Source organism: Lygodium microphyllum, chromosome 2, assembly GCF_053477565.2.
Source record: "Lygodium microphyllum isolate KBCC chromosome 2, Lygodium_microphyllum_v1.1.10, whole genome shotgun sequence".
NCBI lineage: Eukaryota > Viridiplantae > Streptophyta > Polypodiopsida > Schizaeales > Lygodiaceae > Lygodium > Lygodium microphyllum.
This window is the reverse complement of record NC_141136.1, coordinates 180,841,884-180,913,972: the sequence shown is the minus strand read 5'-3', so window position 1 is coordinate 180,913,972 and position 72,089 is coordinate 180,841,884. Positions and strand designations below refer to the sequence as shown.

General features: G+C 40.1%; 1 protein-coding gene across 3 annotated transcripts; it reads right to left on the bottom strand.

Annotated features, from left to right (window-relative positions):
- Nucleotides 1–45,377: 45,377 nt before the first annotated feature.
- LOC148040670 (S-adenosyl-L-methionine-dependent methyltransferases superfamily protein) lies at nt 45,378–68,804 on the bottom strand. Of its 3 annotated transcripts, none has more exons than XM_087660907.1 (12): nt 68,635–68,804; nt 68,467–68,560; nt 60,692–60,741; nt 60,393–60,442; nt 60,103–60,208; nt 59,909–59,969; nt 59,657–59,709; nt 59,414–59,506; nt 47,152–47,215; nt 46,643–46,744; nt 46,248–46,492; nt 45,378–45,706 (listed from the first exon to the last, which is right to left on the bottom strand). In XM_087660907.1, exons 1-11 carry the CDS (start codon nt 68,659–68,661, stop codon nt 46,263–46,265), a joined length of 930 nt encoding a protein of 309 aa, XP_087517033.1. In that variant the 5' UTR covers nt 68,662–68,804; the 3' UTR covers nt 45,378–45,706; nt 46,248–46,262. The 3 variants fall into 3 exon arrangements, with proteins under 3 accessions (XP_087517033.1, XP_087517025.1, XP_087517016.1); XM_087660899.1 differs by having other exon boundaries at nt 45,381–46,156; XM_087660890.1 differs by having other exon boundaries at nt 45,382–46,492.
- Between the last annotated feature and the right edge of the window lie 3,285 nt (nt 68,805–72,089).

Below are 72,089 nucleotides of genomic sequence, written 5' to 3'. Positions count from 1 at the left end.
GGCATCTTCTTGGCACACGTTCGTCATGGCAGGGACCACGCAGCAGCACCCAGGGAGGTAACTAATGGAAGGAATCGTAGGAAATTCGTTGTCGATGAGGGATATTGCACTCAACTCACAGTCACTCAAACGAAATGAAAGAACAGTCACTCGCCCCATGATTAATATCACTCGAGAAAGAATGATTAAAACCCATAACTCATACCCGGTTGAGGAATCAACAAGGGGGAAAATGGTGCAGAAGGAGTATGCCAGGGTGCACGGTTGATGGTGCATTAGTGCGTCCAACCCGTCTGGCATAAGTGCAAGAAGAAAGGCAAGGGAGCCTTACAGTGCAGTGTACAGAACAGGGTGATGTGTCTGGTGATGACGGTAAAGACCCATCCCGTGGGTGCATAGGGAAACGGGAACATACCTGACTCCAAGTGTCGTAACGTCCCTCATTCTCACCTCTCGGTATTTGATTGAAGAAACTCCAGTCACACTCAACCCACCCTCTGTCTCACGCTCTGTTTGATAGATACAGAAGGGCAACCTTTTCCTGAAACCCATTGATGTAATCCTCACAGTCACTTGTGCAAAGGTTGTATGCCTTGTGCGCATTTGATGGTGCAACTGTGCATCCCGCCCGGTGCCGGCATACGGTGCGAGAATGAAGGCCAGGGAGCCTTATAGTGCAGTGCACAGAAACAAATTGTGCTTTGTGCATTGAGAGGCCCATCCCGTGCGTGCAACACTTCATTCATATTTCTCACCTCTCATTTGATTTGAAGGGAAAAGACTGGTCTCTCGCCCCACCCTCTGTCTCACTCTCTGTTGATAGATACAGGAGGGCAGCCTTACTCACTTCCCCATCCGGTTAGGATGAAAGCTCACATCACTCAAGGGGTTGTCGATGAAGATCGCGTCATCAGTTGTTGAAGAGGCGTACCCAGGGAGGTAGCCATCAAATCGAATATTGTGTTGGATAGGAACATGTCGTCTAGTAGAGGACAGGTAGTCACTTTGCAGAAAGACCCAGGACACAGCGTACCAAGGGAGGCAACTTCGGAATTGGATCCTAGGGATATCAATTAATGAATCCGCTTTCTGGACTGCTGGGTGTTACCACCTTTTCCACAGCCAGCTTCTCGCCCAAGGGTGTGTATCACCTTTTCTCGAAACGAGGCCTGCTATGACAAAGAATTGCTTCCTTTTCTCGCATAACAGATTTGTTTTGTTTTTTTTTTTTCTCTTTGATTTTTTTTTTTTTTTTCCCCTATTCCCGAGGGTGTTTCCACCTTTTCTCGAAGAATAGGTCGGCATGACAGGGACCTAAGTCCTTTTCTCCCATGACCGATATGTTTTGTTTTTTTTTTTTTCCGTTGTTTTTTTCTTTCTTTCTTTTTCTCTTTTCTTCAAATTGAACAAGGGAATGGTAGAAAGACCATGTGTCAGAACCCACCTCGCCACTGTCGCTGGTGGAAAATAGAGGATAAGAGATCAAGGCTAGAAGGGGGTTTTGAGGGGACAGAGGGTTGCGTCCACTTCATCAGGATTGATTGAAGAACGACTAACAGAAGTGTCAACATAAGAAGTACAGTGCTGCGCCAACGAGGGAAAGGATCAAGTGTCCATAATTGTCAAGATCCCCAAGGAGGGAAGTACTTCTTCAAGCGATAACCATTGATCAGAAAGGGATCATCAGAGGCATCCAGGGTCTGTATTTGGACAGAACCATTAGGGTTGACTGCAAGTACCTTATAGGGGCCCATCCACCGCTGTTGGAGCTTGCCAGGAAACTTGCCAAATCGTGAATCATAGGCTAGGACCAAATCACCTTCTTTGAACTCTTTATGCTTGATGAAGCTATCATGGTAAGCCTTACGTCGAGCTTGCGTGGCTTCCATGCACTGTAGAGCCATCCGACGAATTTCGTCCAAACATTCCAAGTGCAGGAGACGGCGTTGCAGTGAATCATCATCCCCCAAACGCTCTTTGATCGCCACTCTCAAAGAGGGTAGTTCCAGTTCAACAGGAAAAACTGCTTCTGTACCATACACCAACTGAAAGGGTGTTTGTCCTGTTGCTGCTTTATGGGAAGTTCTGTACGCCCAGAGGGCCTCTGTAAGTCGATCGTCCCAATCACGACGATGTGCGGCAATTGTTCTTGTCAGAATCGAGCAAAGGATGCGATTGGTGACTTCGACTTGGCCGTTGGCTCTGGGGTAATAAGGAGTGGACTTGCGATGGCGGATCTTATACAATTCTGTCAACTCTTCCATGACTTTGTTAAGGAAATGAGTGCCTCTGTCACTTACCAGCTCTAAGGGACTGCCAAACCGGGTGATGATATTCTCGTACATGAACAGGGCCACGCTGTTACCATCGTCCCGCTTGAGGGCTTTAGCTTCACACCACTTTGTGACATAATCCGTACATACGAGGATGTATCTGTTCTGTTTCCTTCTGGTGGGAGGATCGATCGGACCTACGAAGTCAATGCCCCACTTCTCAAACGGCTTCAAAGGAAGGATAGGTTGCAGCGGCATGGCACTTGTCTTCGTGGGTTTCCCCATTCTTTGACAAGCATCACATCTTTTACAGTAATCATAGGCATCCTTATGAATGGTAGGCCACCAATATCCCGCTAGCAGAGCCTTCCTGGCTGTAGCTTCTCCTGCAAAGTGACCTCCACATGGCTCGTCGTGGCAAGCCTTCAGAACAATCCCAATCTCGTCTCCTGCAACACATCTTCTGAGCACTTCATCTTTGCCTTTCTTGTACAGTGCACCGCCTAGCAGGGTGTAGGGGGATGATTCTAGCATGAGCTTCTTCCTTTCCCGACTAGAGATACCAGGAGGGTACTGTTGGGTTGCCAGCAGATTGGCCATGTCCGCATACCAAGGAGTTACAGTTTCCACCAAGAATAGGGAAGCATCAGGGAGGTCTGGATCATCCTGCTCCTCGTTTGCAGTTTGTGGGATACGCGACAGATGATCAGCCAGAACATGGGAACGACCAGGCTTAGTAACCACCTCAAAGTCGAACTCCTGGAATAAAAGGAGCCATCTCATCAATCGTCCTTTCACATCTGCTTTGTTCATCAAGAAGGAGAGGGCCTCATGATCCACATAAAATTTAAAGTGGGTAGATAGGAGGTAATGGCGAAACTTCTCCAGGGCAAACACCATTGCCAAGCACTCCAGCTCTGTCACTGTATAGTTCCGTTCCCTATCAGTGACCTTTCGGCTTGCATAATAGATCGGTTGATCCAACTTCGAGGAGCCCTTTTGGCAGAGGACAGCACCTAAGCCTTCAATTGATGCATCAGTGTGTACATGGAACTCTTTCGTCCAATCAGGAGGTTGCAAGATGGGTGCCTCTATCAGACACTGCTTCAGAGTGTGGAAGGCTCTGTCACATTCTTCCGTCCAAGTAAACTCTGCATCTTTCCTCAGAAGCTTGTGCAAGGAGGTTGCCTTTGTTGCAAAGTGAGCTATGAACCTTCTGTAGTAACCCACATGGCCTAGGAATCCCCTCAACTGTTTGAGGTTGGTGGGTGCTTGCAGAGCTGAGATCTTTTCGATCTTTGCAGGGTCTGTTGATATCCCTTGTGCAGAGACAATGTGGCCCAACAAGACTCCAGAAGAGACCCCAAAGATGCATTTATCGGGGTTGAGGGAAATCCCATACTCCCGGCATCGGTCAAAGCATTGTTCCAAATGTCCCCAGTGTTCACTGATCAAACTATAAACACAGAAGTCATCCAAATATACTTCGATAAAGTCATGCAGATGATTTTGAAATGCGGCCATCATGACTCGTTGGAAAGTAGCAGGGGCATTGCAGAGCCCAAATGGCATCACTCGGTAAGCGTAGGTCCCCCATTCTGTGGTGAAGGTTGTTTTGGACTGGTCTTCTTCTGCGATCTGCACTTGGTTGTATCCACTGAACCCATCCAGAAGAGAATAAAGCTCATGTCCTGCCACTGTGTCCAACAGTTGGTCTGTGAAAGGGATAGGAAAGTGATCCTTCTTCGTCTTGGAATTAAGCTTTCGGAAATCCACACATATTCGCAATTTGCCATTCTTCTTGGGTACAACCACGATGGGTGAAACCCATTCACTGTTTGCCACTGGATAGATGAACTCGGCCTCCAGAAGCTTCAACAGCTCCGCTTTCACCAATGTGGAATAATTCGGGTTCATTCGCCTCTGTCGTTGCCGTACTGGCTTGGCATCAGGCTCCAAGTCAATATGATGTTGACATATTGTGGGATCAATCCCCTTTAGGTCTTTGTAAGACCACGCAAACACGTCCAAATTTTCTTTCAACAAATTGTACAAGGTTAACAACTCCTCTTCTGGGAGAGTGCTACCCCCCTTTAAGTGGCGTTCAGTGCCTTCTGCATCCACAAAGGTTAACTGCCTTTCACCTTCTACCTCACGAATGAAGGTCCCGCGGACCGCTTCTGGATACAGATCCGACTCCTTCAAGGGAGTGATGTCCTCTTCTGATGTCCCACTAGAACTGATTTCTTCTTTTGGTGGAGACTTAGGTTGCTCTTTAAGATATTGGAGTGGGATAAGAGCCATTTCGGGTTTGGTTTCAAGATTAATTACGTCTTGGCTTGAAGACTCATCTTCTGATGATACATCCAGGAACGTCACATAACAGGGACCTACTGATGCCTGTTGGGTTGATGGGACTGGTGCTTGTTGGTACGGTGCATCATCATCATCTTTCTTTGGCAAGGATGGGTTAGGACGGCAGGAGCCACACTTGAAAGACGGCTTGTTCTTCTTCATCCATTTCTTATAAAGGTTTTGCATATGAGAAGATCCATTTACCAGACCAAATGGTACCATCGCCATTCTGTCCCATAGCATAAGCTCATCGGCTTCTGATGCTTCTGGAACTTCTTCCTCCAATGTATCCTCTTCAGGTGGGATAGACTCTTCCATTTCACTTACATAATCCTCTTCATCCATATCATATTCATCCTCTTCTGTCTCTGTCTCTGTCTCTGCTTCTGCTTCTGCTTCTGCTTCTGTCTCTGTCTCTGCTTCTGCTTCTGCTTCTGCTTCTGCTTCTGCTTCTGTCTCTGCTGTGGCCATGTAACAGGGAGAGCAGTACATCCATGCTTCTATCTCACTGTCAGAAGTGATTTCAGAAGGCATTCCTGGTTCAGGCAGGAAGTATTCACCCATTGATAATGGCTTTGCATCTTTTGGAAGTCGGCTTACTGTATCCACTGTTAAGGAATGTGCCACTGTTTTCTTAGGAAGGATCTGTTTGACAGCATCTTCGTCTGCTGATGTTCCATCCGTAACCTCATTAGGGGAGTCAGAAGATAATTCCAAGGAGGTGGATCCATGTCCTTTTTGAGAACCATACAGTTTCAGCACCACTTTGTTGGGTCCTCTGCCCAAGGTCAAAGTTCCTTTAAACCAATCCGTCCTTGCTCGGGCTTCAAAAAGCCATGGTCTGCCTAGTAACAGAGGATAGGATGTACCATAAGAGTTTGGCTTCACCACCAGATAGGTTAGCCAATAATCTTTTCCCGCCACTGTAGTCTTCACATATGGGAGAATGCCCAAAGGCTTGATTCTGCTCTGATCCGCCAGTCTGATGAGCCATTGGGTTGGTTGCACACCTTGTAAGCCTAGATCCTTCATTGTCACATCCGTCATAATGTTCACTGATGAACCTCCATCAATCAGTGCATTTGCAATGAAGCAGCCTTCTATCCATACGCCAGTCTCTGGAGTACCCGGATCTAGGAAAGCATTAGCCACATCCACTTCTTTTACAGGCTCTGGAGCCTTGTTGGACTTTGTCACTGTTGAGGGAGCAATCCTTAAACCACGTCTTCTTGTCAATATACTTTTGAATCTTTTCCGGCAACTAGGAGACAACATCAATAATTGTCGGAATGTGAGGTTTGGTTTAAAGGTATCTAGATCTCTAACCAGATCGTATTCCTTAATAGGATCCACTGGCTTCTCTAACCGGTTAGGAAATGGGGCAACACCCATTTTCATTTTCCCTCTTTCTTCCAACAGAGGCATTACAGAAACTTCTTCTGCCACTTGTGGCACTTCCTCCTCTTCTGCCTCCTGGACCTCTGGTCCTGCCTCTGTAACTGTCTCTGTAACTCTCTGTGGCACTGTAGGGCTCTGTACGGCACTGTTAGGCTCTGTTCTGTTCTGTTCTTCTGGTGGAAGATTAAACTTCACTGTTCTGGCAGGAGGATTATTTTCTTTCCGGGTAGGTGGTTCCTTCTGCTTTGCACGCGTGATGGCAGCAACTTCCAATTCTACCAAATTGGAGGTAGGCTCTTGGGCCTTGGACGGACTATCAGTAGCACTGTTTTTCACTGGGGCTGGGCTTGGACAGTCTTTTGCAGTGTGGCCTTCTCCTTTGCATCGACTGCATAAGGGCTTGTAATCCACTGACCTTCGAGGATTTGGACAATTTGGTGAGATGTGTCCCTTTTCTCCGCATCTGTAACACTCCACTTCTGATCTCTGACCACCGCCAGACTGTCTTCCTCTGTAACTTTGTGAGGGAAATCTTCTGGGTCCGAAATTAGGACCAAACTCTCTAGGCTTGGGTCCAATATCTTGTGTTGTCATTTTGGATTCCAGCAAGTTAAATCTTGCGTCTTCTTCCTTTCTTCTCCTATCATGCATCTCTTTTAGGGAGCAAATGTCCTCTGTATGATTCTTCCGCAAACAGTAGGAACAGAAGGCTCCAGGGATTGTTGGTTTCCGTGTACATTCAGTGGCTAAATGGCCTGCTTGATGACACTTACCACACCAAGTATTTGACCGCATCACATCTCTTCCTGCTCCTGCAACATTGGATATGCTCGCTGTGTTCACTTTCAACGTCTGTAGTTGCTCTGTAATCACATCCATCAACTCCTTTTTGATGTTTGCAACTGAGTTGGATAAATAATCCTTCAAGCTTTCTCCTCCGGACGTACTGGCAGGAGGGTTTTGAGGAGTCTCTGTAATCACTGCATAAACTGGTTGGGCTGGTACAGAGGGGTCTCTGTTCTGGTTCTGATTCAGGGCTCCTGTTTGAACTGTTGACTGTTGACTCCAGTTGGTAGGGTTCCACTGTTGCTGTTGATTTTGCATTGAGGAGATTGGTTGGGACCATTGTTGTTGTGGTTGAGCCATCATTTGAGGCATGGATTGTAGCCACTGTGGATTTGGTGCACTGTACTGTGATACCGGGGGCATCTGTTGGTAGGGATAGGAAACAGTCCCAGGGACTGCATTAGGTGGGTACATCATTCCTGGCACCAGAGGAGGTAGGACTCCTCTTCCTGTATTCATTGCTAATCTAGCTTCCACTTCATCGTACAGTCTTGCACCTTCTGTTGCAGCTTGCAGGGTGGCTGGTCTTTGTAGCTCCACAAACTTACGGACTTCTGGTTGTAATCCTCTGAGAAACACTCCCTTCTGAATGCCATCATCTAGATTATGGTTAGTCCATCTCTTCAGGATGGATTCCATTCGTGAGACATAGGCTTCTACTCTTTCTCCAGAGGACTGACTTAGGTTCATGAATTCCTCTCTCATCCGCTCTTCAAAACCTTCACGCCTGAATTTAGTGAGGAAGGCCAACTTCAGGTCGTCCCATGTGCCAAAAGTTCCTGCTGCTTGTCTCTCATACCACTGAAACGCCGCGCCCTTGAAAGTGGCGGGGAATATTGCTAACCAATGCTCAGGGGTTCTGGCATTGTTAGCCACACATGCTACCATAAACTCTGCTACATGAAGATCGGGGTCTTCATTGTATTCTCCCTTAAAAACTGGCAATGGGACTACATTCGCTGGTCTGTCATCAATATTTCCAGGACGGATCTGGCTTGGAAGTGGACCTCCAACAGGAGGAGGAAGGGCTTGATGTGCCATTGGGACTTCTGTAAAGAGTTCCGCAAGGGCGTCAAAGGCGGCTTCTGCTGCGAGCTCGCTCTCGGCTCTGATTCTTGCTTTCTCTCTTCTTACGTACCTCTGGACTCGTTCTAACGCTTGCCTTTTTATCGCATCATTCATCAGGGGGTTGGCTCCACTATGTTGTTAGTGCTCCACAGAGGGTTAACAGAAGGCTTCAGTCTCTGGAGGACTCTCTTGCCAACATTTCTTCTACTTCTTTCTTTTCAACGTCCCTAAATTCTGCTTTCATGCCACTGCACAGAGGAAGGTATTCGGTTCTGAAGGTGTCAAAATGCATACGTCTGAGCATTGTGGTGGTGCCATCATCATAGTAATGCCAGCTTCTGATGGTTTCAATAGTGTATGTTGTGAAAAACACTCTGTCTACCAACTTCCAGTGGGTTGCTAATTGAACAAACAGAAGATTATCAGTACACCAAGCATCCCATGTATCTTGCTGTTGAGCATCCACGAACAAATTCCAACTCTTTTCCTTCTTGTCTTTGTGAACCTCTACAGACCAAGACTCCTGTAGCTTCTTCACAATTTCCCACTTGATGTTGTCTGGAAACTTCTCAATGAATGCCAAATCTTCCATGGATGTTCATTCTCTCTGTTTCTGCTCTTCAGTTTGTTCCCAAACAGTTTGCCACCAAGATGCAAGTTTCTGCTGCTTCAACAGGAAGAGGAAACTGTCCACCACATAGAGCATGCATCATGATGGTGATATGTTTCCGCCATTGTGGGATGAACTTCTTGTGAAAAGTGGCTTTTATTATAAGGAATTCCAACTCTTCAGTGGAAGAAGGAATTTTACAAACATCCATTGAATTCTTCTCTTCTTGGCAATGCCAATTCCTTCATTTTCAGCCTCTTTTGGTGCTTGTTGATGGCAAGTTTCCCCGGCTGCGCACCAAAAACATGGAGCCCCGAGAAGAACACCAAGGAAAAGGGAATTCTCTTGCAAGAAAATCTATCTTGTAACATCAACAAGCTTGTTTATCATGTTTTATATGATCACAATGAAGAAAAGAACACCAGGCACAACAAATCTTCATACAGCATCATGTAGATCTCCCACGGTTTTTAATAGAATCAACCATATTCTTCAACATCTTCACAAAATCCATCAATAGAACAAAGAAACCAAAGAAGTACACCATCTTGGAATGGAAATACATCACATAGTATTCATCTTCAATATCTTCATAGTCTTCTCTCTCAATCTCTCATATACAATCACTTTGTTTCAGTAGAATTGGTTATCTCTGACTCTCTCTCACACACTCCATCAATAATACATCATATCCTCACTACAATCTCTCAAAATTACTCTCAATAATCACTCTTAGGTCGTGGATACCCCTCCCAAGAGGTATGTCTGATATGAAAGGTCACCAGAGCCACTACAGTGTCTCTTCACAGCTCACTACTGTCACTTCACTCTAGTCTTCTCTTGAGTCTTCAACAGCTACTTCTTTCACTTCCTTCAGCTCTTTTGCACTTGTATTCACCTCTTTCCAAGGCTAGAAAACTTTCCCAAAAATCACACATACATTCCACAGAACACTTACAGAACAGTCTACAGAACAGTACCAGAACAGTTACAGTACAGAACAAAACAGAAGCAGAACAGAAACAGAACAGAAACAGAAGACCTACAGAAGGTTACAGAAGGTCATCAAAACTTCATAACTCACTCTCAAACCATTCCAAACTCTCACAAACCATTCAATAAGCTTTCACAATATCTCATTCTTCATCAATCTATACTCCATCCCTCCTTACAGAAGACAATCAGAACAAAAACAGACCAAAACAGAACAAAACAGAAGGTATACAGAACCATTCAGAACCTATCAAAACATCATAAAAACATCAACAAACATCAGAGAGAAGATGCCCACAATGAGCTCAAGGTAGGAAGAGAAGACAATGGTTTCTTGCTCTACGTCCCTCACCCTCTCACACCCTCAACTCATGCACTCTTTCTCACGAAGACGCCATAACGGGGTAGAGAAGGGAACATAGCATGCAACAAGCTTCACACTCCATGTCCCTCACTCTCTCACAAGTTCTCAACTTACACACACATGAATAGTCGTTTCCATTAGTTCTCCTCCTTTTTATACAAGAAATTTAGGGTTAGGGTTTTCCCATATCCCTTCGGACTCTTGCCCCTTTTAAATCCTTTCTAACCAATCTCACGGCTTCTATTCATGCTTCTATACCTCAACTTTTAATTGAAAATTGACTAACAGAATTGACAACTTCAAAGTATAAATTGATTGTTTTTTTTAATAATGAGTTGATAGAATGATATTATCAATATTAAAAAAAGGGGGGGTATATACAAAGCCTACAGTTAGGCCAATTTCAAGACAGCAGTCCTACACCCTCCAAGAGGCTAAATTTCCTAAGAAAATGACATGGGTCTGTTGTGTCCTAAGAATAAGGCGGGCCATACCCTCCAAGAGGGTAAATTTCCTCTAGAAGGTTGTAATGAAAAATCTTCCCACAAGAGAGAGGCTAAGCAAATCCATGGACGTCTCACTACTCTGTGGGTTGTGCAAGTGTGAGAAAGAAAGGAATGCAGGGAGGTTCGGAGACAACTAGAGACTTGGATTAGGAGAGGCGGGCTTCACAAAGTGACATCAAGATGGTGTTGTTTGGTGACTAGGGCAACAAAGATGACCAGAATGGGAATGTAGCTAGAGCGGTGACTCTCCAAGATATATGGAGAATGAGAAAGTCTTTAGTACTTTAGGCCCTAATGCACAATGGGCTATAGGCTCAAGCGAGAAGTCTTGGCTTAAAGGCCACCAGACCACAGATAAGGTCTTTAGAGTATTCTATAGAAGTATAAATTGATTGTTATAACTTGCATGGGTAAGAGCCCTGGGTAAGCGCCCAACTCTCAACAAAATAATAATATAATTTGTTACAAAACCATTTCCTTTCCAAAAATTTATAGGTCTCTTTTCTCATTATAGTTAACATTGTATTTGGTAGATAGATGGTGCAAATCTAACGTGTTATATGTAATGGCAAGAAAATTATTAGATGGAATTTTAAGTAAAGCACATTTAATTTGCAATGATTGATTACTTTTGGATGCTTTACTAGTGTGAAAGTATTACATATTTGGATACTCTTTAGCATGCAAGATAACTATACATATACATGTGTAGTTTGTTTATTTAGTTGCAACCTTCATGCAAAGCCTACAAGGCTATATTATTATTATTGTATACTTTAAAATAGATTTATCAAAGAAATCATCAAGCCAAAAACATGGCATTCAAGTAAAACAAGCATGAAGCGCAAAAAGGATGTTGCTTTTTAAATGTATTTTGAGCACAGAAAGATAATGCAAATTCCATAAATATATGCATGGGAAAGGTGCTCAGTCATATATACACGAGGGAAGGTTGTATTGAATAATTATCGTGCACTTTTTCTCTATTTTCTCTCTAATTTATGAGTTCTCTCAATTTCTCGTCAATTTAAGTTGTTGTATGGTGAAGGGCTTTAACATGGTCAAGTAAGAGGTTATCTTAATGCAAAATGATCAACCTATTACCTATGAAAGTTGAAAACTTAAACCCTCAAAGGAAAACTACAATATCTATGACAAGGAGCTATTAGTTATAATCTATGCCTTAGATAACTGAACATTTTGCATTATAAAATTCAACTACTTTATCAACACTAACCAATAAGCCATCAAGCATTAAACCAGTCACTCATTTCTAACCATCATATCAAATGATTATCCTTCATTCAAAACTTTTATCCAACGATCTGATACCAACTTGGACATAGTAACGTCGTTGCAGATACATTAAGTCTAGACCTAATGAAAATATTTCATCACATCATTTGCTTGGTTTTGAAAAAGGTTAACATGTGTACTAGAATTGTGTCTTCACAATTGATATTCAAACTTTTGATACCATGATTATTATATTGCATTTTATCCTGATTTGTTTACTACTTGGCATAAATTCTAAAATATTAAGCATAATTATTTTTCATCATTATATGTATGCTAATGGATTTTTGCATTGTCAAACAAAATTCTGCATTACTATACCATTTAAGAACAATGGAATGAATGAAATACATACATCAACTTACCTGGAAGATAGAGGCATTCAATCAACCACACCTAAGTGTAAAGAATTTTTTACTTGACTTAACGTGAAACATGATATTGCTAAATTTATATTTCTATGGATTGCTAATGATTTTTGCATTGTCAAACAAAATTGTGTATTACTATACCATTTAGGAACAATGGAATGAATGAAATACATACATCAACTTTTTAGAACATAGAGGCATTCAATCAACCACACCTGTGTAAAGAATGTTTTAATTGACTTAACATGAAACATGATATTGCTAAATTTATATTTGAGTGCATTAGTTATCAATGGATTAAATGTCATGATGGTATATTCTATGGATTGCCTATACATTTGCATAAACCTAAGACCATAGTAACAAATTTCTGGATTTTATTGCTAATCTTTCGACAACATCCATCCACGACAACATGATATAGACTGTAATGGATAGATTTAGTAAACAAGTTTACTTTATTTCCTACAAAAAGTTTTGATCGCACCTCAAATTGCTCAACTATTTATCAAGTCCATATTCTCTCATCATAGGATTTCAAAAGTAATACTTGTCGATTGTAATGGTAGATTTTGTAATCATTTTTTGTATCATTATTTAAAAATATAAGTTCTAAGATAGACTTTACCTAACATTTATGCCCTAAAAGTAACAATAAGACTAAAGCAATCTAGAATCCTATCCGTGATCTTCTTAGATCCCATACAATTGACCCTAACTAAATAATTGGGATTAACATCTATCTATCCTACAATTTTCTTATAAGAATACTCTACGATAATAATTTTATGCTAGTGAAATTTTCAAAAATAATAAATCCTTATGTATTAAAATATGATCTACCTGTAATAATTATGCTACATAACTTTATCTAATAATTTGCTCACCACGATACAAAGTACATTAGTTCCATGTCATCTAACTACCATACATAATGCGAATAGTGCAATATGCATACACTTGTGCAATAAGTCTATATAATGGGACAAATAAACAAATAACGATCCACAAAAATAAATTAAGTCTTATTTTCATAATAACTATCATAACATGAATAGGACTAAAGCTTATCCCATTTAGTGCTACATACCATTGAAAATATATTTAAAAATATCATATATGTCCAATAACCATACATCTCTCCTTGGTATATGAAAGTAAAGGGCACATTGCACCTTTGATAATAAACCACAATGCTTTGTAGGACACCTATTGAGTACATTAATTGTACATGTAACAAACTCATACCAAGATCCATGTGAAAAAGCTTGACTTTGAATTATACATCATGACATCTCCATGAGAGATCTACTCTATTTCTCAACTATACCATTTATCGAGGTAGTATGACATTGTAAAGTGGTGTTTTATCTTAGATTCAACCAAAAATACATTAAACTCATTAGACATATACCCTCACCCCTCTCAATCAAAACAAAGAGTATCCACTTCAAATCCCTAAAAAAGTACAATCACACACAAATTGTGTGAAGCACAAAAGCACTTGAAACTTGGCTCTCAAAAGATACAACCACAAAGGCACAAAGTAATCGTCAATAAAACTCACAAAGTACATGCCAAAATATGATGTCTATATCCAACCACAAACATCACAATATATATAAGTTATAGTTTGTGTGTGCCTCTTGCTAAATCATCTTCTAGAAAGGAAACATACCACATTTTACCAATATTAAGCCCTTTCAAATCTTCTATATTACTACTATATTATTTTCATTGTAGGTTCAAAAAGCCCCGAACTGCCGAACCCCTTCCCAAACCTCCCCTTTTTAATTAAAACCCCCTCTCTCACACATTTAATCACTCCCTCTCTCTTCCCCCCTTCTTTTAGTTAAACCTCTCTCTCTCTCTCTCTCTCTCTCTCTCTCTCTCTCTCTCTCTCTCTCTCTCTCTCTCTCTCTCTCTCTCTCTCTCTCTCTCTAACTTTTTGATTAAAATTATTTTATTTTATTTTTTTAAATTATTGTTAAACTATTTTTTACATTTTTATTTTTATTTTTATTAAATATTTTTAAAATCTTTTTTAACTTAGCATTTTTTGACATAGTTTTTCACATACTTTGTGAGAGGAAGATAGGAGGGAAAGGGAGAGAGAATAGGAAGAGAGAGAGAGAGAGAGAGAGAGAGAGAGAGAGAGAGAGAGAGAGAGAGAGAGAGAGAGAGAGAGAGAGAGAGAAGAAGAAGAAGAAAGAGAAAAAAACTAGGAGGGAGAGAAGGAAAAAAGAGAAGATAGAGGAGGGGAAAATGGAGAAGAGAGAGAGAGAGTAAGGAAGAATAAGAAAAAGAGAGAACATAAACATAGAGAGAGAATTATAGAGAGAGGAAAGACAAAATTTAAGAGAGAGAAAAGAAAAAATTAAAGAGAGAGAGAAAAGAAAAATTTAAAGAGAATGAACATAGAGAAGAAAAAAAATAAAAAAAGAGAAGAGGAAGAGAGAAGGAAAAGAGAGGATAGAGGGGAGGAGAAGAAAGAGAGAGAGAGAGGTCTCTTTCCCTCTCTTTTAAATCAAAAGTCTCTCTCTCTCTCTCTCTCTCTCTCTCTCTCTCTCTCTCTCTCTCTCTCTCTCTCTCTCTCTCTCTCTCTCTCTCTCTCTCTCTCTCTCTCTCTCTCTCTCTCTCTCTCTCTCTCTCTCTCATGCCCCTCTTTTAGTTAAATTAAACCTTTTAATTTAAACTTTCCTTCTTTTTTCTCTTTTTCTCCTCTTTTTTACAATTTCATTTCTCTTTTAATTAAAAATGTTTAAGGGTTTTTTTAATTTAATATTTTGACATAATTTTTCACATGCTTTGAGAGAGAGATAGGAGGGAAATGAGGAGAGAGGGGGAGGAGAGAGAATTATAGAGAAAGAAAAGATAAAATTTAAGAGAAAATAAAAAAGAGGAGAGAGAAAAAAGAAGAAAAGAGAATATGAACACACACACACACAGAATTATAGAGAGGAAAGATGAAATTTAAAAGAGAATGGTGCGCAAATCGGATGTTGGATGCGTACATAGCGAGTGCCGAAAGGTCCTCAAGAATAAAGAACTCTACTTTAAGATCAAAAATCAAGAAGATAGACTTGCACAACATGAGGCAAAAAGACCAATTGGGTATAATCTCCCCCCATGCCGTGTATCAGCGCTTCTTCAGAAGGCATGTATTTATAAATTAATTCATCTCAAAGCTCAAAAATAGTCCAATTTTACAATAAGCATGATTTAGCTTTTGTGTTTGCTTTTGTCCAAATAAAGAATAAAGCAGTTGGGCGGCCCAAGAGTTGAGCTGTGCCCAAATAAAATGTCCAATAATGAAATATTTAAATCGTGCGCCCATGCACATACAACATAAGCGTGCCTAAATAAATATTAGCACCACGCCTTTAATAATAAGACGTGCACCCATCAAAAATTATCATTTTTTCTAGATAATTTGAATACCACAAAATCTTATGGAATCCATTGTGGTCTCACAGAATCCACCACGGAATATACCTCATGGCATCAGAGAATTAAAGAGAAATGAGAGAGAGAGAGAGAGAGAGAGAGAGAGAGAGAGAGAGAGAGAGAGAGAGAGAGAGAGAGAGGAGATGAGAGAAAATAAACTAAAATGAAAGACAGAGAGAAGGAAGAAGAGAGAGAGAGAGAGAGAGATGGAGGAAAGGGAGAGAGAAAAACGGAGAGGGAAAGAGAGATTAAAGAGAGAATTATAGAGAGGAAAGATAAGATTTAAAAGAGAATTTAAAAAAGAAAAAATAGAAGAGAAAGAAAATAAAGGAAAGAACCGAGCGAAAAAAAGGGGGAGAGAAAAGAAAAGAAGAGAGTGAGTGAATGAGTGAGTGAGTGAAGAAGAAGAGAAAGAATATGAACACAAAGAGAGAACTATAGAGAGAGAAAATATATATTTTAAAAGAGAAGAAAAAAATTTAAATAGTGGAGAGAGAAGAAAAAAAAGAGGGAGACAGAAAAGAGAGGAGAGAGGGGGAGAGAAGAAAAGGGGAGAGAGAGAGAAGAAAAGTGGCGGGAGGGGGAGAGAAAAAATGAGAAAGAGAGAATTTTACGTTTGATGCGAGAGAGAGAGAGAGAGAGAGAGAGAGAGAGAGAGAGAGAGAGAGAGAGAGAGAGAGAGAGAGAGAGAGAGAGAGAGATGAGATGAGAGAAAATAAACTAGAATAAAAGGCAAAGAGAAAGGGGTAAACACAAAGAGAGAATAATAGAGAAAGGAAAGATAAAATTTTAAAAAGAATGAAGAGAGAGAGAGAGAGAGAAGAGAAAAAGGAAAAAAGAGGAGAGGAAGAGAGAGAAAATAGAGGAGATAGGGATGAAGAAAAGGGGGGAGAGAGAGAAGAAAAGTGAGGAGAGAGGAAGAAGAAAAGGACAGAGAATTTTATGTTTGATGTGAAAGAAAGATAGAGCAAACAATAAGATGAGAAAATAAACTAAAATAAAAGACAGAGAAAGATTTAAAAAATTAGACATAGGGAATTAAAGGGGAAGAGAGAGAGAGAGAGAAGACAAAAATTAGAAATAGCAAAAAAAGAGGAGAGAGAAAGAAAAGAAATGGATTGTCGAGCAAAGTTGCCATGGTTGTTGCTTCATAGTAGCAAAGCGGTCTAGCGTTGCACATGCGCAAAGCACACATAGAACACTATTATTTATTATTGAAAGCTTTTGGAAAAGGAGCCATGTGTTGCATTTCTACTCCTCCCCAAATGCTCCCAAGGGTGCCACATGGCCTTCCCTCTACACCATGATCCTCTTTCTCTTTCTCTATCAACTATCTACTTCCCTCTCAATTTGCAAAATCCTCTCTTACCTCTTTTTCTTTTTCTTCTCCTCCTCTCTACATATAGGCAACATATATAGGTTGTCATTGCTAATGTTGCTGCTTCTTTTTCTTCTTCTTCTCTCATGATCTGATACTTATGGTATCATGTGAGTTGTGACGCTTGGTTCTATAGGTGGATAATCGATAGACATTTCAACATGTTGTTCATGGCGACAAGCTCAATTATAATCATCATGATCATACTAGAAGGGTGAAGAAGATGAGGAGCTAAGACACATATCGCTATTTCTTCCATTTCCTCTCCAAAGTCCCAACGTACTACTTTCCACTAGCACAAAGTTTACATCGTGTTCTCTCTCTCTCTCTCTCTCTCTCTCTCTCTCTCTCTCTCTCTCTCTCTCTCTCTCTCTCTCTCTCTCTCTCTCTCCCTCTCCCTCTCCCTCTCCCTCTCCCTCTCCCTCTCCCTCTCCCTCTCCCTCTCCCTCTCCCTCTCCCTCTCCCTCTCCCCCTCCCCCTCCCCCTCCCCCTCCCCCTCCCCCTCCCTCTCCCTCTCCCTCTCCCTCTCCCTCATATGTGGGCATGCAAGCTGACAAGACCTTTGAAGTTTTTTAAGTAGAGTGCTCATAGATACACATGTTAATTATATGATAAGTTGGATGGAACCAACTATCCATTGTATTACCTCATAGCATATTAACACATTTGAAAAAGAAAACCAACATAGGCTTCCATGGTGCATCATGTATTGGTTATAAACGAGTTGTGAGAAAAACTAAGCAAATGCTATTTTTAGTGTATGAGATGTCTAATTTAAAAAATCAATAAGTTTTAGAATTGATTATTTTTTTTACATGAAATCTTAAAAAGAGATTATAAGGAATGTATTTGTTAGTAATTGAATACTTTTCAATAAGTAGATTGGTTATAATATATATATTAGGACTGATTTCTTGATTCACTTTTTGATACTAGATTGATAAGCTAAAAACTTACTAGCCTTGTACTATGTATATACTCAAAAGTAGATATAGCATGGAAAATTAGTTGTTTTAATCATGGAGAAAGTTTTACTTTGAATATTATATAACTTTCCACTGGTTCAAAATTTGTCAAAAGTTAGAGAATTTGTAAAAAGTTATCCAAATATGTATTAATGAAGGCTCGTTAGATTTCAAGTATAGCTCATCATTTTGGAGCCTAAAGATGGATAGAATCCAATAGTTTGATTATTGATGTAAAATGTAAGTCTATAGGAATCTCAAGAGAATTAAGGATTGGAAAACACCTCCATTGTCTAAACTATGTTGAAATAATTTATATTATGCTTTGATAGCTAGGACAAACATTGGATTGATCATTGGTGTGATTGAAAGCTTGCATGTGCTTGAATTACATCACCATGAAGTCACATTGAATATATGACCTCAATGGATTTTTGGGCTTGAAACTATTAAAAAAACAGCTAAAAATTGATCAAATTAGCACTTAAAAGTAACAACAACATAGATTTGCATATATAATTATAGAATTTGATTATGTCAAATTTGATTGACTAAAATTACATTAGAGACAAGTTTAAGATGCTTTTACATGCTAACTTTTCTTTTTATAGTAGATTCAAATATCACATGATTAAAAATGCTTTATTGGAAAGGTATCTATACAAGTTTGAATTGGAAATTTCATTAGTGGGTTAATTTGGTGGTGTAGTTGGGAAATTAAGAATCTCTTAAATATTACGCATTAGTTTACGACTATAACTAGAGTGTTATAGCTAGTAAAAACTTTTATAAATCATACTTTTATGATACATTGTTAAATTTTGAGGGTAAGGTTATTAGAATACAATTCAAAGTTCTCTAAAATAGAAAATTTTTAGCTTATTATTTGAAATATGGCATGTGTAGTAGTAGATTTGTGGGCTCGTTTAGATGCAAAACTTTGGCATACATGTTTTGAAAATCTAAGTTTTTCTAGATTGTTACACATACAAAAATTTGATACAATGTCTTCACTTTCTACTTTTGAGGTATTTGTAAAACATACTAGGTGCTTTGTGCCTAGATTCTCTTGGCGCTTCGTGCTACTATTCTCCCAATGTTTCACACTGGGATTCTAAGGCATGCTTCAATTTTTTTTATTTTTTTTTTGGGTTTTCTTGCCAAGCGAAACTCCAACTTATAGCAGTGTAGTTGTCAAGAATCGTGTGGTGGGGGAACTTGCTCAAGATGCTGCGCCGAACACACACAGAATGCACAAGGAGAAGCTCACTCAAGAGACAAGAAGAGAGATGGAGGCCAAAACGTTTTCTTGCTGGTTCCTTCTTCTTCTTCCACCTACTTTACAATGTACACAAAGTATAGATAAGATACAACATAAAGGAAAGTGGCCTACTAAGTCAAACAATGCATAACCGACTACACTAGTTGACTGGCGCTATAGCTATGCCAGCTGTAAATAGGTGTAACAACCTGAATATAATAAATAATGAGTTAGTGGCCATGTGAGAGCCATAATGACCACCAACGTGCTAAGTATAGACGTGTGGACCTATCTAATCAGGCGGTCCATTATCAATGTTTGCATGTGTTGAGCTTGTCATCTCAACACTCCCCCTCAAGCTCAACTGCATCTCTGCAACTCCAAGTAAGCTTCGAAACTTTTGAAGCTTCTCTGTACCCAATGCCTTCATGAAGATGTCAGCTATCTGATCATGTGTGCTGACATACACCAAGTCAATCTCACCTGCTAGTACCTTCTCTCTCACAAAGTGGTAGTGTACCTCAATATGTTTTGTCCTGGCATGGAACACAGGGTTCCTAGCCAACTGTATACTGCTCATGTTGTCACAATAAATGAAAACTGGACCTTCCACCTACGCATCCAAATCAGCCATTAACTTTTGTAGCCATACTACCTCACATGCTGCAACAACAGCACCTCTATACTCAGCCTTTGTACTCGACAAAGCAACTGTAGATTGCTTTTTGCTGCTCCAAGCAACTGCTGCACTACCAAGAGAGAACATGTATCCGCTGGTAGATCTTCTATCAGACATACTACCAGCCCAATCTGCATCTGTGTATCCAAACACCTGTACATCTGTACCTGCCTCATAGAAAAGTCCATAATGTAATGTGGACTTCACATATCTCAATATGCGTCTGACTGCATCCAAATGTGGCTTTCTAGGTACTTGCATAAACTGACTCACAAGACTAACAGCGTAGCTCAAGTCTGGCCTTGTAATGGTCATGCAGATCAAACTCCCCACTATCCTCCTGAACATAGTAGGGTCTTCTATCTCATCCCCAACATCAACACTCAACTTTACATTCTGCTCCAATGGGACTGAAAGTGGTTTGCATGCTGTCATACCATACTTGGTCAACATATCCAAGCCATACTATCTTTGGGACAGCCATATACCATCATCACATCTGATCAACTCAATACCAAGGAAGTACCTTAGCTCACCTAAATCCTTCATCTCGAACTTCTTCAAAAAATCCTTGACTTCGGCAATCCCACTATCACTATCACCTGTAATAATCAAGTCATCCATATAGATGACTATGATGATCAAATGTGCATCTCCCTTTCTCACATAAAGTGAGTGATCAGCATCAGAAACATAAAAGCCAATATTGACAAGATACTCTCTGATCTTGTCAGACCATGCTGCAGGTGCTTGCTTGACCCCATAGAGCGCCTTCTTCAACCTGCACACATACGTGGGATGCTCTAAATCTTCATAACCTACTGGTTGATCCATATACACTTCTTCCTGCAAATCACCATGCAAGAAGGCATTCTTCACATCCATTTGCTACAACCTCCAACCTTTGGCTACTGCCAAAGCAATCACACATCTGACAGTTGCCATCCTAGCAACTGGACTGAAGGTTTCTTCATAATCTATGCCATATGTCTGAGCATAGCCTAGCTTTGTACCTACTAATAGAACCATCTGCATTGTACTTAATCTTATAAACCTGCTTACATCCAATAGCTTTCTTGCCCTTCGGCAATGATACTAGATCCCAAGTCTTATTGGCCTCTAATGCAACCATCTCCTCATCCATTGTTGCATCCCAATGAGCATGACCAATAGCCTCCTCAAAACATGTGGGCTCAACATCCTCAACTAGTTTCACCATATAAGCATAATGGTGAGTTGCATAACCTTCAAAACCAAATCTTTTAACAAGGTATCTGACCCTGCTAGATCTGCGTACCACCGAATCACTCAATGGAGCCTTTACATTACTATGAGCTCTCTGTACACCTAGTGTCCTGACAGAAGGAATACCAAGCTCATCATCCAAGCTCTCCAAGCCACTGAAGCCTCTATCAAGAACTGCATCAATGCCATCTGACACTTTATTCTTTCCTTTGTCTTTACCTGTAGTGCTACTAGATACACCTGAAGATGTAGAGGTACTCCTTAGTCTCCCAGACCAAGGACTACCAGATGATGTCTCTGGTCCACTAAGAGTCCGTGATTCTTGCTTTTCAGCCTGCACATGAATGTCATGATCATCATCATCATCCAATGCATCACCACTAGATGCATACCAACTGCTCATTTCATCAAAGATGACATCCCTGCTCACTCTGAACTTACATGTGACAGGGTTATAACAGCGATACCCTTTCTGCTCTAAAGAGTATCCAATAAAAACACATTTTTCTTCCTTTAGATCAAGCTTCTTCCGTAGCTCATCTGGCACATGAACGTATGCAACACAGCCAAATACCTTCAAGTGCGATACATCAGGCTTCTTGCCAGTAAAGCATTCTTCAGGAGTCATCCCATGAACTGCAGTTGTGGGAGTTCTGTTCATAATATAAACAGCAGTATGAATAGCCTCAGACCAAAAATACTTAGGCATATTCTTTTCAGCCATCAAGGTGCATGCCACTTCTGCAATATGCCTATTTTTCCTTTCTGCAACCCCATTTTGCTGTGGGGTATATCTGCATGTGAACTGTCTCTTTATCCCATGAAACCTCAAAAAATCACTGAACTCATTCGAGAGGTACTCTCTCCCTCCATCTGACCTCAAGCACTTTACTTTCAAGCATGTTTCTCTTTCAACTGCAGCCTTGAAAGTTCTAAAGTGCTCAAACGCTTCACTCTTTTCCTTCATAAAATATACCCACAGCTTTCTAGAATAATCATCAATGAATGTGACAAAGTATGAACAGCCTCCAAGAGATACATTTTGTGTAGGCCCCCAAATGTTTGTATGCACAACATCAAGGATATTTCTACTTACATCTCTGTCATGTGAAAAGGGTTGTCTTGCCTGCTTTCCAAATTGACATGCTTCGCATACCTTATGAAATTCTGCAACTCTAAATGTAGGCAAACCTGTAACCAACCCTTTGGACTGCATTAATTTCAGCCTTTGTACATTTGCATGTCCAATGCGTCTGTGCCAAATTTCAATATCTGCAACAATGCCTTTTCTTTTAGCATACATAGCAGCATTCATAGTAGGAATTCCAGCATCCAGAGTAAACATACGTCCAACTCTACTTCTCTTTGCTACCAACCTGCACTTGTCATTGAAGTCAACCCTTTGCATTAAATCTAACTTGTAGCCCTTGCTCTACCATTTGACCAACTGACACCAAGTTTTTTATAATAGATGGCACATGTAATACATTTAAAAGACTCTTTGTCTTACCATCATGCAAGGACAAGGGAACTTTTCCAATGTGTGAAATTAGGTGGCATGAATCATCACCCGTATGCACATAATCTGCATTTTGCAAATCCTGCATCTCTCCAAACCATTCTGCATGGCTAGTCATATGATTGGATGCACCTAAATCAACATAACAAACATTATTCAGCATATGCTGCATAACAAACAGACATTCATTTTTGTCTTCATTTTGTCGTGAAGACGATGCATAGTTTCCTTGCTGCAACTTACCACTGCGAATATCATCTTTCTTAGCATAACATTGGGCTGCAATATGGCCTATTTTGCAACAGTAGTGACACACAATACCAGAGTTGTTAAAACCTCTGTTCTGCCATCCACCTCTTCCTCTAAAGCTCCCCCTGTCTCTAAAGTTACCACAACCTCCTGAAACCTGCATATCGCCAAATTATTAATTCAATCTGTTTTGCTGGTTGTCATTACCATGTCCTGTACCACGACCTCTTGAAGAGAATCTGCCACGTCCCCTTCCTGAACTGGAGTAGAAAGCTTGGTCATGTTCACCACTTCTTTCAGATGTCTCACTCTACATATTGATCTCTTCAGTGATCATAAGGGAGACCAACTCATCGAAATCTGGAAATGGCTTTTTGACATATACGAAAGTTACAAAAGACTTCCAAGCCTTTTCATTGTTAAGTCCACCCAAGGTAGACGACACCAAATCATTATCATCGGGCATTGCATCAATCGCTGCCAATGCATCTGCAATGCTCCTTACCTTCAATGCATACTCATTGATAGACATCTTCCCTTATTTCAATGTATTCAACTCTTGCTTGAGTTGAATCTTTCATGCCTTTGAATTTACAGAAAACATACTTTCAAGTATGGTCCAAGCTGCATATGAATTCTCTGCATTTCTAATATGTCCTAGCATATTATTGTCAATTACTACACACAGCCAATACATGACATTCTTGTCTTTTGCATTCCATTCCTTCCGTGCCTTTGTCTCTTCTGCAGTTGTTGGATCACTCACCTTCGGCTCCTTTTCTTCACCTGAAACAAACTCGAAGAGGCATTTTCCAATAAGGAAGTTCGTGACACAGAACTTCCATGAAGGGTAGTTATTCTTATCAAGCTTCTCAATGATGGGGCTTCCACTGTTCTTTGCCATTATCACAAAACTAATACTAAACAGCAAGCAAATCTTCTGCAACCCTCGACCTGTAGTGCACAGCAATACACCAGACAACCTTTTTCACTGTCTGCTCAACAATACATGCAATCTGCAACCTATTTGCAGATAAATCTTATGTTTGCTTCCTACAAACACCTCAAGAATTACAGATTCGCAATCTATAACTTGTGCACCCACTTTCAGTCACAACAACCGAAATCACAGTGTACCCTGAACTACTGTCCGCAACCTTACGACTCTAAAACAAGGCCTGAAACGGCCTCAGATGCCCAAAATAACTGCGAGAAAGCCCTAAAGGTCCTATCTGCAGAATACACAGCGCTCTTCGCGCACACCAAATCTCACTGCAATCTGAGATTTTTGCTCTGCCCTGCTTCCGGTGCCTCCACAGGCACTATCCAAGAGAAAGAGTGGAAGGATGGGAGAGCTTCTTACCCGTGGCTTGCTTGCTCGAACCTTCCTTCTTCTCCTTCACTTCAGCCTTCGAAATCAGCCTCTCTCAGTGGCACGACTCTGATACCATGTCAAGAATCGCGTGGTGGGGGGACTTGCTCAAGATGCTGCGTCGAACACACACAGAATGCACAAGGAGAAGCTCACTCAAGAGACAAGAAGAGAGATGGAGGCCAAAACGTTTTCTTACTGGTTCCTTCTTCTTCTTCCACCCACTTAACACTGTACAAAAATTATAGATAAGATACAACATAAAGGAAAGTGGCCTACTAAGTCAAACAATGCATAATCGACTACACTAGCCGACTGGCGCTATAACTATGCCAGCTGTAAATAGGTGTAACAACCTGAATATAATAAGTAATGAGTCAGTGACCATGTAAGAGTCATAATGACCATCGATGTGCTAAGTGTAGACGTGTGGACCCATCTAACCAGGCGGTCCATCATCAATGTCCGCATGTGTTGAGCTTGTCATCTCAACAGTAGTCTCTACCAACAGTAAATGCATGCAAGAAACATGCACTTCACAATATTTTTTGAGAATGGGGTTTTAAGATTTTTTAGGACTAGCCTACAATTTAAGTCAATGTTGTTGATTGGTATTGATGGCTTGGAGTCAAAAGGTTGAAGGAATGATGAGCTCATTGTTTGAAAAGAGAAGCATTAAGCATATGGTAATTTTTACAATTCCTATATGCGCCGATAACTCCATAATTAGATAGTATTCCCTCACCCACTTTGTCAGGTTTAAATATTCATGAGTCACTAATCTACAATAACACATCACTTTCTAAACTAATCCACAATATAAAGACGTATAGCATGATCCTTCTGCCACTATGTTTGAAGTAAATCAATAGATTTTTGCTTGTTATTTTGGCAAGTTTACAAAGATGATTGCATTTGGGTAGAGGCTTTTCTTTTACATGGACCCCAATATTTGAATAAATAAGGCATGACCCCAAAGTATATCCTCATGATCATGCCAAACTGAGAGAGAGGGACCAACTCAAACTATATACACTCAACATGCTAAAAATATAGAGATAGGGACCATAAGAGACATGCTAGAGATTGCCTAATTCTTATAAAGGGTACATAGTATTAATAAATTTTCAAGAGAAATATACACTTCTCAAAGTATTGACCATATATGTTAACTCATATATCAACCCCATACATAGCTAGCAATGCCTTAAGAAAACATACATATTTGGCAAGGGAGATGAAGATAATAGGGATACAATAATTAGATGATAAAAAGCATTTCCCCACCTTTTAGGGATACCTTATGAACAACCACACCATGCGTATAAAACCCTTATATAAAATTTCATGTTTTGGAACATACATAATTACCAAAAGGTTGGAAATTTCTGTAAAGACTTGACATTGAGATTTTTAATTTTGAAATTTCAAATATACATTCATTTCTCTCATAGTCACCATAACAAACAACTCATATTGAGAGGCATGTCAAGAGACATTTGCTCAAATTAAAGCCTCTTGGTATCCACTATTAATGTCAAAATTTTGTACCACTACAATTTTATGGGTTAAGATGTTAAAGCATTTAGATTTAAATATTGTTCACTTGAGCACAAAGATTCTGTCTCTCTCTCTCTCTCTCTCTCTCTCTCTCTCTCTCTCTCTCTCTCTCTCTCTCTCTCTCTCTCTCTCTCTCTCTCTCTCTCTCTCTCTCTCTCTCTCTCTCTCTCTCTCTCTCTCTCTCTCTCTCTCTCTCTCTCTCTCTCTCTCTCTCTCTCTCTCTCTCTCTCTCTCTCTCTCTCTCTCTCTCTCTCTCTCTCTCTCTCTCTCTCTCTCTCTCTCTCTCTCTCTATAGCAAGTTTCATCTCAAAGCTATATATTCCACAATTAACTATCCTATCATATACCTTTCACCTTCCCTCTCTCTCTCTCTCCCTCTTCCTCTCTTCCTCTTTCCCTCCATGATTGGTTGGCAAGATGTATCTCCATAAAGGTTTGTTGGTGTTGGTATGGATTGGTTGTATATAGTCCTGTGAAGGTGTCTTGGTGCTCAACCTTGGTACTATGTAGTTAATTAGCAGCCAACAAAAGGGAATACATCATCATTGTCAACCATAGTGATTGAGTACACAAGATGCAAGTCATCTATATAAAGGAAGATTTACACAAAACAAACATGTGCTATATGGCAAAGCATAAGGTAGACTATAAAGGGCACAAAAGCATAAAATGGCCTATGCAATACTAGCAATAGTACAAAGGGAGCCCAAAATGAATCCAAACAAAAAATTTGACAATACCTATCCCTATGGGCTATCGCACATCATTTTCTTGTTAAAATTCGTTCCGATTGGAGAAGACGAAGTAAAGGGTACTAATATACTTATTCAAGAAGTTAAACCCCACCCTCATATTAAATATTGGATTTAGGGTTGCAATAATGTACACACATAACTTGGAGAATAAGCAATTTGAGCTACCCCATCCTATCTCAATGAAGCTTAGATCCTCATATAGATTTTAGGCTCTCTTTAACTTGCTCTCTCCAAACATGTACTACTTTGCAACCTTGGCACTTCATTCCAAGAATGTCAATCGTTCCCTAAAAGTATATCACACATTGAACCCATAGGTCGTTTTGTCAAGAATCCCCCTCTTACATGTTGCATCACCCTTCTCAATTAAGCAAAAATAGGGATCCCATCTTGTGGTGTCGATTCATTTACCTTCCAAGGATAATGGGAGTGGTAAGAAAACACCTAAAAGGAACCTACTTAACACCACTTGCCTCAAAAGTATAAACTTTATACCTTTTACTAGGAATCTAAACACGATGATTCAATTAAGCAAAAACAGGGATCCCCTCTTGTGTTGATGATTCATTTACCTTCTAAGGATAATGGGAGTAGTAAGAAAACACCTAAAAGAAACCTACTTGGTATCGCTTGCCTCCAAAGTATAAACATTATACTTTTTGCTAGGAATCTAGACACTTTGATGACAATTGCTGTTCAAAGGCTAAGATACTTTACCCATATCAAAACCTTAGTCTTATCCCAAACTATCAACTCAATTTAGCACTTTCTGTAGCCCCCAAGAAGTGTTTTTTTTTGGGCACTCAATATTTGGACTTTCCCCTAGACCAACACCTTCTGAATTTTCATTTGGGTTATGTTGGGCTAGTTTTTCTCTAGGCCGGTCTAGCTAGATTTTTAAGCCAATATACTTTGATGCCTCTTCAAGGGTGTGATCATTTAAACTAAGCCAAGAATTCTATAGGCTAAGCCATTCTTTAGCCCTCTTCATTCTTCTTTCGGTGCATATCTTTACTTCATTCTTCTTTTGGTGGATATTTTTACTTCTTTCATTGCATTCTTAGATTCGTTTACATTTTAGCTTATCATCAAATGCATCTCAACATGAAAATTTGATGTTTCGGTTTAGTTTCTCCCAAGGTATTTATACACTGGGTTTTAGTTAGGAACAATAGAGTTGGAATCTACCAATCTTGGGTTGGAGGTATGGATTTTTTTACCTTGGTTTGGTGATCAAGTCTTCACATTTTTTGCTAACATGGAGACAAAGGTAGCACACACACACACACTCTCTCTCTCTCTCTCTCTCTCTCTCTCTCTCTCTCTCTCTCTCTCTCTCTCTCTCTCTCTCTCTCTCTCTCTCTCTCTCTCTCTCTCTCTCTCTCTCTCTCTCTCTCTCTCTCTCTCTCTCTCTCTCTCTCTCCACAAAAAATCAACATAGTTGCACAATGTTAGCTTAGTAAGTCAACAATTAGTAGTCTACCTCAACACAGACCCCTTGCCTAGAACAATCCAATTTATCAACTTCACTCCATGCACAACCTATTCACCACAACCTCCAAAGACTAAAAACTCAAACTTATGTCACAAAGAATGCCCACTAACTGGCAAGAATAATGAATAATGCCCTTTGAGAGTGCATCCTGGCCGCGGCATAAGGCTCGAGGATCTGGAGTGTTATTGTAGAAGAAGCTGAGGAAGCGCCTTCGTAAACAAATCTACGAGATTATCCTCCATCTTTTAGTAAACCACATCAATGGTATCATCTAAGATCTTCTCCCGAATGAAACGGTACTGAATCTCAATGTGCTTTGACCCAACATGAAACATTGGGTTCCATGCCAAAGCAATGCAACTCTCATTATCACAATGAAGCATTGTCGAACCTGTCTGAGGAGATAGCCAAGCTCCCAAAGTAACCTCCGAAGCTAGTGTTAGAAGACGTCGTTGTTCCACATTTGTTAGAAGACGCCGCTATATATTTCACCTCTGTGGAAGAAAGGGCAACATTGGACTGCTTCGTTCTACACCACGAGATAACGCATGCACCCAAAGTAAAACCATATTCTATCATTAACCTCTGATAGTCAATATCTCCGGCCCAATTAGAATCCATTCAACCTGTAAGAACCAAAGGAGAATCTTGAGTACTAGCTAGATAATGAATACCAAGATCAAGGATCCTCCTCACGAACTACAAAATCCTCATAGCAACCTAACAATGTATCATCTTAGGTGCACTCATGAACCTTGCCAATAGACCTACAAGAAAGCAAAAAGCAACCGCAATGTTAAGAAGCGAAATCAAGGACCCAATCAACTACTTGTAGCAGGTAGCATCCGCTATCGCAAAATCTGCATGGACGATAGCCTTCCAGTTCAAATCCATAGAAGTAGAAATGGCCTTACATCCCTCCATCTCAAAGATGGCCAAATGTTCCTACACATACCGCTATTGGGAAATGAAAATCCCCCTCGGAGTTTGGTAAATCTCATGGCCTAAAAAGAAATGAAGAAGGCCCATGTCCATCATCTCACAAACACTTCGTGTAGTGCCGCCTTAGTCTCCTTGACCTTCTAGGCATGGTCACCTGTCAAAATAAGATCATCCACATAGTATCCAACTCCTACTTCATAGCCTTCTTCCAATGTTGTGACTACAAAGCCTCCTTCATGGAGGTCAACTCCCTATCTTGTAGGATACACATCATCAAACAATAGTTAGTACAAACAAGCTTGGTACAATGTGCCTCGTTCCTCTAAGACCACTGCAATCCATCCTATGGTTGCTACTCCTTAGGGACTCCCTCAATCACTGAATAACAATGTGTCTCATGCCCAATGAGGAGGAGGCTAAATCTCTCCTCTATGTGTCCAATGAGGAGGAGGCCATATTTCCTCTACGTGCACCATGTGCTAAGTCTTTGAAACATCCACCCACAGTGGTGCAATCATGGAAGTCAGTGGGAAAGTAGTATCCTCATCCGAACAGGAAGCATCTCCACGAGGCGAGGACTCCAAAGGTATAGTTGATGGCGCCCAATTGTCTCCTTGATTGTCAAGTATGGATTTCTCCTCACACCCTCTGAGATTGGAACCTCCACAAACAAAACATCTCAACTCATGTAGACATCCAGCTTAACGGGATCATATAATCGGTAACCTTGGGACTATGAGATGTAGCCCACAAACACCTATCTTTAAGAAGCCACTTCAAATTTATCACATTGTGTCTTCAAGATGTGAACTTAGGCGTCACATCCAAAAACCCTTAAATAAGAAACATCTAGCTTAGACCCAAAATACACCTCATAGGGTGTCATACCAACAACGACCGAAATGGGGGATCCATTAAGAATGTGAACTGCAATAGCCACAACCTTGGCCCAAAGACACTGAGGTGTTTGTTTATGCTCCATCATGGTGAAAGCCATGTTAATCACACTTCGGTTCCTCCACTCCAATATGCCATTTTCTTGAGGTATGTTTATATTTGCAAGCTCCTAAAGGATACCATGATCCACACAAAATCTCACAAGCTCATTAGAAACAAATTCTCCTCCCTTATCCTATCATAATGTCTTCATTTTCCAGCCTGATCGGTTCTCCTCAAAGAGTAACCAATCCTTGAAGTGGGAGAAAGCTTCCGACTTCAATTGCAAAAAATAAGCCCATGTCACTCTACTAAAAATGTCCACAATCAACATGAAATACAAGCTCCCCTTAAGGAACTCCATCCTCATAGGCCCATACAAATCTATAGAAACGAGCTCTAAGGGTAATAAAGACCGCCTTGAAGCCTTGTTGGGAATGGCATCATGATGTTGTTTCCCACAAATGCAAGATACACACACTTGCTAGCTCACCACAATGTCTAGCATACCTTGAACAAGTTGTCCCCTAGATGCCTTTCGAAGGTAATCATAATTTAGGTGGCCAAACTATGTGCTATCGTATTCTCTGTTTTCATGTGATGTATGCCCTAAACACTTTGGCAATCCTACTGGCTTCGGGAAGTTATTTTCTTGATTAAGGTGCAGATTTGGAATAAACAATTATTTGATCAGGTAATAGGAATGTTGATGGCATTGAGATTTGATAGGGTGCCTTCTATGGGCAATATTTATGTCAGACAATTATCCCTGTATATCCAAACCTATCCTTACCAAGAGTAGAGCCAGGGAAATCAGGGAGGCTTTAGCAAGTCAACAATAGCAGGTTGCAGGGCTAGATGACAGGAGAGGTTCAGAAGACTTGGACAAGTTGGATGAGGAGCAGTTTCTTGATGCTGGGCAGATTTCTATGAAAGGGTATATCTCTGCAAGTGCCTCAATAGCCTATCATTCTCTTGTCACTTCAACTGACTCTTCACCAAATGTATGGGGACTAGGTCAAAAAGAAACAATTTACTACCACCTTTCAGGGAAAGGCTATGGACTATTTTTCCAGTTATGGAATGGCAGCCTTCCATTCATATGATGCTCCAAAAATAGCATTTTTAGGTAGGTTCCGGTAAGGACAAAACTCCGAGAGATATTTTAAGGAAGATCAAGAAGATCAAACAAAAGACTATGTTGGTGGTGGACTATGCCCAGAAATTCAAGAACCTATTGAATAGGCTAGATGTTGACGATACACTTGCTGTGGAAATGCAGATCACCTATTTTATAAAGGGTTTGAGAGGTAAGATTTAGAATCCCATTGCCAATGTTGAGATGGGTCAAAATGATACATTGGACACATTGATTAGAGCAGCTATGAGAGTGGAGAAAAGACTTGGTACCTCTAGATCTAAGAATAGTAAAGATGAGGATTCTTTGGATTTAGATTCTGATGTAAATTCAGAATCAGATTCAAACATAGATAGTGATGCCAACTTAGATTCAAATGATGATTCAAGTGATTCTGATGAGGATAACTCTAGCAGGAGGAGACATAAGAAGAAGAAGAAATTGGGATCAACCAAGACCAAAAAGAAGAAAGCAAAGGACAAAGATAAGAAGAAGTCAGAGGACAATAAGTTGGATAAAATGATAAACAAAAGCTAAAATATTTGGGTATTTCTAAAAGTAAGAAGAAGTAAAAGCATTGTGAAATATGTCAGAGAAAGGGCCATGAAACTAGGACTTGCTGGTATAATCCTAATGTCAGGATGGCACAACAGATGCCAGTGATGCATGCTAGACCAAGACCTATTCAACCAGCTGCAATAAATCAGGTTATTTCTAGCACCATACCACGGAGACCCTTCAGAGGACCTAGAAAAATGCAGGCAAGAGAGCCTTGGGGAAATTTTCAGGCACAATAGCAAACTACCCAAACTAGAGCATCCACTATTGTGGAGGTCAAGGACACTTTTGGCTATAGGAAAATTCAGCAAGAGAAGGTTCAAAAGAGCCAAAGGAAATGTCAAGTAATATTAATGCTGCAAGTATGCATATTCATTGTGATTGTTCTAATTGTATTGAAGTTGTGGAATGTCAAGAGGAACCAATGTTTTTAGCAGTAACTAGGAGCCAAGCTGGTATGAAGCTTGATTGGTAGGAACAAGAGAAGACAAGGAAAAAGGCAACAAAACAAGTTAAAAAGATGCAAAAAATGGCTGAAGAATTTGAACCTAATCAAGAAGATGATGTAGGGGATTCATGTCTGCAAAAACTTGAACTGCAAGAGCAGTTTTTTGAAAATCAAGAGTATGTTCCTGAACAGTGGAATCGGTTCCCTGATGATCAGGAGCAGGTTCCTGATAGCATAAATGCTGAGAAATTACAGCAAGGAGGCTCTGAGGAGCTATTTCAAGATTTAACAAAGTGTTCTTTGCATTTGACCTTAGAGAAAATTTTGGATCTAATACCGGGATTTAAGGAGAAACTACCCCTGAAGATCAAGCAAAAGCAACAAGCAGTTCTTGAAAGCATAACAGTTCAAGATCAGGTAACTCATGATTGTCAAGCAATCATACCAACTCAACAGGAAGTTGTCGATTATCAAGTACCCACCATTCAAGTTGAGTATACAAAAAGAAAACATGATGATGTCTTATTAGATGGAGGTTCAGGAGTTAATATACTTCCTAAACATATATATTTGGCAACTAAGCAAGAAGAGTTATTCCTAGCTCCATTTCAAGTCCTGATGGCAGACCAAAGGAGGTTACAACCTTTGGGTATTCTTAGAAATCAACAAATTCGAGTAGCTGGCATGAAGTTAACGATCAGTTTTGTGGTCTTGAGAAAGTCAAAAATTGGAGACTCTTATACAATGCTTTTGGGAAGACCGTGGTTCAGGCTGCTAAACTTAATTAGGATTAGGGAAATGACTATGTGTGCATCCCACGAGGACTTAAGGAAATCAAGTTATCCACAGTAAATAAGATTATTTTGAAAAGTTTAGCTAGACCTGTAGTAGCTCAAACTATTAATTTCGCAAATGAGGTAGAAGATTATGAGGAGGAATTATTTATTCAAGCGAATCCTTCTGTGTTCTAGTTTTTGAAATAGATGTTGATGATATTATACAACAGTATCAAGAGCAACCCAATATGGCCGGAAATGTAGTCCAATAATAGCAAATTGTTCACACTATAGTACAAAATCAATCAGGGCAAATTTTGGAAGGTCTTCCTAAAGAGCAATGTGTATTTTAGGACAATTCTAGTGCATTGGATGAAGAAGGGCAGAAAGCTCTTGTTCAGGCTAAACTAAGATATGAGCATACAATGAGAAGATCAACAAGAGTGGTTGAATATGAGGTTCATGAGGTTAATGATGCCATGAGGCATATTCCACGGTGGACTCCGTGAGACCACGGTGGATTCCGTGAGGTTTTGCAATGGATTCCGTAAAACTATATTTATTTGCCAGGGCTCGTACACAAGGTGGATTCCTTGTGCGAGAAGTTGACGGGGACGTCTGTCCTTTTCAGGTGTCATGTTAATTTAATGTGCATGTGGGCGATTCCATAACGGGTGATTTCGCAAAATACATATTTAAATTAATGGAGGTTTATGAGTTTAGAATACACACTCATATTAAATTAAGGTTAGGACAGAGTTTCAATCTATTTATTTATTTTGTAGTTGAATATTGCTAGATATTCACTTTTGTCAGTTTAATTTTATTATTTTCTAACAATTGTGAATGCTTCAGTTGATGTGTAGAGCAGGCGGCGTTGGCGTTGGGAAGCACTAGGCGATAACGTGTATTCAAATTACCTAGAAGAAATTATCATTTTTTATAGACATGCGTCTTATTATTAAAGGTGTGGAGCTGATATTTATTTAGGCGCGCTTATTTATTAAAGCGCTTAACAAATATTTATTATTTTGTATATGCATGGATGCACCGTTTAAATATTTCATTATTGGACATTGTATTTTGGGCAAACCTAACTCTCGGGCCACCCAACCGCTTTATTCTTTATTTGGACAAAAGCAAACACAAAAGCTAAAGCATGCTTATTTGTAAAATTGGGCTATTTTTTAGCTTGAGATGAATAAATTTATAAATACATGCCTTGTGGAGCACTCACAAGGCATGGAGGGGAATTGTACCCAATTTGCCTTTTTACCTCATGTCATGCAAGTCTATCCTCTTGATTTTTGAGCTAAAGTAGAGTTCTTTTGTTCTTGGGGACCTTCTAGCTCTTGCTTACGTACGCATCCAGCATCAGATTTGTGCACCAGTTAACCTAAATATAGAAGGAGAGCCTAAACCCATTAAGGTTAGTATTTTTGTGAAAGACAATTTCAAGCAGGGTTTAATTCAGTTGTGCAAAGAGTTTCAAGACATTTTTTTCTTGGAATTATACAGTATTAAAGGATTTGATCCAGATGTGTGTCAACACACGATAAATTTGAAGAAAGATATTAAGCCTATTGTCCAGAAGAAGTATAGAATGAATCCTAACTATGCCAAACAGCTCAAGGAAGAAATTGACAAGCTTTTGAGAGTTGGGTTTATCAAACCAGTTAATGAGGTTACTTGGTTATCTTCTATTGTTGTAGTGCCAAAGAAGAATGGGAAGATCAGAGTTTGTGTGGATTACAGGAAATTGAATGCGGCTACTATCACTGATCCCTTTCCCATTCCTTTTATGATTCTCTTCTGGATGATGTAGCAGGTCATGAGATGTACACTTTTCTTGATGGGTTTTCAGGATATAATTAGATCAGGATGCATCCATAAGATATGGATAAGACAGCTTTCACTACAGAGTGGGGAGCTTATGTTAGCACAGTTATGAACTTTGGGTTGAAGAATGGACAGCCTGAGTTTCAAGGAGCTGCTCACAAAACATTTGAACCATATTTAAAAACTTTTATGAGAGTATTCATTGTTAGTTTTTGTGTTTTTTGTAGCAAGAAACACTTAGACCACCTTAGACAATGTTTTCAAATGCAGAATGTTTGGTATGTCATTAAACCCTTTTAAGTCAGTGTTTGCAGCCAAAAGAGGTGTGTTGTTGGGTCATATCCTGTCTAAAGAAGATATGAGTATAGACCCCAAGAAGATTGCAGTTATGCAGAAGGCTAAGGCTCCCAGTAATGTGCAAAAGGTCATGAGGTTTGTGGGGCCGATTAAGTGGCAAAGCAAATACTTAAGGTACCGTCACATATTTGTTCTCCTCTTATAACTCTCACAAAGAAGGAGATGCAGTTTGTCTAGAGGGAAGATCAAGAGAGAGCTTTTAGTGTTTTGAAAAAGATGTTGGTGGTGGCTCCAATTTTGCAAACTCCAGCATGGGAATTACCTTTTCATGTTTTTATGGATGCATCTGATTTGGCAGTGGAAGCTATTCTCATGCAAGATAAAGTGTCAGGATGGTACATACCAATTTATTATGCAAGCAAGAGATTGAGTGCTACGGAGAAAAACTATTCAGTAATAAAAAGAGAAGCACTTGGAATGGTCTTCTCGATGCAGAAATTCAAACATTATTTACTGGGAAATCAAGTTGTTTTCCATATGGATCATCGAGCATTGTTGTTTTTCATTAATAAGCCCCAATTGGCAAGTAGATTGGATAGATGGATACTACTGCTGCAAGAGTTTGATTTTAAGGTTATTCATACCCTTGGGAAAGCATGCCTTTGTTGATTATCTCAATAGATTGCAAACTGATGACTGTGAAGCAGGAATTCATGATCAGTTACCTGATGCTGAACTTTTTGAGGTTTAGGTGCTTGACCCTGATTCATATTATGATGGAATGTTCCATTTCTTGAAGTCAGCAATTATGCATGCACATCTTTCAGCAGATCAAAGAAGAAGGTTGGCATTAAAGAGTAGATTATTTTAGGTCATTTTGAACACATTGTGTAGAAGGGGAGTTGATAATGTATTGAGGTGTGTTTCTGAATTCGAGCAACCAACAGTGTTGCATGAAGCTCATTCCGGACTATCGAAATGTCATTTTTTAGGTGAGATTACAGGCAGAAAAATATTGCATGCAGGTCTTTGGTGGCCTACCGTTTTGAAAGATGCTCATCAATATGCCAAAGAGTGTTTGCAATGTCTGAAGGAAGGTCAACCACTTGACAAGGATAGGATGCAAGATCATCCTATATTACCACTTGAGCCATTTCAGAAATGGGAAATTGACTTTATTAGGCCCATCAAACTAGCAACTAAAAGGACAGGTAATAGATACATTTTGGTTTGCACTAATTATGCTACAAAGTGGGTAGAAGCTCACGCATTGAAAGATAATAAAGCAGCAAGTGTGGCCAAGTTTTTATACTCTAACATTATGACAAGATTTGGTTGTCCTATTGAGTTGATTAGTGATCGGGGAAAGCATTTCTTGAATCAAGTGATTAGAGAACTGACTATTAGGCATATGATTTTGCACAAGAAATCTACTCTGTATCACCCTCAAGCTAATGGCCAAGCTAAAAGTTCCATCAAGATTTTACTCCTCATTTTGAAAAAAATTGTTGAGGATAATAGGGAATATTGGGATATTAAACTTGATTCAACATTATGGGCATTTAGGATTGCATACAAGGTTACAATAAGGTTGACACCTTTCAGACTTGTGTATGGGTTGGAGGCTATGGTGCCCATGGAGTTTGTGGTCCCAAGCCTGAGGATAGCAATCACACATAAATTGGATCCTCAAGAATCAATGAACCACAGGTTAGGACAACTCCCGAAGAGGTAGAGGAGGACAAGGTTCTTGCTGCCTACATTTCAAGAATTACTCATTAGAGGAGGCAAGCTTGGACTAACAGGCATATCAAAAAGAAAAATTTTCAGGAAGGTGATTGGGTTGTGGTATATGATTCCCGACTTCGTAAGTTTCCGGGTAAATTGAAACTTCGTTAATAAGCAGGCCCATTTATGGTATTTAAAGATGTTGGGCAGGGCACATTTTTGCTTAAAGATTTGCAGGGCAAGCTGTTGCAGCCTGCAGTCAATAAATTCAAGCTCAAAAGATTGGTTCAACCTTATTATGCACAAGTTAATTTAATTTTACCATGGTTGGTTAATTCAAGTGTGACATGCAGTGATTGTGTGGAATGGCCTAAGGTATGTCGTACTAAAATGACAAATGGCACAAAAATATGTAAATTGTTAGTGTACTAGGCCTTTAGTATCAAGATGGAGAAGACGAGTTCCTCATTTGTTGCCTCTTCTTTCTCTCCCTCTTCGTATGTGTGCCAACCTGCGTTGGCTACCATGACACACACTCGGTGTACATCCACCAAAGCAATGTCCAAGAATAGGAGAGTTTGTGTTGAGGATGATGAAGATACCCAGCTGAGGATCATCATACTGAGGACAAATGCTCGAAGTAGCAAGAGGCAACACCAATAACGAAGACTTCCCCTAAGGTAAATGCTGCAAGTGTTGCGTCTACACCATTTGTAGACTCTATTTTGACATTGGCTATTGACCATGAACCTACTAAGGCATGGTTGGAAAGAATCGGGTTGTATGAATTTGCATGCCTTCCATGGCATACATGGGCCACCAACATACATGCCTCGGTACAGCTGGATGTTCTGAGACAATCTCAGGGTAAAATTGCAGGTCAGTTGGACCTTACAATCGGTGTGGTAAGCCATGTGTTTGCACTTCCAATGAATGTAAACCCTACCTTGTGGAGATGCTTTGACAAGAAAATGTATGATGCATTTGGTGATGCCACGAGACCGCGCAATTTTATGTTATGAAGAGAATTGAGGCTGATCGTAGGATGCATCTCGTGTGGTTTATGGAGAAATTCATGTTGTTCATTAAGACCGATTCCATAGCTCGGGAGACTTATGGACTGATTTACTATGCAAAGAATGTGGGGATACCAAATTGGGCTGGAGTGTTGTATGACACAGGTTAATGACGGAGATAAAAGGGTTGAAAACTAAGAAGGTTTTCCACAAATCTCGTATGGGCTGTTTTCTTGCAGCCCTATATGAGTATGCCTGAGGATTTGACAGATGATACAAACAAGTCACAGAAGGACATGATATGCTTGGAAGCTCCACTATCAAAATACCATGTACTACAATTTTTAGCCACTGAAAGACCATGGTCGTGTGAAGCAAGACCATACAAGCAACACACAACAAAAGTGTAAGACTGACCAACTGTTGCATCCTTCATATTTGTTGAATTTTCAGCAACACTCATGCTCCATTGTTTCTTCTTTTCATTTGCCATCCTCTTTGTGTATTCTTCAATAATATGGCCCTTTTTCTACAATAATTGCATCTCTTTTCCTTAGCACCATTATCCTTAGTGCTAGAAGAGTCCATAAAAGCAATTGATTCGGCTTTATCCATTGAATCTAAGGGTTGCCATAACTTCCCTTAATTTCAATGGCTGGTTGCAAATGCTTGATTGTCCATACTTATGTTAGAGCGATTCACCATTGATTGCTCTTCTTGTAATAACAATGATACCAACGCATCAAATGTGTATGCATTGGCATCTCCTTTTGCTAGTGTAGTATAGTGTCAAAACTCTGATAAGTATCAAGTAGACCAACCAAGAGATACATGAGAGGTATTGAGAATTATTTCATCAATATTAGCAAGCTACTCCATCTTGACACATGTAATGCATGCATCCACAAAATCAACATATGGCATGTACTCCATCTCGAGTTGCTTACACAAATAAACTACATGAGCCTCATTGCACACCTGTTATAATGAAGCAAGCCTATCACAAGCATTCTTGGACATTGTGCATGTCTCTGAATATGTAGGATAACCTCTCTCTTGCACTAGAGTGCAATCAAAGCATGAGCTTGGGCACCATGCTCATCCCATCTCAATTGATCTATGGTGGAAGGTACAAGAGGAGCTGGAGCAAAAGATATACTAGTGATAGTGGATGAGCTAGAAGAACATGTAGCTGTCACTAGGACATGAATTTTCACTTGCTTTACTTAACTTTTGGATTAATTTTTAATCAAATGTTTAAGTACGTGTTGCACATGTAAAGTACAACTGAGAAAATTTCATAATTGCGAGCCAACAACTTGACGAAATTAGTCGATGTCAAAGGCAAAAGTTGTCTAAAGTAATGTTTCACAAATATTAGGTGATACCTAGGACTAGAAATTGGCCTAAGACATTTTATTAGATATAAGTGTCAGTTGGTGGCACCAAGGATTTCGTATTTAATGGTACTTAATGCCAATCCGTGGGCTAAAGAAGACTTGCAACACTTGGGAGATAAATTGGCCTAGCCAATTTAATTGTAGGTTGGTCAAACTAATTTTCTAGGCACTAAAATAATTTTAAAGTTAAAAAATAATTTAATATTGCGAATAATACTATAAATGGGATTAGAAGACTACCACTTTGCAAAACTTACTCGTGTAAGAAATACGTTTTTTAGGCTGAGAGAGAGAGTGTGTGTGTGTGTGTGTGTGTGAGTGAGTGTGTGTATGTGTGTGTGTGTGTGTGTGTGTGTGTGTGTGTGTGTGTGTGTGTGATTCCAACCTTGAGCAAGCTGAGAGAGACAAAGAGAAGGCTACCATAGCTACTACAATACTTGACAAGCCATTTGTAGCCAACATGAGACCCTTCAAGAGTTGGTGACATGCCCTAAAGAGATTATAGCAATAAATGGCACTAGTTTGAGGACTAGTTCATCCAAATATACAACACATTTGGTGTGCTCATCAATGGAGACAATTTTCATGGCACGTGGCTCAATGCCAATGGCGGCAACGACAACAGCTAAGAAGAGATATGCTCAAATACCATTAATAGGTTAGGGTTCAACTACATGCACACACATACACTCACAATGAACAAGTAAACAACAAGGGAGAAGAGAGTGCTCGAATGTGACATCCACTATGTAAGAATGATCGAATGGTGGCAACGACAATGGCTAAGAAGAGGTATGCTCAAAACATTGATAGGTTAAGGTTCAACCGCACACAAACACATGCGTTCACAATGAACAAGTAAACAACAAGGGAGAACAGAGTGCTCGAATGTGACATCCACTATGTGAAAATGATCGAAAAGTACAATCCCTAAGGTACTCACTAATGACGTTCACACAGGAAAAAATCCTTCTCCAACTAGAAGATAAAAAGTGACAATGGATAAGGGAGAATTCACACCAAAACTTAGGAGGAATATGATAAGTATAACATTCAAGGGAACCAAATTATGGATCAAAACTGAGCTGACACCAACACAACTCAAAGCACGACCACATGAGATCACCAAGATGAAAGTAACTAGAAAAAAGGGTAAATGGGCAATTTATTGAGGTGGCCAAGCCATTCCATTATGGAAGAGTTCAAAAAGCCTAATCATTGCACTACTGTAGGATCATTAACTTAAATATAGTGATTCTTATAGCCTTAATAGTTCATGTTCATTCATGTCATGGCAGCCTAGAGTGGAACTTGAGTTTGTCATTCTGTCATATGTGCCTTTGAGGAGTCTTAGAGAATGTTAATATTACTTTCTTTCTTTATGTTTGTCTTTCTGTAAGTCAAAGATGTTATGACCAAGATGATAAAAAAATAGAGAGGAATAGGCAGATTTTGAGAATGCAAGGCACCAAAGTCATATGAAACAAAAGGTGAACTTCGAAGAGTAGAGGCTACACTTTAGTGCTTCTACTTCTAAATCTCCTGTATCTATTTATTGGTAGTTGTTTGCATCTCCATGGTGATCTATAACTGGTCAGAGGAAGCAACATAGAATGAATCTAGCTCAAACAATCCAAATAACATGCATGCCAATAGTGGAGGCTACAACCAACTATTGTCTAGGCAATGCACATAGAAACAAAAGCTCTCCAACCAACTTGGCAATAGGCTGACTTGCACAACACAACAGTTGGACAACATAGGAGAGCAAACTACTGGCAACAAAATTCAAGGCTGGAAGAGTCCAAACACAAGCCAAGCAAAGTGAGCAATCCCAACCAATAAGCAGGATGGCACCAATAGCAAGTAAGTGGTGATGTCGAGCTAAAACATGCTTTACAACTTATTAGCATCTTTAAATAGACCCAAAGCATGTTTAATTAATGAAAAACGCAAATTTGGTGTGTGATTTAAGTTTCAGTGGTCCCCCAAAACACTAATTTTTGGGGCATCCTTCAATATCTTTAAATAGACAAGCTATCCACCATTTAGTCTCATCCTATTTGTGCAGCTTCTCGATTCTCTATTGTGTTTGGTCCATCTACCATCACCAACTCACAAATTGCCTCCTCCTGCCTACCTTCAATACTCTATCAACCAAGTGATAGTTGGTGGTTGGCAACCCTTCCCGACTCCAGGAGACCTAATGATAGCATTGGTTCATGCCTTTACCCAATAGCAATTGGCTACCATCTCCATCCTCCTAGCGAATTTATCATTGTTACACTGATAACTTTCCATTGTCGCCACTGCATCATCAAGCATCATCCACAGTTGTCACCTCAATCTTCTAACCCTCTAGTGATCAAGGTTTGGTGTTTCCCTCACCTTTTGTTGCTACAACTAGTGGTCATAACACTTACGATCCATCTTCAATGGATGTCACTCTTGGACACTCCATTGCTCTGTCCTTAGGTATTTTGTATCCTCTTATATTCATTTACACCATTCATTCACTTCAAATGGTGCACATTGATTGCCCAATGGCCTATCAAGACTACAAAGGCGGTGGTTATCTTACCAAGGGCGTCCAATTAGTCACCCCAAAGAGGAAAGGGCAATAGATAAAGGGTGCACATCAACTACCCAATAGCCTGCCAAGCCCTCCAAAGATTAATGGAACCACATTAAACTTTTTTTTAATTATGTATTTTTGGTGAAAAGTTACTTTTATAGGTGGTGGTCGATTAAGTAATAGAGACCTAGAGGACGGAAGTAGGGATCGTACACCCAACACATCACAAAACAATACAAGCTTACCCATCCACTCAAGAATATCGACGATAAGAATAAATAAAAGCAAAGCAAAGTGCAATGCAATGAGTATGTAAGTATGCAACAAAAGTCTAAAAAGTAAAAGGCCAAGTATAAGGCACCATCACATACGGCAAGGTGGAAAAGTGGCCCTAGAAGGTACATTGAATGTCTTATGAATGGATGCATAAAGTGCAATAGATAAGCCACTAGCAAACCAATCAACTAATCCTTCAAGAGTAGTGAAGAAGATAGGCTATTAAGGTTGTTCGCGTGCCATATGTCTAGTAGCCATTGGGGCAAATAAAATAGATGATATAGACACGGGAGGCATAGCCCCACTAGATTGGCCAACCGGAGTGGAGACATTGCAACAATCTGCTATGGTTTTCTAAATGAAAGACCCTAGGCCTTGGTACAACACTCCTTGTCCACATGGCCCGAGTATGTGCAAAATCTATTTTTCTTAGGAATTTGTTGTCAAAGGAGTCGTGTTTTTTTTGTTCCATCTAAGGAAGGGGTATCACCCTTATTTTGGCTTGCCTTCGTATCTTGCAAGTTTTTACCACTATTGGTTTTCTCTCTCGAAGAAGAGCCAACCAACCCTCACCCCTCTAAGCAAGGCTATGACAAGACTTTCTTATGGACTTAATTGTACAACCATGTGTAACACAAGAACTAACACTACAACTCCTAGAAAATCAGCAATCTAAATAGTAAGATGATGTACTAGATAAAATGGAAATATTTGACGAGCAACTTGTTCAAGAAAAACATGATCTAATCGACATCCAACTTCATGAAGCCAATAGTGACAAACTCGACTAGTAATCACTAATATTCGGCCAACTTAACTTTCAAAATCATCCCCTTTTATAATGAAAACTCTTGAAGCTCAAAATTTAGATTAATACATCAAGTGCAATCTTGTGCCGCATCGCAATCAATGAGATGACTCAAATGCTCAAATGTAAGGGAACAATACTATAACTGTGAGTGGAATTCAAAAAGCAACCCTTGGATTAACTTAACATTGGCCATGGCATTGCAAGTTCTCCATTGACAAATGTGATCAAGGTGAGCTAAGCAAGGTTCTAGCATAGGCTTTTCGTACCAACAACAAGGTCCCAATGACCCTAAGATTCAAGCACTTATTGCATGAAGTTCAATCAAGTGGTGAAATTTAACCCATCAAAACGAGCCTTATCTATGAGGACATTCTTAGCCGTTACAACAAGAATGGTAGTGCTACAAGATAGAGGTGTATGGGGATAGAAAGGATAGGAAAGATAGGATAGGAAAGTGAAGTACATTGAGAAAATAATCCCAAAGTGCCCACCATTCATACGAGAAGTGTGCATACTGGTTCCAAATGTAGACATGGGTGTATTGGATATAGACATGGCAACCACATGATGAAGCCCAAGGTGGAGGGATAGGGACATAGGGAGTAGAAAATGAATTTCTGTACGTAGCAGTAATTTGAGAAATGTGAGACAACATTCCATAAACACAAATTGGAAATCCTTGCATCTAATGTGGAGAGGTTGTGAGTGGTCGATGGTAGTGAGGGGATACCCATCACAACCGTGCTGAAGTTTAAAAATGTGAAAAAGTGAGGGTACGTGAGAGATACAATGTTAAAGCATGGTGTTTCCCTCAACGATGCACCAAGAGATGTAGTAAATGAAGGATAGGTAGATTGTGGGATGGAGAAAAAGGGATAAGAGCAAATATGAAAAATCCAATCCCTAGTGTGCTTTGAGCAAAAGTGAAGTCTGAGTCAAGATTTTGGAATGAGGATATAAGTAGATCAAAATATGAAGAAGCTACTGGTGAAATGGAAGGGAGTTGAGAAGTATTGTTTACTTGCTCAAATGAAACAAATGGTAGAGATATACCTGATTAAGGATGCTTGCTTCAAGACCGCCCTCTAATGAGGTTTATGTACAAATCTTACACAGTAAAAGGAGAAACAGGAGAGGGTTTTGGCTTATACAACTCAAAGGGATTATACAAACCTAGCATAAGACCTGGCTAAGATGAAGGAGATGGATCACCAAATGCATTAAATGTCGTGGTTTCTCCAAGATTAGAGAGATAAGCGGTCTTACCAATCGGTCCAAACATAGTAGCAAAAGTCGTTGGAGTATAAACCAAACTGTATGTGATGCACAAATACTACTCAAACTCTTCATACATAGATGACCAAAACATGGAGAAGAAGATGGTAAACATGAAGGTGTGTCCACCTCCATCTCAAGACCATAATGTCTTCTCAGAGCCTCCAATGATGAAGAAGCCTAATAGGGCATCATAAGATCCCAAGAAAAAGCTATCTAAGACATTGCAAGTCAAGATTGAGTCACTTGCACACAAAGACTAGCCTCCACAATCACCATAAAATATTCTTTAGAATAATAACAACTTTGATACCATATGAAGATATCCTAGGGTTTGTACTAAGAAAACACTATATTCGACCATGCTAAAACACAAAGACTCAAATAGTGACAAGCAAAACTCAAAAACCTAAACACAAAACGCAAACGCAAAACTCAAAACTCAAACACAGAGACAAACACAAAGAGAGGAAACTCTGAAGTGAATAAATATTGAAAATGAATCTAAGAGCATACAAAATGCCCAAGGACAAAGCAATGAAATGTCGAAGAGTAACATCCATCGAAGACGGATCCTAATTGTTGTGATCACCAATCAAAGCAACAAGAGGTGAGAAAAACACCCAACATTGATCACAAGAGGATCAAAAGACTAAGGCGACAGCTGTGGATGATGCATGATGCAATGGCCAACAAAAAAAAGCTATAAGCGCAGCAATGATACAGCCACTAGGATGGAGATGGTCACCAACTGTTGCCAAGTGAAGAGAAGAGTCAATGTTAATAGCAAGTCGCCTCGACTAAGAAGGGTTGCCACTATTACCTGCCTGATGGACTGTCCAATTCAAGCAAGAGAAGGCAGTCTATGAGTTGGCGATGGCAAATGGACCAAATGCAATAAAGGAGTGAGAACCTACACAAACAGGATGAGGCTGAATGTTGGGCAGCCAATCTATTTATAGATGTTGAAGGGTGCCTCAAAAATCAAGGGTTTAGAAGAACCACTAAAACTCTCTCGATCCGCACACCAAATTTGCATTTTTAATTAATCAAGCATGTTTCAGGGCTGTTAAAGATGCTAATCAGCTATAAAGCATGTTTTAGCTCCAACACATGGCACCAATAGGTTGAGCAAAATCTGGACTAACAAAGCAGCAACAGCCAAAAGTAAAAAGCAACCGGGACATTGAGCGAATGATTAAGATGATGATGGAGAAGAGCTAGCACTGATGGGGGCATATGGGAGATGAGCTGTATAAAAGTGGAAGCACAATTTGAGTCCCAGTTTTATATGACATTTTAAGCCAATTGTCTACTGAAAACTTTCTAGTGTCTTCTAAATTGATTTAATGTTTTTTGGTGTAAGAGCCAGTAAAATATGATTGCTTAAATGTAGTTGTACATGGCTTAACAGTACTTGCATTAAAGTGAATAAAATTGTGAATTCACTACATGTTTCTCCTAGCACATGTAAATGAAAAATTTACATTAGAAAATCCTGGGGCTACATGTTTGAAGCAATAAAAACATTAGTCCCAGGATATATTTGCAATAGGGAACTACATAACTCTGGCAGCAAATCACCTCATATGATGACATTATAGATCTCTTCAACCTCAAGCTCACTCCAGTTCGATTCAATATAAGGCTTCAAGAACCCAGATCACTTTCTCAACAAGAGCTTCTCTGCAGCAAGTTCCATAAATATTTCCATGAAACCACAAATGGTGTGCAAATTCTACTAACAGCTGCAACTATGAAAATTTCAAAATTGGAAGTTTCATCGGTCCAGAATCCAGCATCTCACTTGAAGCTCCACATTAAGAAGCACTTGTAAATCTTGACTGTTTCCATGAGGCAAGCTGCCTCAAAGACCAGGATCACTACTCAATACACTACCCCAGGATGAATCTCTATGATACGTGTAAAGCGTTCATGTTATGTCCTCGATACATTCTTCTAGGTTCTTGAAATTTTGAGTGTTTCCTGTGATGGTCACCCCTAGGAACTATAACTGGATGCTTGAAACTTTGCTGAAGTGCTTTCAAAACCCAGCACCTCATTCCTAAATATATTATAACCATCTGGCTTCAGCTATTTTCGAACAATATCCAGCTAAAATCATCCACTGAAGTTCTGAACACCATGTAGCCAGCAAAGTTTTCTGATGATTTAAAGAAAAACTGATTAAGAACCAAATATGGTCGCTTTTTGTGAGAGAGCATACCCTGATTCTGAATCATCACACTTTAGAAACTCCTGCTCCTTTCTTTTGATTTGATTGCTTCTCCAATGCAATGGCAGTTTTATAAGCAGGTGCAATAGGTGGTTGTACAGGTTCTAGTGGAACATAACCATCACCCTTCTTTGGAAGAGGATAAGACTGATCCGCATCATAGCCACTTAAGTCTCCACATGCAAGAAAAGGAATATATAGCTTGTTTGGTCCTTCAAACCATGCACTGCAACAGTCTAGAAAAACATAGAAATGCATATCAGGTTGTAAGGCCATTGAGATAAAAGTTGAAGTACCTAGCAACTCCCAAAAAATGTCTAGACAATACCCAGGCTTAAACAGCAACCCCTTAAATGCATCTGGAAGCAACCCAAAAAAAGAACTACCTGAATTGTCATCAGGGCTGCTTGCTTTTTCCAGCAGTTTGTACAGGTCTTTTGGATCAAAACCCTCTGGAGGGCTGTAACCTTCACACACTGCAAAGGCCTCTGCAACAAAAATTTTACTACTTTGAATGTGTCTCTCCCCCATGCTTTTCCAATTCTTAAAGCAGACCTTTTCACCTTTTTGTGACAAATTTAAAGCTGAACCCATTGGAACACTGAAAGAAACAGCATATTAAGTGTAGCTGCCAATATTTTCTATCAATCTATTAAGGGCAACCTGACACGCTACTTAGAGCTCCATCCAACATATGGCATTATACATAAAAACAAAGTAAACAAAATCAAAATCCGTGCCTATAAGATCCTCTCAAAGTCTTGAGTTACATTTTTGACCTCTTAAGTTTGGAAGTGAATAAATGAGGATAAGTATCGTTGTGCTAGAACATCAAATGTAACACTAAAAAAACCATGTCAGAAAGTAGAGAACAGCACACAGAGTTGGAACTTACCAATGCTAGAATTTCGACTGCTTTTTGGTTTAGCAAATGTTACAGTCGGAAAAAACAACTTCAGCTGGGAAAATAGAAGACGCAATCAATAACCACACAACAAATCATTTCATAAGCAGCCAAAGTGACCGAAACTAAAAGGCATGAGCAAAAGCAAGTGTTTCTTGAATTGTTTCCAGCAATACAAACCGTGCACCATTGTGATAAACTGCTTGCTTATGTGTGTAAGAGTGGCAAGAAACACATCAAACTTTCATGACAATCACGTATCATATTTTCCCCATTCTAGACACCCTTAAATCAAACTTGAATATTGAGAGTGAGAACATAATCAACTGAGTGGGTGGATATTTCTCCCCCACCACCTCGGACCTCAACTGCTGTTAGGTGTTTATGAGTCTTAGATTGAGAAGCAGTTGGCTATGGAGGATGAAGTTCCACACACACACACACAGGTATCCATGAGCATTCATCTCTTTATCTAGTGTCAGGTCACCCCTCTGCTGTGGAGTAAATCCATCATAGGATGATATCACCAACACTCGATCCTTTATCTAGTGTCAGGTCACCCCTCTGCTGTGGAGTATATCCATCATAGGATGATATCACCAACACTCTATCTCGTCTATGTTCAAGTATCTAGGTGGGTGTCTCCTGTCTTAGATGATAACCAACCTGACCTGGTGATAAAAGAGGGGTTGAGCTCATCTCCTTGAGGATCATGGGCACCTTGCACAGCATAGGACAGTAACTCATTGTATGGTAACTCCTCATGGGTATGGTCTATCCAGAATTGTCAATGTAAAGGATGAAGGCGTGGTAATGTCTGAGGGTTGGTCAGATTCTCTAATAGTGGCTGGAATGAAGAAATCTGTGCAAGGTCTCTGCCATCTGGCCAAGTGGACTCAACAGTGATGGTGTGCTTCCATCCCTTAGAGGTGTCTGCACTTCTGGTCCTTGTATTCCATGACCAGCCAAAGGGAACCAAAAAACTCATGGGAGAGAGAATGGTATCTCCCCATGATATCATAGTAAACGACACATTGGCAAATATAGTGCTCTGTCTCAGTTTCTCACCTGCACATCTGGCAAAAATAGTCCTCTGCTCTCAATGTACTTGTTGTGAGTGTGCACAACAGAAACAGAAGCATAGGAGAGGAGAAGCCGATCAAAACACAAAAGAAACAAAAGGAAAACATTGATCTGAACACTGATATAAGGATGCACACAATCAGCCCCTGCATGCTACGGAGGTGTGTCAGTGAGGGTGCCGGGCTAATGGCAGAAGATGGGAACCTGACTGAGGAAAAGTAAGAATGATGACGGCTGATGATGAACTAATGGATGTGATCGATAACTGAAGGAGGCAGGGGTGCAGCAATGCCGATATGTACTGCCTGCTGAAAATGGCCATCTAGCTGCCCACATGGCAAAAGTAGCAGATGCATTCCACAAAGTGATCAGTGTGCCATGTGAACACGGTCATCCAGCTGCCCACATGGAAAACAAAGGTAGCAGATGCATTCCACTAAGTGATCAGTGTACCATATGAACAAGCTCAAAGGTTTGGATTGGGGTCTCGTAGCATTGCTCGGCATTTTCCTATAGTCAGACTTCCTTTTTTTCTGGTCAAAAAAAGTTCATAATTTTTACTCATCCTAACATCTCTTACTTGGAAACATTTCGGAACTTTTGAACCCAAAGAAATGTGTTTCTTTGCTGCTATGGCTAGGTCTAAGGTTTGGACAGACCAGACTATAACCAAAAGGGGGAGCCTGTCAATACAAATCCCATGCAGGCTCAGCCATGTGCACATTTAAGCATACCAGCAGCATTTGTCTCATCCTCATGCTAATTGTCTAGAAGACTTGTGTGCTAGGCATGAGTCTATGTGCTATGGAATCACTTCCATGATCTTTGAATAAAAGTCACTGCTTCAAAAAGGGCCTTTGTTACCAGTAATGCAGCCATTAGCTCAACTCAAATAGTCATATGATAGCATGTCATGTGGATGACTTGTGACGAGTCATGCATGATGTCATCATGGTTAAAGGTCTTTCTATTGGCTGAAACCCATCATAGAATTCTCTTGGGTCCATCCTGCTCTAGTAGCACCTCCCTTCTTGTGTAGTACAGACTAGGCCCCCGAACCTCTCATCCATAGAGAAGTGACAATGTTACCAGAGTGTCAAATAGCCATAACTTGGCACATGGTTCCTTGAATTGTATGTGTGCAAATTGTCTTTCTAGTGTACCAAATGCTGCAAAGCCTCATGCTAACTGACTGCTGCTTCATGCATCAAACATTGTGGCCCTTTGAAGGTCACGCTTATATATAAATATCATCTGACCATCTCTACCGGGCTCCTATTAAAGATAAACTACTGTTCTGACCTGGTTACCCAAGCCTGGGTCTTATTAAACACCATGACATTAGTTTTAACAAGGTTTACCAAGAGATTTCTATCTACGCAAAAGATATGTAAAGCACTTCCAGTGTGTTTGAGATGAGAACAATGTTATCAGCATATAATAGGTATGAAACAACACTCCAACCAGGCTTGCCCCATGTCGCCCTATTCTGTCTGTATAGCCTGTTACGTCATCAACAAATAGGCCAAATAGTGAAGGTGACAATGGGCAACCCTGTTTACCCCAAGTGTTATTTACCTTGTTTGAGAGGTCTTCTAGTGCCTGTACTCTTCCTATCATTGACTCATGCAAGGCATATATGCTCCAATTTATGTCCTCTGGTACTCCCATGTTTTGTAGTATTCTTCTTGACCGTGGTACAATGTCAAAGGCTTTGTGGCAATCTACAAAACAGCAATAAATTATCTTACTTTGAGCCCTTCCTTCTTCTATGAAAGCTCTAAGTGTGAGTGCATGGTCCAAAATGGTAATGCAACTTCTCAAACCAGCTTCTTTGGGAATCTCTTGATAAGTACAATAGTATGATCTGCCCAACTAGCTTAAAGTCCCTTGCATGTGGCTCTATTAAGCAGCCAGTTGTCCACGTCCGACAGACAGGTCAACTCATCCAATCTGTCATGTCTAATTCGACACATTGTCATGCCACTATGCAGACACAGTGTGAAAAACTCTAGCGTACATCGTCATTCGGCTTTCTTATTGATCTAGAGAGTCAATGCCATATTAGTCATTAGTGTCAATGTCTGTAATGTGGATGGTTCAAAAATACTAGATTTTTTAACAAGTTTTGCCTATTTTTTATATTTTAGATATTATTTCTTACAAACATCCAAAAGCTACTCCCCTTTCAGAGCCAACAGAAGCATTAGATTGGCAATCTGGGCAACAGAGAAAAAGCTACTGTTTGATGCACGTTTTTGGTCTACAAAGGATTTATCTTCTCAAGATGCAGAAATAAATTGACAAGCTTCACCTCTATGTGTATTCTTCTACATCTTCTATTTCTTCAAACCCCTTCTCTTTCATCAATTGCTCTTCCTAAATCTTCCTTCACCCTACTGTCTTTTACCCCCGTAGTAGATTTTCGACTCCAAACGCTCTAACAATGGTGAACCCGACGTAAAAGTTGGCAATAGGTATGTAAAGATGGGGAATTCTGCAAGTTCGAGTGGTAGTGATGCTTTACAACAAATGATTACTTTGTTGCATCAACATCATCAGCAGCATTTGTTGTTACAACAGCAGAGGCAAACTGGGCAGGAAGCAGAAAGAATTTATTCCTAAGCTGTGAATGCATAGCAGGCAGTGGGACAAGAATTGAAGCAGTTTAAGGGTCAAAATATTTTGGCCTTCATCCGGTTGTATGAAGAAAAGATGTTGTTTCATGGGGTACCGCAGTATGCATGGAGTCAGTATTTCTCCCGTTTGGCCATGCATGCATTGCTTGATCAGATGATGAGTTACACAGAAGAGATATTGATTGGGCAACTTTTAAGAAAGCTTTGAGAGAGGAGTTTTTCTTGGAAGATGCAAGATATTTACAAATTAGATTGAAAAGCCCAATTGGCTGCTACAACTTTGCCCCATGAATTTGAAAGCCCGTATGCGTAGTTAGATGCCGATAAGCAGCAATCATTGGAGAGTCAAAAAATTAATTTGTTTCTGAAGACTACAGATCTTGTCTTGCAAGAAAAGCTGATTGATCATTTAGAAGATGCCTCTTTTGAAACGGGGCTGATATCAGATTGGGCTAATGTAATTGAGGCAGTGCATATGTTGGTAAAGAAAGAGTAGATGAAATTAAGATGGGGTATAAGCACCACACCTGCCAATACTCAAAAGGAGGCTAAAATTGTAGCCAAGGCGTCTATGGCTATGGCAGAACAATCGGCTATACCTATTGGTCCGACTCTTAAAGGTAATGCTGTGGATAAATAAGGCATGCGTAATTTAAGACTGAATCTCATAGAAATCTATGCAAAGGTTGAAAACTTGAATGTTAAGGTAAAAGAGAAGGGTCGAGCAACAACCCAAAGACTGTACAAAGAAGGATACAAGAGGAGATGCATTTGGTGTGACAGTTTACAGCATAAAAAGCAAGACTGTACAACCTACCGTGCAGCGGAAGCGAAAAGGTTAGTCTTTTGGAAAGATAGCAAAATATATACAACAGAAACGGGTCTTCTAATAAAGCCAAATTTTAAAAATGGTAGCATGCAGAAGAGGTTGGAAAAAATGGCAACAAGGACAGTATTTGTTGCCATAGATGCAACCACATATGGGTTAAGAATTGAAAGGACCGAAGAAGCTCGTAAAGGAGGCATGGCTGAAGTAAAATCTCTATGTTTGGGTACAGACATTAGATTGCATGAAAAAAGACAAAACAGCAAAGTCTGAATTGGCTGATGCAAGTCAAAGTATACAAGGGAGAACACGATGGAGTGCACCAATGGATTCCTTTTCAACTTATGCTTATTTGGCTAAAGTTCATAATCAATAAGCTCTTGTGGAAGTAAAGAGAAGAAGAGATGAGGACATTGCTGGTCCTTCCTCTTCACGCCCATCTAAACACATAACACAGTAAAATGGAGCAATGGAAAGAGACTGAAAAGGCCATACCTGAGTATGTTATGGAGGATGCATCTCAAGAAAAGAAACAATAAGGGAAGATAAGGGACAAAAATCCTGGTTACAGATTACAATCAGATCTTGAGACTGCCACAAACCTTAAAAAGGTCTTGAAAGATCGCACCCTTAGCAGTAGAGTGGAATTCACACTTGGCGAAGTTCTTAGAATCGCGAAGCATGAATTTCATGATGAAATCATTGATATGCTGAAAGGAAAAAGATAGTTTAATAGTGAAGTTTTGCAAGCATCGATGCAGGTTGACAAAGACAATGTGAAACAATTTCAGAAGGAATATGATGGTGCATGTAATGCTGATTTGAAGCAGGCTAATGTTGAAAATGGATTAAATGGGAATATAGACAACAAGCTTGTGGCTGAAATTGGTCTTATGGGCAACAATAAGCATAAAGAGAAGGTTGTGTATAATGGGAATGTCCATCAACAAGTACATGAAGAAGAAGATGCTCATTTTATTCAAAGCTATCATTATTCATGAACACATTGGGCTCATGCTATAACAGAGACAATTATTAAAGTGGGAGAAAGAGAGACACCTCGCAAAGCTCTCTTGGATCATGGTTCCGAAATCAATGTTATGGCACGCAGCTTGTATGAGAATGGAGGTTGACCGATTGATGTAGATCCAAGATGGTACATGCGAGCAACAAACAACTCATCAAGGGATCTTTATGTGGCTTGTCCGAAAGTACCTGTGACTATTGGAGATGTTAAGGATGAATATCATTTTTTTATGCAGGATTCATGTAGTTATCCGGTGATTTTGGGACAGCCCTATATTTCAGAATCAAGGCTAGAAACAAAAGCCTTGGATGATGGTTCTTCACATGCTCAGGTTCAGAGTAAAGACAATACAAAGGCGATACAGTTTCTCACTATTTGTGTGAATCATCCCCACAATCGAGATAGGCTGCGGGATAATCCCATGCCACCTAATGCACGAGTTTAAGGGTTTTTAGACAACACTACTATAAGTGGAGTCTATGGCAGTGCCTCTAGAAAGATAATTATGCCTCCAAGAAAAGGGAAAATTGTGTTTGTGTCTGGATTGTAGAATGGACAGCATGTAGTCTTGGCAGCTTTAAGAATATTTCAACCATGTGCAGGGCTGAAAAGAAATATATAGGATTGGCTAAAAAAGAGCTGAAGACATATGGTATGATGGCTATAAATGAAGGTATTTCAAGGCTGTTTTCAGAGCTAGTTAATGTTGATACAGTGGCTAAAATTTCTACAGCAATTAATGCTAAAAACACGGCAAAAAAAGAGGTTATTTATGTTGACAATTTAGAGATGTATGAAATCATTCAAGAGTTTGCTGAGCATGAATGTTATGGGCTGCAAAACTGGGCTGAAGCAAGGGTGGATACAAAGTAAAAAACAGTTGCAAAGAAGGTTAAGCCTGTGGCTTTGCCTTTACCACCTGAAAGTGATGGGTTGGCTGAAAAAGTGACTCAACAACCTAGTTTATGGGATCCATATGGAGTAGGACATAAATTTACAGTTGAAACCTTACAAGAGCTGAAAATTGGTGATACAAACTTTCTTTTGCCTACAGAAAGAGCTTATTTCTTGCAGATGTTGGCAAGGCATGGAAAAGCCTTTGCGTTTCAACGAAATGAAATTGGATGTATTGATCCGGCCATAGTTGCACCTATGGTGATCATTACAGTACCTCATATGCCATGGAATTTAAAGCCTATTCCAGTGCCTCGGGCATATTTGCCTAAGCTGCTGGAGCTTTTGAATGAGAAGATCAAAATGCGGATTTTGGAGTCTTCTTCAACTCCATATTTGAATCGATGGTTTACTTTTCCAAAGAAAAATGGTGCTTTGAGGTTTATACAAGATTTACAACCAGTTAATAAAGTCACCATAAGGAATGTTGGATCAAGCCTGATAGTGGATGAATTTGCAGAAGCATTTGCAAGCAAGGCAATTTACTCTATGGGTGATTTATATTCAAGATATGATCAATTCCAGCTTGCATCGAAAAGCCGGAATATCACTACTGTGAAGACACAGCTTGGATTGGTTAGGATGTGTACACTTCCACAGGAAGCAACCAATTCAGTAGCACATATGATGAATGCTATACATAAAGTTTTGAGGGAGTATATTCCTCAGTTGACCTTACCCTTTCTCGATGATGTGCCAATCAAAGGATGTGATATCTATGAGAATAATAAAGAGTTAAATGAGCATGGATGTAGAAGATTTGTGGCTAATCATATTGTTGATTGTGACAGGATTTTGAGCCGTCTTAAAGAAGTGCATTTTACTCAGTCAAGAGAAAAGTCAAAAGTATTAGTTGTTGGGCACATGTGTGGACCATATGGGAGAAAATCCTCACCAATAAAGATGCCATAAGCAAGATGCAGGAGACGTGTTTGAATGTATCCGAGGTGAGAAGATTTTTGGGTGCATGTGTCTTCTACTTGATATGGATTCCGCATTTTGCTCATGTGGCTGAAAGTTTATATCAACTCTTGAGAAAAGGGTAAAAGTTTTGGTGGGATAAACAGCATACAAAAGCAGTTCAAAAGTTAAAGAGCTTATTGATTTCAGCCCCAACACTTAAGAGCAAATTTTGAGAATGGGCAGTCTATTATTCTCACCATAGATAAAATCCCAATTCGCATTGATTGGGCAATGAATCAGGATGATGCTGATGGGAATAGGTATGCCATTCAGAGCAAAGGTCCTCAATGAACGGCAACGGCGGTTTTCTCAAATCAAAAGAGAACTTTGGGGTGTAGTGACAACCCTTAAGTGTAATAGGGAGTATTTTATGGAAGCTCGTATAGTGGTAGAGACTGATTGTCTACCTCTATTAGACTCTACTGATTGTCTACCTCTATTAGACATGATAGTAAATTGCTCAACTCTCGATATTGCCATACTACAGTGGATTGCATATATAAAGTCACTTAACCCTGATTTTCAACATATTGCAAGTAGAGAAAACCCCGTGGCTGACATGCTTTCACGAGCAAGGTTTGAAGATGAAGAGGAGCTGATGAAAGATAAAGAGGACGATGTGATAGGTACTGAAAACGACTTTATGACAGCAAGCAATGAGTATACAACTACTGTTACTGCAGGGATTTCAGCAGTAAGAAAAGAACTTATAGCCATGGAGAAGAGATGAGCAGTAAAGAGAAAACATCATCAGTCTTGTGCTTCAGTGAGAACACAATTTTTGGAAGAGTTGTATAAGAATGATTGGCTAAAAATAGGCCAATATCTCAGCCTCATGACAAAGAAGGCTGAGTGGTCTGAAGCTTAATTCAAAAGGATTAAAAGAAAAGCCTATGGGTTTTTCTTGAAAGACGGATATTTATGGAAGCATGCAAAGAAAAAGAGAGAAGCTCCAATACGTGTATTGGGAGATAGGGCTTCTCAACAACACATGATGTAGGAGTTTCATGAAAGTTTATGAAGTAGACATAGAGGAGTTTGGGGCATATTTTCCAAGATCAAAGAGAAGTATTGGTGGCAGAATATGTATAAAAATGTGGAGCATTATGTGGAATCATGCAATGATTGTCAAATGTATTCCATGGTAAAGTATAGAGATGGATTACAACTGACCTATCCATTGTTTATGCATTACAAATGGATAGTTGATTTGGTTACCATACCTATAAGTTTATGGAATATGAGATATCTTGTGCTTGCACGAGAAGACTTGACAAATTAAGTGAAAGGTCAAGCTCTTAGTACAAAGACTACTCAAGCAGTTTACACATTCTTATTAAAAGAAGTCTTTTGCAAGTATGGTTGTGTTGGTAAAGTGGTTGCAAATAGAGAAGAATTGGATGCAGATGAGCCTCGTGACTTCTTTTCACAATTGGATATCAAGCTCCCTTTGACTTCAGCTCACAATCCTAAAGCAAATAGCAAAAGTGAAAGAGATCATCAACCTATCATTAAGGCATTGGCAAAGTCATGTAAGGGCAAGATGAAAGAGTAGCCAAGAATATTACCCTTTGCTTTATGGGCTGATAGGACCACTCATAGTGCAGTTACAGGGTATATGCCTGTTGAATTAATGTATGGACAACAGCCAATCATGCCTATTGAGGAGACTATTGCTACTTTGGAGTGTTCTACCATGGGAAGAGAGTTTGAATAGAGAAGAGTTGCTGGTCCTATTCATTAGACAATTAGAAAGAAGGCCTGAAGACATGGAGACGGCCATGAAAAAGCTGAAGACTACAAGGATCAAGAACAAGAAGAGGCTTGACAAGCGACACAGACTTCGACCACGAGCTATACAAGAAGGGAATTGGATGCTAGTTTATGACAACAGATTGGAAAATCATCAGTGTCAGTCGGAAGATGGCAAAGCAGTGTTTTGGTCTATATGTGGTAAGGTTTGTTTTTGACAATGCTACCTATGCATTAAATGAGATAGATAGGACAGCTCTAAGGATTCCAATGGCTGGAAAACGTATCAAGCTCTTTAAACATAAGGAGTCTTCAGCATATGAGTTGAAGGAGTTGGATACTAAGCATGAATGTAAGAATATGAAAGAAGAAGAGATGGAAGATGAAGACATTGACATGGCAGAGAATACTTCTTTTGACACTGCAGATCCATAAGACTTTGACACATGCTGGAGGATATGCAAGTTAAAAGGGGGTGGATGTCCTACTGCTACGCGAACACAGTGTAAAAAACTCAAGAGTGCATCGTCATTCGGCTTTCTTATTAATCTAGAGAGTTAATGCCATATTAGTCATTAGTGTCAATGTCTGTAGTGTGGATGGTTCAAAAATACTAGATTTTTGGACAAGTTTAACCTTTTTTTTATATTTTAGATATTATTTCTTACAAATATCCAAAAGGTGTAGACAACTTCTAGAACAGGATGACATGTAAAAAAAAAACAAGCAACTTTCAGCCATTTTTAGGGGATTTTATGCAAAAAGAAAGATTGGCGAAATCACACGACGCACAATCGCAGTTTATAAGTAGCAAAGAACACTCCAAACTAGGAGAAGAAGTTTTTGGACAAGTTTAACCTTTTTTTTATATTTTAGATATTATTTCTTACAAATATCCAAAAGTTGTAGACAACTTCTAAAACAGGATGACATGTAAAAAAAAAAACAAGTAACTTCCAGCCATTTTTAGGGGATTTTATGCAAAAAGAAAGATTGGCGAAATCACACGACGCACAATCGCAGTTTACAAGTAGCAAAGAGCACTCTGAACTAGGAGGAGTGATCTGGGAGAATTCTGACCAAGTATCCTAATATTTTACCCCCTTTTCGAAGCCAACAGAAGCATCAAATTGGCGGTCTAGGCAACAGAGAAAAAACTATTGTTTGATGCACGTTTTTGATCTACAAGAGATTTATCTTCTGAGGATGCAAAAATAAATTGACAAGCTTCACCTCTATAAGTATTCTTCTATACCTATTTCTTCGAACCCCTTCTCTTTCATCAATTGCTCTCCTTGAATCTCCCTTCACTCTACTATCTCTTACCCCCGTGGTAAACTTTCGACCCCAAACGCTCCAATAACGTCCAATGGCATCCGATGGAAATTGTCCAACTGTTTCAAAGTGCCTATTTATGGCCATTTGGGGTCACTTTTGGGGTAAACTGTAAGTGTTTCTTAGGCTTCCTCTCCACAACACACTTGTACATGTCCCCAATCTCTCTCTCTCTCTCTCTTTCTCTCTCTCTCTCTCTCTCTCTCTCTCTCTCTCTCTCTCTCTCTCTCCAGTCACCCCCTTCTAGCAATATACTCTCTCCCTCTCCCTCTCTGATTTCAAATTCAAATTTCAAGCTCAACTTTCAAGCTCTCTATTCTCAAACTCTCTCTCCTCAAGCTCTCTAACCCCACTCCCTCAAGCTCTCCTTTGCTATATCTCCACTTTCAAGCTCTCCACCGGCCATCCTCTCTATCCGCAAGCTCTTAATATGTAAACTCCTAGTATAAAGTCTCTAAATGTTTAAAGTGTATTATTTTGAGTGCCAACATTAAGTATAGGCATTAAAATTATATGTACGTTTTTTCCATCGGACGTAGGTCCAAGATTTATTAGTCCAATTAGTACTATACTAGTATCGGACGGTACTAATCGGATGCCATCGCCCGTGACAACCCTGGTTAAGCATGTGTACCAACATTGGAGCCAATGTATCTCCAGCATGTGAGAAACATACAGTCACTAGGGCATCATGCACATGTGCCCTCCCTGTCTGCAATCTGTCAATAACATCTATGATCATGTTTTGTACAAAAACACCAATCTTAATCTGCTTCATTTTGGGTAAAAGGAGTATCGAGCAAGCTTCTTCAACACTGACCTCCTAAGTTTCAATGTGTACAAGTAGCAAAATAACTCTATCTCATTCTTTATAGCCACATTTTTTAAAAACCCTGCTTTAGTAGGTATCTGGATCCAGAAAATCCTGTAACTACTAGCCTTCAAGAGAATTGCAGGTAAAGCAATTGCCTTACTTCTAGGTCAAATGGATCATTTTCAATCTGGGTGTCAATGTACATAATTGGTATACTTGACAACAAGGAAAGTTGAAATGTGTGTAATGCTATGAAGTCTAGAAACTCAAAAATTACTAGCCTTCATGACAATTGCTAAGCAGTAAACAATCCGTGTACTTCAAGCGCCATCATAAATATGACTGTGTGCATAATTTTTATATTTGGTAACAGCAAGTGGTGGGCACTTTTGTGCTGCCATATAACTACACCTCTGGCCTTTTCTACTCACTATAAAAGATTACTACTCAAGCAGGTGAGCCATAATCTTAACTGCACTCACCAAGTTTGGGAAAACAGTTGGTTGTGTATATAAGTTATAGATTTGATAAAATCAGGTAGGCATTTTTCTGTGCAGCAATAGAACCACCCATACCACCTCTTGCCTCTCCTACTTACTTAGAAGATTACTACTTGAACGGCCATAATCTTGACTGCAGTCACCAAGTTTGGGAAAACAGTTAATATTGTTATTATTTTCCACTCGTCTTGCCTTATGAGCAATTTCATGAGCCTGCCTGTGATGAGTATTTCAATCTACAAACGACAAGGAAGAGAAAATGTAGGAATCAACAAAAGGAAAGAAAAATCCCATTTTCTCGTAGCATCTTGTGACTACATGCCCCCTTGTAAGCAGCAGAACTGGAAAAGCTTGAATTACCTGAGAGTAAAGAAGGCTAGTATCTTTTCCTCGAAATATTTTGGCAATGAATTTTCCACCAGTTTTCAGGACATGAGTAACGATTGTCAAGGCCTGACAGAACCCAGGTTAGCTTCTAAATATATGAATGGAAAATGTAGTTTTAAAAAGGATATCTGTAGAATGTGTCTAACTTGATTAAAAGTTTTTTGAAAAATGTGAGTGACTTAAAGAGATACATAAAATACAAGAACAGAAACTTACAGCCAAGATGAGTTGTGATTGTACAAATTCATCCATGTCATGTAGTCCAGTTACTAAGCAGCAGACATACAAAAGAGTGTAAACATAAGAGCCTCTAAGCTGTTTCTCATGTAATATAAACACAATTGATGTACCCTACACACTCTTGGATGTCTCAAAAAAACCATAACCTTTCCTCGTATAGTTTTACTATCTAAAAGAACTGTGACCATGCAGAGTTTAAACTAAGCAGGCAGAAACAAGGAACTCTACCATCAGGAGCCCCATCACAAACAACCAGATCTGCTTTGCATCCATCAAAATGTTTGATTACCTAGCATACAACACATTAAAATGCTACTGCAGCTCTTCTGCATTTACTTAATTAAAAGATTTAGCATTAAAACTCATAAGTGTAAAGAGTAAGAATGACAACTCTCGACATACACACAAATCAACCCACTTACAACTTCAGCTGTTCGAACACTCGTTATGTCCCCTTGGACCTGAATCACCCCTTCTATTGGAGTCATTGGTTGGAGATCAATGGCCACAATCAAGGGAAGTTCTTCACTGTGCTCATAATAACGTATGTGAGAAGACGAGTTTTAGTTTTCGAATTACATCAAAAGAAATCCACAATAAATTATTCATTTAGTTTGAGACTCTCTGATGTCTTACAAACAGCATAGTGCACACAAAAACAGTGACAATGACTCAGAAATAAAGAGCACGAGAATTCAGTATGTACAATCACCCTGATTCTTGAGCTGTTTTTGCTGGGAGATACAGCTTCCTGCTTAGCACCTTCAAGATATGCAATTGAGAAAATCAATGTTGGAACAGCTTCAACAAAAAGTAAGTTGGAAATGACTTTTTCATTTTGTTGGGAAACCTTGAAGAGCAGCTTGAACTTAAATTGGGAAAATGCTTTTCCCTAGAGCTATCACCCATGACATTATTTTGTAATCCCATGTGTAATAAATGCTCAGTTCACAAAATTAAATATACCCTTGGGAACAAGAAAACACATGAGCAGCAGAAAACTGCAAGTACCTGGCTCCAGCTCCCTGGAGCAGCACAAAGGTCCACAACACGTTTCACACCTGCAAAGTAGAGCACTTTAACAGACTGTCGAGAATATTGTATAACCCACAAACTAGAACAGAAACGGGCTGTAAGCATGGTAAGGAAAATAGTAATCAAGCATGATGAAGAAGACGTACAGAAGAATAATCTCCATTCATGTGAAATGCTTCTCAAAGAGGCAAAGAGAACAACTTCTAAGAAGCACTTTGCATGTGATAACACTTCTTAGAGAAGAGTACAACATGTGCCCATGAAGTTTGCACCAAATTCTTATACCTCTAGGGAATCTGTGAAAAAGGATGAATTGATATTGACAACTGCAAACCTTCGCTTAGCCGTTATTTAACAATGATGGCCATGCAGGCATGACAATAACAGTGTATAGTGCTGATTCTGTTTAGGCATAATGACCATGTGCGGTGTGTCATTGCTGCATAAGCTCATGTATGTGTAAATCAATAGTGAGACAGTCACCAATAGAGGCTAAACACAAGTGCCGAAAGGCAGCATGTCTAATGCTGACTCCAGAGCTTGATTAGAGCAATTTTGCATTTATAACATCACATATCCTCAAATACAAATTGAGAAGCTAAAACAAAATAGAGACAAAGTGACCAAGAATGTCTACACTATGAAGAAAACTGCTAGGGTTTGCACTGAGGACACAGAGTGTATGACCACGACAGAAACACAAAGAGACAAACACAGACACAGAGGGCAAAACTCAAACCCTAAACGCAAAACTCAAAACTCAAACACAAACAAAAGAAGGGAGAGAGAGCACACAAACTCTGAAGTGAATGAATGTAAGAGTGTACAGTGTGCTCAAGGGCAAAGCAATGTTAGAGTGTGACGTCCACCGGAGACAGATCCCAAGTCTATAACCACCAGTAGGAGTGTAGGAGTGCTGAATAGTAAATGGCAGCAGGCTGGTCACCAAAACGGAACAGTCTGGAGGCTGGAAACTAGTAAACGCAGCAGCGTACCACCGATCAAGAGCTGGAAACTGTGCACAGTTTGCTGTAAACAGCGGGCTGAAACAGTGTCTGATGTGGCTGGAGATGACTGGATGATCAAATCGCAGCAAATGGTGATGTCCCCAGCAAATGGTGATGTCGCCAGCATGGGTGAAGGCGCCAGTAGTAGGAGCAAACACGGATGGAGTGGCAGCAGTCTGGAGGGCTGGACAGCCACGTGGGAGAAGGCTGATGGCTGAAATCTACACGTGGAGTGAGAAACCTGCGCAGACGGAATGAGACTGAATGGGGGTAGCCTATCTATTTATAGATGTGGAAGGGCGCCCCAAAAATCAGGGTTTCCACTGAACTCTCTTGAACCGCTTTCCATTTTAGGGTTTCCACTGAACTCTCTCAAACCGCTCCCCGTTTTAGGGTTTTTACTCTAAAAGAGCTTTTTTTAGTATGTTTTGGGGCTATTTAAGAGGCTAATCAGCAAGTAATGCCTATTTTAGCTCAACACCCCCTCTCAGGTCCAAAACGGCGTCGAAAGATTAGGCCCCATTGTGATGTGTACTTACCCCAAGGCATCCCACCCCAAAGCAGCCAGGGCATCGGACAAAGGATGCACGTCAACTGCCCAGTGGCCTACCAAGACTACAGAGGCGATGGTTATCTTACCAAGGGAATCCAAGTAGTCACCCCAAAGAGGACAAGGCATCGGACAAAGGGTGCACGTCGGCTACCCACACCAAGCCCTACAAAGGCGGATGGAATTACATGGAACTTTTTTTTTTTAATAAGTGAGGTAAATTTTATGGGATACGGCCGATTGAGTAATGGTGACCCAGAAGACGGCAGGAGTAGGGAGGGTACACCCAACACATCATAAAACAGAACAAGCTAACCCATCCACTCAAGGTATTGATGACGAGGAAAAATAGGTGATGAGATATCCATGTGATGAAGGAGGATGGTGGTGTGGTAACAACAGCCACAGGTGGAAATAGCTAAGGATCCGCTCAAGTGGTGCTCTGCACAATGAGATGCAAAGTATGCTACATGCTGAAGAATGCTCATGCAGCAGGTGCCACTTGGACAGTGTCCCTCATGGAAAAATTGTTTACTTGCCCAAGCGCCCTAGTACAAAGCTAAGGAAATCATGCAATGCAAAGGGTAAGGTACAACGGGGGGAGAAACCAATGTCGAAGACAAAGTGTTGAAGCCTGTAGAATACCAAGAAGGATAGGAACCCCCTCTCAACCCGAATGTAGATGCCGAAGAAGGAAGAGGAGCCTGATGTCGGTCTTTGAATGGTGAAAAGAACCATAAGGAACGAAAGAAGAGGAAGTGGATGAAGCACCCCGCTAGAAGAGCAAGGTAGAAGTCACCGCCATGATAGCATCGAGAGAGATATTGCACGATCCGCCTCGCAAGGGAAAACCACCATGCTGGAAGAAGAGCAAGCACTCCTAGGATGATGAAACCATGAAAGGAACAGTGCGCATCCCCATGTCTCCAGCCCAGGTAGGACCAAAGCAATCTGCAAGTTAGCCCTACACTGAAAGACAAAACCCTGCAAAAGAGATGAGATCTGCAAACACAGAGATTAGTGGTGAGATGCTCCAAAGCAAAACATAACAGAAAGAAAATCTAACTCAAATAAATGCAATAAATGTGTATGTGTATGAGTAAATGCAACAGAAGACTAAAGAATGGAAAAGCTAAGGGCAAGGAATCCTATGGGCCCAACTCTAAGAGTACCAAAAACGAATACTAGACTGACCTAGGGTATCCAAAAGAACCTAGAGACATGCTAGTCTAAGAAGGTGGCTACCATCGTGTACATCTAGTAGCAAGGCTTTGCCAAGGGAACGCCTGACAAGGTGGAGAGGAAGGTGAGATGGATGCATGAAGTGCAATGGGATCGGAACCTGCAAACCAATCAATCAGTCCCTCTCAAGGGTAGTCAAAGAGATGGGTTGTTGAGGTTGTACTCGTGAGCCACATGTCCAACAGCAATAATGGGTGTTGAAGAAGCAGATGAAGCAGAAGCGGAAGGTGTAGCCCCATTGAACTGTGCAGTCACAGCGGTCTGCTGAAGCTTTTTAAGTGGAAGACCTTAGGCCTTGGAGTGACACTCCTCGTCCACATGGCCTGCTCTTTGGCAGTGTGCCGGTTTTTCTTAGGGAGTTGCTGCCAGATAGGTCTAGATTCTTGCCTTCGCATCTTGCAAAGTTTTTGCCACTGGTGGGTTTCCCTCCCGAAGAAGAGGCAACCAACCCCCTATGCTCTGAATAAGGCTGTGATGAGGATTTCTTGTAGACTTGATCATGCAGCCTTACGTAACGCAAGAACTGGCACTCAAACTCGCAAAAGGTTGGCAATCAAGATTGTGAGATGATGTGTTGAATGAAATTGAAATACTTTTCGAGCAACTTATTCAAGAAGAATGTAACATGATTGTCATCTAACATTGGAGAGCCAGTAGTGGCGAACTCGGTAAGTAACCGCCTATATTCACTCAGCTTGACTTTCAGATCATCTCCTTCCTTCATAGAGAACTCTTAAAGCTCAAAGTCGGGATTGATGTGCCGAGTTCGATCGCGAGCCGCATAGCGGTCAAGAAGGTGACTCCAACACTAACGCGAGCGGAAAGTACTGCAATTGAGAGTGAAACTCAAGAAGCAATCCCTACATCAGCTCAACATTGGCTATGGCATTGCAGGTTCTCCATTGACGGATGTAATCAGGGTGAGCTAGTCAAGGGTCTGGCATAGGCTCTAGACCAATGACGAGGTCCCAAAGACACTGAGACTCAAGCACTTGTTGTATGAAATTAGACCAAGTGGTGAAATTTGACCCGTTAAAACGTGTCTTATCCGTGAAGGCATTCTTGGTCGTTGCAACAGGAGTGGTAGTGCTTGAAGATGGATAGTGTAAAAAAGTGTAGTGTGGGTAGGATGGGGGAGTGGAGTACACTTGGGAATGGACCCCAAAGTGTCTACCAAGTATGCGGGTAGTGTGCAAGGTGGATCCATAGGTAGGGATGGGCTGACTAGGCATGGACATGGTAGCCACATGAGTAACCCAAGGAGATGGGATGGGAACACGGGAAGCATAAGATGGGAATCCCTGCGCAGGTATAACCCAAGGAGAGTGTGAAGACGTACCATAAGCTGAGGATGGAAAACCCTACGTATGAGTGGTCATGTGAGATGTGAAGCTAAGGATAGTGAAGGGGATGCCCATCACAGTCGACCCAAGAGTTATGGGTGTGCTCATTTGCTGAAAGGTGAAAGGCACTGTATTAAAGAGTGGCATTCCCCCTAACGAAGTACCATGGTGCAAAGAGGTAGAGAATGGGATAGAGAAGGAAAAGGTACTAGGAGTGGAGATGGAAGATCCAACCCCTAGGGTGTGTGATGCAGATGTGGAGTGTAATCCAAGGTTTTGAAAAGATGATGAGCGGTGATCAAGGTGAGATATAGAAGAGGGTAGGATGGGAGGGAAGTCAGAAGTATGTGTGACATGCTCAAATGAAACAAAAGCTATAGATGTACCTGAATTTCGTCTGCTTCGTGAGCCCCCTCTATTGAAGTTCACATATGCAAAGCCATCCAGATCCTGTACCTCAAAAGAAGAAACAGGTGAGGGTTTTGATTCATGCAACACAAAAGAATTGTACAAACCTGACATTGAACCTGGTTGAGATAATGAAGATGGATCGCCAGACGTTCCGAATGCCCTATGTCGTCCATGATCGAAGAGGTAGCCAGCCTCACTAACCGGTCTGAATGTGGTGGCAAAACTAATAGGAGGGGTGTAAACATCACCGTACTTGTTGTGAGAGTACTCCTCAAAGTCCTCTATCATGTTAGTGAAATCTGGAATAGGAGTAGAAGAAGGTGAAGATGAAAGTGGAGTGTCATCCTCCTCACCGAGCCCATAATGCCGTCTCAAGGCCTCCAATGATGGAGAAGCCTGATAAGACATCATACGAACTATAGAAAAATGTATCTGGGACATTGTGATTCGGTTACGAGTCGTATTGTGAGCCTTGCACAAAGACTAGCTCTCCACAATATCCGCAGGATACTCTTTACCATGTAAAGAAAACTGCTAGGGTTTGCACTGAGGACACACAGAGTGTACGACCACGACAGAAACACAAATAGACAAACGCAAACACAGAGGGCAAAACTCAAACCCTAAATGCAAAACTCAAAACTCAAACCCTAAACGCAAAACTCAAAACTCAAACACAAACAGAAGAAGGGAGAGAGAGAACACAAACTCTGAAGTGAATGAATGTTGTAAATGAATGTAAGAGTGTATAGTGTGCTCAAGGGCAGAGCAATGTTGGAGTGTGATGTCCACTGAAGACGGATCCTGAGTCTATGACCACCAGTCGAAGTGTAGGAGTGCTGAATAGTGAATGGCAACAGGCTGGTCACTAAAACGCAACAATCTGGAGGCTGGAAACTAGTAAACGCAGCAATGTGCCACCAATCAAGGGCCGGAAGCTGTTCACAATCTGCTGTAAATAGTAGGCTGAAACAATGTCTAATGTGGCTGGCGATGATTGGATGATCAGATCACAGCAGATGATGATGTTGCCAGCACAGCTGACGTTAGCATGGATGAAGGCGCCAATAGCAGGAGCAAACATGGATGGAGTGATAGCAGTCTGGAGGACTGGACAGCCATGTGGGAGGAGGCTGATGGCTGAAATCTGCACGTGGAGTGAGAAACCTGCACAGATGGAAGGAGGCTGAATGGGGGCAGCCTGTCTATTTATAGATGTGGAAGGGCACCCCAAAAATTAGGGTTTCCACTAAACTCTCTCGAACCGCTCCCCATTTTAGGGTTTTTACTCTAAAAGAGCATTTTTTAGTGTGTTTTGGGGCTATTTAAGAGGCTAATTAGCAAGTAATGCATATTTTAGCTCAACCCTAACACCATACTAGTTGCAACCCACTAGTTTGTGACAAGCCCTCACTCCGCAAAGACATTGAGCCACATGCAAACACTAGTTTGTGACAAGCCCTCACTGCGCAAAGGCATTGAGCCACATGCAAAAACTAGTTTGTGACAAGCCCTCACTGCGCAAAGGCATTGAGCCACATGCAAAGGAAGCTTTCGTCATTGCTTTTGCTAATTGTCAATTGCCATCATCATCTCTTGTGCTCATGGGGAATCGGGATGTTTTAGCACCGTGCTTTGTTGCTCCTATTTGGCACCTATGAGTCTACTGTAGATTCACTTAGATTACTCAAACATATTATAGAGATAAATTTTGTGCCTATTGTCGAATCATGGAACCTTGTACTATTTGCAATCTCTTGATTAAATTCACATCCTAGAATGGTAACATTGCAACCTCCATGACTCTATAATGATTTTTTGAGTTTGATGTACAGCTATTGTTGCGTTTTTAGTGCAAACCGTTAAGTTAAAAAAGGCACATTACACATTAAACCTTCATTAGCACATTGAACTGCCCCAAAACTCGAGCGCACTTAAGTGTGTTTCAATGTCCCATAAGCAAAACCCTTCTATAAATACAAAGTGCCCTAAGTCACTTGCATCCTCTTAATCAGTTTTCATCATCTCTTCAAAGTTCAATCGTACTATTCACTGTCTTTTGCTTCTACTCGTGCCCTAACATGGTATCCTTGTGATCTCCACAACTCTATGTTGATTTCTAAGTTTCCCATGCAACCAAGGATCGTATATTTATGTAATTACTTAAATTTCCTGTGAACAGGCTAAGTAATTACTATGTTTAGATGATCACCCTTGTTTTCATTCACTCTAAAGCAAGTCACCTTTGACCTAATAACCCACAAAAAGCCCATCAAGCTTTCCAATTTCCTGGCGAGCCTACCAAGCTTTCTGTGTTTCTCAGTGGGCCTGATTTATAGTGTCATTATGCGAGGCAAATATATCAGCCTCCAAGCATGATGCTCCTGAAGTGGATCCCCAAAAGTGTTAGGAGTGTACACACATTGATTTCTTCACACCACCAAGAAAGTGGTCCCTGACGCGAGGGGCACCACCGGATTTCACAATGTGGCAAAACTCCCAATGCATATATCCACCTCATAGATTTTTGGCAAATTGCCAATCAATCCTTGGTGACTTCTTAAAGCTAGGACCTGACTGTGCATTGCTAGGGTTAGAGGAAGAAGAGCCACTCAACTTTGAAAACTTGGGAATGGTGCCCTCATATTGAAGAGACTACAATTCACATGGGGCTACCAAGTAATTGCTAACTCTGCTAGCTCCAATGCACACAATAACACAAAACAATAAACAAGGAATATAACAAACCATGAATCAATCAAATGTTTAAAATTCAAACACAAATATAGCTAAGCATACACTCACATCCACATCAATTAGTGGTCTTCAATGTTTTGCAATGTAATGTGGTTTGATTTACAATCTTTGATCTACTTTGAACATGTATTCAAGTTGCAACATGGATGCACTGGAGGACCTACAAAACAAAATGATGAAATGAAATGCAAGTAATAAACATCAACAGAGAAACACTTATTCAAGCTAATGGCCAGCAGACACTACTGAACTAATATTGCCCAATAAAGGGTACCACGCAGCTCATCTATCTAGAGATCACAAACAAAGCGGTTCCTTCAACTATATGCGACGTCTATGTTTCTGTGCACAAGATGCGTTTGAGATAGAACGATCGAACACAACGTTCAGAACACGACCTAGACAGCCGACCTATCGAAAGATCACAAAAACAAGCTGTACCTTCAAATATATCGAACTCTTCATCGATTTGAAGAAGTTTGAAAGCACTGCGCGCCCTCCAGCCTTCCTCCTTGGCCTTGCGATAGTAAATATCCTGCACGGAAAGGCCAGGACGAGACAAAATTAACTCGAGAAAACTAACGCGCAGGAGATGACGAAGGACTTTACCCGCTTGTCTTTGGAAGACTTGCCCATGGCTTCTGAGCACAAGAAACAGCAAGCAGATGCAAAGGCTCTAAGAAACCACTAAGTCCAAGTATACGTTGCTGGGTTATTACGTGCACCAACGCTAGAGTCTCTCTGGAGCTGTTTGGCCAGATCTTGACTCGAGTGACCCTGGTATTTCTCCTAGGGTATAAGGTGAGAATTAATTAAAGAATCTCAGATACTCTTTTCTCAGAGTACCTAGTGAAATTTTTTGCAACCTACTTACTGGGAGGAGGTTGGATTTGATGCCTATTTTGGCAAGATTGACAAGTGCCTCCAATTCAACCTAGTAGGAAGGGTAGTAGTCTTGAAACACATCCTCATACCCTCAATTATCTACTTCCTTTCCTATTGGTAACCTTTATGGCAGGCACCTTAGAAATTTAAAATGCCTAGCAATGGGCTAAGGATGGAGATCAATTTCTGATACCAAAAGTAACTTGGGAAGATTGTACCCTTCCTAAAGAAGAGGGTGAATTGGGACTCCCTAACTAGGGGATTATGGCAAACAATGTAGATGCAAATTGGATAGACTTAAGCTTCTACCATGACTTAGAAAGCTAGGCCATTCTCATTCATGAGAGCTACAAGTCCTTCCCAAGCAAAGAGTTATTGAAGTGGAAAACCCTAGATACTATCACATTAGCATTTAGCCAAGTTAAAATAACTATAAAAAACTGCTTCTATCTTGATGCAAAGCCTTTGGCAAAAATGGATGCCCCACAAGAAACACTTAGGTCTCTCACCACAATAATGAAGTTCCAAAGACTCCATACAATTTAGTATTTTTCACACCTCGATCAAGGTAGACAATTTGGGAAGAGCCTACCTCATGAGCAAAAAAGAATCAACTATTGGAGGGATATTTGGGACTACGAACTCAAAGATTGGAAGCAAGATGATCTGATCTTGATAAGATACCATATTTCATAGCAAGATCACTAGCTTCTCAAGGAGAGGATAAATTGGTGGGGCCTCCATCTCCAAAAGACCATTTAACTATTGGACCTTCGGTTCAACTCAATAGGAATCTACTAGAATACCAATAGACAACTGCAACCACTCCCCAATCTCCCCTCTAACAACAAGAAACTCATAAAAAAAGCAAAGATGGTGCTTAAACTAGTCCCCCCACTAATGGAATTGCATATTCCAAATGATATAAAATAGCTACATGCGACCAAAAATGTCATGCCTTCTTTGGCTAATACTACCTAAGACTATTTGAACTAATAAAGGGCAACCAAATACAACATGGCAAATGAAAAATGTCCAAGGTGTTTAATTTTTTTTTAAAAAAACAATTCTTAACCATTTTTGAATTGTAAGACTAATGCTAATGTTTTGAATTTTGTGCAGGGACTCACCAAGTTATACCACCCCACAAAGAGCGGTTGGAAAGAATTACTACTAGGGGAAATTTATGGCCTCTTTCCCATTGATATGAAATTGGTTATAAAGTTTATTGCTATGGAATACTTGGCTCATCCAAAATAGAGCACAATTTAATAATTGGCACATTTGATCCAATTCATAGTTTTAAAGCAAACCTGCAACCCCTGCTCTACCATTTGGCTTATAAAAACTAAAATATTTGTGATGGATGGCACATGTAATACACCTAATAGACTCTTTGTTTGACCATCATCCAAGGATGAGGAAACTTTTCCAATGTGTGAAATCGGGTGGTATGAATCATCGCCTATCTACACATAACTTGAATTTTGTAAATCATGCATCTCTCCAAACCATTCAGCATGGCTGGTTATATGATTGGATACACCTAAATCAAATTACCATACATCATCATGTGTCCCCTTTCTTATAACAACATTCATCATATGTTGCATAATAAACATATGCTCATTTTTGTTTTCATTCTATTGTGAAGACAATGTACATTTCCTTGTTGCAATTCACCCACTGCAAATTTTATCCTTCTTAGTACAACAATATGCTACAATATGACCTATTTTACCACAACAATGACAAATAATATCAAATTTGCTAGAAACCTCTATTCTACCATTCACTTCTTCCTCTAGATCTCCCCCTGCCTCTAAAGTTTTCATGGCCTTTTGAAACTTACATTTCAATGAATTGCTAATTTAACATGTTTTGCTAGTTATCACCAACAGGTCTCATACCATGGTCTCTTAATGAGGATCTACCATGTCCTCTTCTTGAACTTGAGTAAAATGCTTAGACATGTTCATCACTTCTTTTAAATGATTCACCCTACATATTGATCGCTTCAATGATCATGAGAGAAACCAACTCGTAAAAATTTGAAAATGGCTTCCGTACATATATAAAAGTGACAAATGATTTTTAGGCCTTCTCATTATTAAAGTAACCCAATGTAGATGAAACCAAATCATCATCATCATCGAGCATTACATCAATAGCTATTAAAGGCATCTACAATGATTCTCACTTTCAAAACATACTTGTTTATAGACATCTTCTCTTTATTTAATGTATTCAACTCTTGCTTGAGTTGAATCTTCTGTGCCTTTGTATTTACCCAAAATATGTTCTTAAAAATTATCCAAGATGTATATGAAGTTTTTGCACTTCTGATGTGTCCTAGCGTAGTCTTATCAATGATTACAAATAGTGAATACACTAACTTTTTGTCTTTTGCATTTCATTCTTTCCACACCTTTTATTCATCTACAGTTATAGGGTTACTCAGCTTTAACTCCTTTTCTTCACCTGAAACGAACTCGTAAAGGCCTTTTTCAATAAGGAAGTTCGTCACACAAAACTTCCATGATAGATAATTGTTATTGTCCAACTTCTCAATGATGGGTTTTCCGTTATTCTTTGCAAGTATTACAAAATTGATACAAAACAGCAAGCAAGTCTTGTACAACCTTTCATAATAAGTGCACGGTAATATACTAAGTAACCTTTTTCATTGATTGCTCAATAGTACATGTAATCTACAATCAGTTTGTAGATAAAATTTGTGTTTTCTTCCTAATGGTAAACACGTCAAAACTTATAGATTTGAAATTTGTAACTTGTGTAACCACTTTCGATCGACACATTTGAAATCATAGTATATCGTAAAACTACTATCTACAACCTTGCAGGTCTAAAACGAGACCTGAAATAGCCTCAAATGATCAAAAAAACAACAGACAAAGCCCTAAGAACCTTGTGCGCTTGTAAAATATAAAGTGCTCTACTCGCATACCAAATCTCACAGCAATCTGAGATTTTCACTTTGCCTTGCTTTCGGTGCCTCCCGAGGCACTATCCAAGAGAAAGAATGGAAGAGCTTCTTACCTATTGCTTGCTTACTCAAATCGTTGCTTCTTCTCCTTCACTTCAACCTTTAAAACCAACCTCTCTTAGTGGCCCCACTCGAATACCATGTCACGAATTGCGTAGTGGGGGGACTTGGT

Coding starts and splice junctions, on each gene's coding strand:
- LOC148040670 (XM_087660907.1), bottom strand. CDS start 68,661: ATGGGCAAGTCTTCCAAAGACAAGCGG. Junction 59,970..60,102: donor GTGTTCGAACAGCTGAAGTT/GTAAGTGGGTTG, acceptor GTTGTATGCTAG/GTAATCAAACATTTTGATGG. Junction 46,745..47,151: donor CAGTCGAAATTCTAGCATTG/GTAAGTTCCAAC, acceptor TTTTTGTTGCAG/AGGCCTTTGCAGTGTGTGAA.